At 35.4% G+C, this 72,089-nt stretch overlaps 1 protein-coding gene across 2 annotated transcripts; it reads left to right on the plus strand.

The window, feature by feature from the left end:
- Window positions 1-24,982: 24,982 nt before the first annotated feature.
- Window positions 24,983-35,351, plus strand: LOC120158563. 2 transcript variants are annotated; one of them, XM_039169385.1, is made up of 14 exons: window positions 24,983-25,235; window positions 26,122-26,212; window positions 26,373-26,457; window positions 26,865-26,949; window positions 28,221-28,290; window positions 29,057-29,126; window positions 32,344-32,389; window positions 32,507-32,756; window positions 32,836-33,041; window positions 33,139-33,219; window positions 34,415-34,484; window positions 34,708-34,788; window positions 34,932-35,011; window positions 35,112-35,351. In XM_039169385.1, exons 1-14 carry the CDS (start codon window positions 25,117-25,119, stop codon window positions 35,188-35,190), a joined length of 1,413 nt encoding a protein of 470 aa, XP_039025316.1. In that variant the 5' UTR covers window positions 24,983-25,116; the 3' UTR covers window positions 35,191-35,351. The 2 variants fall into 2 exon arrangements, with proteins under 2 accessions (XP_039025316.1, XP_039025317.1); XM_039169386.1 differs by having other exon boundaries at window positions 24,991-25,235; window positions 33,139-33,213.
- The last annotated feature ends 36,738 nt before the right edge of the window (window positions 35,352-72,089 follow it).

The raw sequence follows: 72,089 nt of genomic DNA on the forward strand, positions 1-72,089 counted from the left end.
TAATTCATGACAAAGTCTCCATCCAAAGATTTTAATCTTTGGGAGGAAGTTTGCCTTGGCTATAACATTCCAGATTTTATCCGAGGTCTGAATCGTGCTACTTTGAATCTTCAGCCAGTTGTAGCCTGACTTAGCCGAGTAAGAACATGAACTATGGTGGCATTAGAGAATTCTGTCTCCATGAGTGGGATCGATCAAAGTCTTGAGGACTTTGGAAGCATCCTCCAACGATAGAACCAAGCGGACCTTAAGTTCATCCCATCTAGGAATATCAGGGAGCATGAACTCCGACACCCGCACGGGATCAACATTGCTCTCTATATATTGGCCATTCCACCCGAGGGTGTAACACCCCTAACCTGTACCCAACCCAGATACGATTCCAAGGTGTCACATTAACTTTTCAAAACATATGTAATTAACAAATAAGAACAACTTATATTTTTAATCAAGATAAAAAGGTAGAAAACCTTAATTTAAATAAGATAACCATTTCTCATTCATACTTACATAAAAACTTTGGTAATTTACATAAATACAAAATATATGAGTTTACAAAATAGATCAGAGCATTTCAAATTAAACGTATAATACATGCCAACAGTTTACAAAATTAACAAAGACCTACATTTAATTTGTCTTGATCTGATATTCACTGGGTATGCTATCCTCAACAAATCAGTCTTCAACTTTCTTTAAACCTACGCATGAGGAAATCACACGCTAAGTCAATGACTTAGTGAGGTAATTACTAATAGTGCTAACTTAATAAATGAAATCTTTATTGGTTTTTATCGAAACATCTTATAAAGAATTCTAATTTATTTTCCCAATAAAAAAGGTATACTTATGTATATTATTCACTTTGTTTAGCTTTGTTCCAAAATGCCCAATGTATACTACTAAGAACTCTAGGTATTTGAGTACATTGAGGTTGTGCACTAATGATGTCACCATAGCTCGTAATTTATACCGAAGTGCCACATAATTGTCCTGAAAGACCACATAGGGTTGCATCGAATTTACACCGAAGTACCACATAGGTTTGCACCGAAGTGCAACATAGGTTTGCACCGAAGTACCACATAATTGTCCCGAAGGACCACATAAAACCCTCGACTCTTGGTATGCCAATTATACCTCTAATTCATACATATACTTCGGGCTATTAATCAACTAATTATTTTCAATCACTATTCGAAGTGTCTCTTATTCACATAGTTAGGGTTGTTCATTCTATTAAAACTGAACTGAACCGAATTAACCATAACTGAATTAACTAAACTTTTTTTTCTTTAACCGTTAATCGAACCAAACTTTTTTTCGAAAATATTAATCGAACCAAATAAATTTCGGTTAATTTTTGAATTAACCAAAAAATTTTAAAATTTTCTAATTTATATAAAAATTAAATGTTTTTAATTCAAAAAAAAGTTTATAATTAATTTAAATAATATATAATTATAAAATAAAAATTTCAGATAAATTTTTTAATTAATTAATATTGATTTAGGTTTAAAAGTTATTGGATCTTAAATTATTAATTGGGTTTTAAATGGTTTGGGTTGAGCCCATATGTTATATATAATATATTTAATATATTTTAATTAAAAAAATAGTTTACAATTAATTTAAATAATATTTAATTATAAAATAAAAATTTATATAAATTTTTTAATTAATTAATATTGATTTATGTTTAAAAGTTATTGGATCTTAAATTATTAATTGGGTTTTAAATGGTTTGGGCTGAGCCCATATGTTATATATAATATATTTAATATTTAAAATTTAATTTCGGTTAATTAACCGATTTCGAACCGAATTAACCGTTAATCGAATTCTAAAAATTTTCTTAACAGTTAACCGACCGAACTAATTTGGTATCCGAACCGAATTAACCGAACTAATTCGGTTCGGTCGATTAACCGAGTTAGTTCGGTTATTTGAACACCCCTACACATAGTTACTTTCACATAGAGTCTTGTTAGATACACTTGATCAAAAATCACATTTCCATAATCATATAATCATAAAACATAGGTTATATAATATAAATTGAATAAAACATTGCATTATAACATAAAATAAATTGTAAAGTTTTCGACCGAAAACACTGAGGTTGGCTTATCGCAAGCCTTCCTCAATTCTGTTACAAAACCGAGAAGTTGCACTCACATTTGCCTCATTGAAGTCCTAAGCAAATTCCTTAACACTTTTGAATCGGTACTTATAATGTCGAGCTGACCGGAAGTTGATTATGTTCAACAACTACACAAAACGATCGATCAATATTGTACTTCGAGTCACTTATATCCAATCATAATAACTTATGATGAAAAAACACTAAATTTTCATTTCATGCCTAGAAGTATCGGTACCATCACTACAGTACCGATACTACCCTTCAGGGGTATCGATACCTCCTTACGGTACCGATACCATTCCGAAGTTTTGGAATTATATCTTGAAAATGGTATTGATACCATACCTATGGTATCTGTTCGCGTGTTGTGAGTACTATAAAATATACGCAAATAATGTGCAAGTATACACAATCGCTAAAGTAATATAATGATGAGTGAGTATCGTCTCCACAGGGATTGGGTGAAATTACGAAAGTCTAACCAAAGCAACGCACTAAATTATCTAAGTATAGTTAGTCTTGATATATACAAATGTCATGGCAATGGATATGTGTATGCTGGTGGATGCGGATTGATGGTGTGATGGTGTAGCAAATGGAAATGCAGTGGCAATGATGGATGTTTAATGTTGAGTATGGTGAAATGTCAAGGCAATGAAAAATGGTAAAGACAGTAAATAAAAAGATAAATAAAATAAGAAGAAAATAATCCTCACGTGACAAGCTTCCAATGAAATGAGTGGTAAGGATTGGTCTAAGGTTGCTAAACTTATTTCCCAAGTATATTTAAGCTATCTTGTCTTTACTTACTCGACAGGGCTTTCCTAAGGTGTTCAAAAGAACCTAACAGAATAGGATGCCAAGGCTCTGCTCTCACTCAACGATGTTGGACAACCTACCCTATTGATAAAGACACCCTTCTTAGTCGTTGAAATCCTATCCTAGTCTCTTCCGAGATCTAAGGGATTAAGTTATAATATTCCTAGGCCGGTTCAAAGCCCCTTGAAAATACCATAACCCATTGCTTATGAGGATCTTATCTTGCCTTTCTTCCGAATACTTACAAGTATTTTTAGTTTAGGATTCTTCCGAATACCTAACCTTCATCTAAGAGATGGACATTTCCATGCCTCTTACAAGCCTAGATAGTGAAGCATTCATAAGCAAAGCAAATAAAGAACCAAAATAAACTTAAATATACCATTAAAAATAAAGTTTAAACAACCACTAAATCAACCACCACCAAATAAGTTAGTTCATGGTGGGGTTCGAAATATCCAAACACAAAGTCATGAAAATATTCGTTCCAACAACCCACAAAATAATATAAAAAATAGCAGCAAAAAGGGAAGTGAGAAGAAGCCTTCGACGCGCCACCGGAGGTCTCCTCTGGACCACCACGAACCACCTAGCTCGCTAGCTCCTTTCGGCGCCTAGCTTGCCACTCCTTGGAGCTTTATCAATGGAGGAATATCCCAAGGAAAAAGAAAGGAAAAGAGAATAAAAATGTGATTTTTCTGCTCTATGCGTGTGCTCTCTGTCCGTATCTATCTCTCTCCCATGAGGTGTCATATATAATAAAAAATATCTAGGGGTAATGATGAGTTTGTTGGGTGCAAAATACCCTTCATACCCCTAGAATCACATGTTGTGCATGAACCTTATCCTCCAAGCGGCAGTGGTCCTTTGGCAGCTCTGGCAGGCGGTTACAGCAGTCCTTCACGTGCAGAGACAGCTGTCCAGTGCCAGCTGTCCTTATGCAGAAATATCTTTTTGTCTTTTTCTGCGCCAAATTCCAAGGCATTTCAATCTGCTTTAGCAACGTGTGATGCCACGGCATTACTTCTCAAAGAATCCTTTTTCTTGCTATTCCCTGCACACCATAGACAAACTGCACCTTTCCCTCAAACAGCACCATTAAGAAATAAAATAGCAGAACCACCATAAATGCAACTATATGCAACTACATGATCCTAAAATGACTAAAATGAGCTTTTAAACAAACAATAACTTAAGTGAAAAAGGCTTTAAAAGTAGCCTTTTTAGGAAGTTAACACACCCCCAAACTTAAGTTATTGCTTGTTCTCAAGCAATGGATAGCAGTTACATAAGCATAATGTCATGGCAAAGTTCGATAGTAAGACAGTAGGACAAAATTGAATTTCAACCCTCAGAACGATAGGCTTCAACATGCTAGACTTTATCAAGAATTCAAGTACTTTTCCCTAGGTCAAAATCCTTTGTGGTAGTGTGTGTGCGTGATTGTATCCAATCTATACTTAGCGAATTTAGACAATTTCTAATCAAGTCCCTAGTTTTTGTCAAGGCATTTACTTATCATTAAGCACATTTTTTTACTCCCTTTTCTTTGATTTTTTTTAAACTGTTACGAAGGGAGTCAGCTCATCACACCTACTCTCCCACACTCTAGATGAAAGGGAGCATACCTTCCATCCCCGAGCTAGTTAAGTAGAGTCATCCCGTGACTTCTTTCATTCACTCATATGCACAAGGCTTCCATTTATTAAAGAAAGTTCCAGGAAATGCCACGGCAAAGAGGAGTGTCCCTCTACAGCTATGCTTAAGCATTTATTCACAGTTTCATTTTTTTTTATTTTTCTTTTAAACACCATACTATATTTCAATACCAAGACTAACTAAAGTTCCTTCATAAAAATTTCCTAAATTTTCTAAGTATAGAAAACATACAAATTGTGTAAATATTTTTCACAAAGCATCAAGCCCTAGAGTGAGTTCTATCATTCTCAGCAGTCATTTACATTCAGATTCTAGCCTAACAAAATTATCATCATCGGGTATCCTCAAAACATTTCATCTAACTGTCCTACCATTTACTGATGCCATGGCATAATACTATGCTAATGCTATCATGCATATGACCTACCAAGAACAATACCTCCCCCAAACTTAAGGGAAGCATTGTCCTCAATTCTTTAAAGAGAACTAAACTAACTATAAACTATATGTTATGCAATGAAATGCAACTAAATAAAAAATGGATGCAAGAGAGGTACCTCAATGTTTACGTGGTGGTGGTGCTTTGGAGGTGCTAGCAGCTCCTCGTCGAGTGCACTTTCGGATAGGTGCTAGGCTGGACTCGGAAGAATTGGAGTAATAGTGCGCAATGCATCCAGCCGTGGTCTTGGTGCGGCGACCACTACATTGTGCATGAGAAGGATTGGGTGCTGGGACGGGGCTGGGTGTTTCTTCGACAGGGACAGTGGATGGATATTCAGGAGTTTCGGAACGGTGTGTATCAGGAGTAGGGTCATCAGCAGGAGGATCAGGTGCATCCTGCTCAGGCTCTGGAGATGCCTCGGCATTGAATGCCGGCAGAATTTCGTCTGGGAACCCAGGAAAATTCCGTTGTCCTTGGGGAATAATTTCTTGAAACAACGATTCCACCACAGCATCTCTATGCTTCACGTATCCAAAGAAATTACGGATGTCACCGTGTAAAGCACGCAGTTGAGCTTGAGTCTGCGTCACAGCTTCCTCTAGAGCAAGTAACCTTGCCTCGGCATTCGATTCTGTAGTACCTACAGATTGCTCATGAACAGGGTCGTTAGACTTGGGATTTTCAATTCCCAACAACAGTGGAAGTCTAGCCCTAGTGATGCCCGATAATCCAGGTAAAATTTCATCAAAAGCATTTTCCTCAACCTTTTTCTTACGACATAAAGCGGTAATTAAATTAGGAAACACCAAAGCACTTGCCTTTTTACCCAAACAGTCGTGAACTTGCTGAACAATGATACGACCCACATCGATCGGACGAGATACCATTATAGAATTTAAAAGCAATAAGCGTGAAAGTGATACCGTAGTGTTGTGGGAAGTGGGCATTAGTTTATGCTTGAGAAAGTGATTCCATAACTTTGCGCGCGGCTTAAGACGTTCTCAGTTGACTGAGTATCTACTCGTTTGTCGTCCATTCCACTCAGTGTTTTCAAAACAAAGGTCCTCCAAGACCCCATCGTATGTGTTGCTATCGGCTTCCTCTTCGAACATGGCATGGCCGTCTACTACCTCCTGTAAATGAAAATAACGATTAATAGCAGTGGATGTAAAACGGATTTGCTTACCTCGAACGAAGATGGAGTGTTGATTGGGCTTGGAAATGTTCGCATAGAACTCCTTAACTAATGAGGCGTTCACCGAACCAGGATGACGGGCAAACTTCTGCCACTTGAGCGGCGTCACGATGTCCATAACATCGGGTCCAAAACCACCATCGGTTTCCTCGGTAAAAATAAATCCCAACTCAAAAAAGAGTTTTCGGTTCTTGAAGTTTTGGAACCGAGCCTTGGCCTCATCGTTCTCAAACTGTTGCCAAGCGGTCGTGTCGGTTGGAGCTGGTCTTGAGCGCACCATTTTCAGTGTTTGTGATGTAAGAAAAATGAAAAAAGGAAGAAGCTTTTGAAAGCTTTAAAAAACTTGGATGTATTTCGGCTATGGAGAGAATAAGGGAAGAAGATGAGTAAAAGAGAGAGAAAAAGTTAAAGTTAACATGAAAGAGAAAAAAAATGAATAAAGAAAGAGAAAAGAAAAAAAGTTAAAAATTTGGGAGGGAAAAGGGGGTGATAGGACGGTTAAGAGAGAAATTAGTGGGTGGGGGGTTATGCGTGTATGGGTAAGGAAAAACTGCCAAAAAGCAATGATGATGATGTGACAAAAACTGTGGAAAGAGAAAAGTAAATGTCAGAAATTAAATTAAATAAAAAGAAACAAATCAAAAGAATATCTCTCCAATTAATGCTTTGTCCTTTCCTCCCTCTGGTAACCACTCCTTGTACGGTTTGCAGCAATGTGGTTCCTACAAATCAGATCAAAAATTAATAAAATAAAATAAAACTAAAGAAAAAAAAACTTGAATGTTAAATTTTATTTATGCACAGACACAAATTCAATGCCAAGGCATCGAATTTTGGTTCTCCTCTGGGCACGCTTCAGTATCGTGCAGCCGTAACACGTCCTTGTTGTGCGGTGGTGGAATTTTATTGTAGGCTTTTAGATGCTGGCCATTGACCTTGAAGATATTCCCATTGTCTATTCTCTTGATATCAACAGCTCCATGGGGGTAGACATAATGCACCTCAAATGGCCCTGACCATCGAGATTTTAGCTTCCCAGGAAAGAGTTTAAGTCTGGAGTTGTAAAGCAAGACTTGGTGCCTCACATGAAAATGTCGTCGCATCAGTTTTTGGTCATGCCACTTCTTGATTTTCTCCTTGTATATCCGAGCATTCTCATATGCTTGTGCTCTAAACTCTTCCATTTCATTAAGTTCTAATAATCTCTGCTCCCCAGCTAGTTGAGCATCGAAATTCAATCGCTTGATAGCCCAATAAGCTTTATGTTCAAGCTCAACCGGGAGATGACAAGCTTTACCATACACTAACTTGAAGGGTGACATCCCCAAAGGAGTTTTGAATGCTGTTCTGTATGCCCAAAGTGCTTCATCCAACTTTGGCGACCAATCATTTCGCTTTGGGTTCACCACTTTCTCTAAAATCTGCTTGATCTCTCGATTAGATATCTCAACTTGGCCATTTATCTGCGGATGATATGCCGTGGCAATCTTGTGTCGAACTCCATATCTCAGCAATGCCTTGGCAATCAACTTGTTATCAAAATGGGTTCCTTCATTACTGATGATAGCACGAGGTACTCCAAACCGAGTGAAAATATACTTGTGCAAAAACTTGAGTACGGTCTTGGAGTCATTCCTTGATGTTGCTATTGCTTCCACCCACTTTGACACATAATCCAAAGCAAGCAATATATATAATTTTCCTTCAGAAGATGGGAATGGTCCCATTAAGTCGATGCCCCACACATCAAACAGCTCTATCTCCAAAATATTTTGCAGCGGCATCTCATGTCGTCTGGAGATGTTTCCAGTCCGTTGGCATCAATCACATCCTTTGTAAAATGCTTGGGCATCTCTAAACAAAGTTGGCCAGTAAAAGCCTAATTGCAGGACCTTAGCAGCAGTCCTTGCTCCACCAAAATGGCCTCCACTTGGGGCCGAATGACAATGGTACAAAATATCACTTTGCTCCTCTTCAGGTACACATCGTCTAATGAGCTGATCGGCACAATGTTTGAACAGATATGGCTCATCCAAAAAATAGTGCCTTGCATCGTGCTTGAACTTTTTTTTAGCCTGACTATTCAAATCAAAAGGAACAATTCCACTAACAAGAAAATTAACAAGGTCAGCGTACCACGGGATTGCCGCGACATATAAAATTTTCTCATCAGGAAATTCCTCTTGGATATCTACAGTGTCATGGAATTCAGAATTGTTCTCTAGCCTAGATAAGTGATCAGCAACTTGATTTTCAGTTCCTTTTCTATCTACCACCTCTAAGTCAAATTCTTGCAAAAGTAATATCCACCTAATAAGTCTAGGCTTGGCATCCTTTTTGTTCACTAAGTATTTTATAGCCGAATGATCAGTGTGAACAATAACTTTAGTGCCTATTAGGTAAGGTCTAAATTTATCAAAAGCAAATACTACGGCAAGTAATTCTTTCTCAGTGGTGGTGTAGTTCAATTGTGCTTCATTTAAAGTGCGGCTAGAGTAATAAATAACATGAAAGATTTTACCTCGGCGTTGCCCCAAAACAGCTCCTACGGCATAATCGCTTGCATCACACATCAGCTCAAATGGTGATGTCCAGTCGGGAGGGACTACAATGGGTGCCGAGATCAGTTGTCGTTTCAGCTCAGTAAATGCGCCGAGGCATAATTCGTGAAACACAAAGGGTTGGTTTTGTTGAAGCAATGTGCACAAGGGCTTAGAAATCTTGGAGAAGTCTTTGATAAATCTTCTATAAAATCCAGCATGTCCAAGAAAACTTCTTATTCCCTTGACTGAAGTTGGTGGTGGCAATTTTTCAATCACTTCAATTTTCGCCTTGTCTACCTCAATACCCTTGTGTGAAATTTTGTGGCCTAATACAATGCCTTCAGTCACCATGAAGTGACATTTTTCCCAATTTAAGACCAACTCAGACTCTTCGCATCTCTTGAGAACTTTTGCTAAATTGCCGAGGCATCGTTCAAAATCGTCCCCACAAACAGAAAAGTCGTCCATGAAGATCTCCAGAAAATCCTCAACCATATCTGAAAATATAGCTTGCATACAGCGCTGAAACGTTGCCGGGGCATTACAGAGTCAAAAAGGCATCCTCTTAAAGGCAAAAGTGCCATAGGGACAAGTAAATGTAGTCTTATCCTGGTTCTCTGGTGCGATGGCAATTTGATTGTACCCCGAGTACCCATCCAAAAAGCAATAGAATGCTTTGCCGGCTAATTGATCCAACATTTGGTCGATGAAAAGTAGAGGAAAGTGGTCTTTCTTCGTAGTTTTGTTGAGTTTTATATAGTCCATACATATCCTCCATCCGGTCACAGTGCGAGTGGGTAATAGCTCATTATCCTCATTCGTAACCACCGTCGTGTCTCCTTTCTTCGGAACACATTGGACAGGGCTCACCCATTAGCTATTGGAGATAGGGTAGATCACTCCAGCATCAAGCTATTTCAGAATTTCTTTCATCACCACTTGCTTTATAATAGGGTTGAGTCTTCTTTATGGTTTAATTGAATTACCGTGACAATCTTCTAGCAGAATCTTGTGCATGCAGATCGTGGGACTAATGCCTTTCAAATCGGCCATAGTCCAACCAATTGCTTTCTTATGCTGCATCAAAACACTTAACAAACTTTGCTCTTGGTTAGCAGTAAGGTTAGCGGAAATAATCACCGGTAAAGTCTCATCGTTACCTAAGTAAACATATTTAAGATTCCCTGGCAAAGTCTTAAGCTATAGATTGGGTGCATGCAATAATGAAGGCTTAGGAGAAATGAATTCATCAAAATTCAGAGGTTCAAAATTCATACCTGATCTAACTTGTACTAAGCTAGATTGCTCATCCAAAATTGGAAAGTCGTCGGACTCCACTAAGCTTTCATCATCCACCCAATATTCATTTTCTGCTAGCTGAATGAAGTTGTTCTGGCAAATATGTTCAGTCTCTTCTTCAATCACTGAGTTCAATTCAGAAATGCCTTGGCATTCTTCAGTGTCATCAACATATTTGAGCGTTCTAAAAACATTGACAGTCAAACACTGATCAGCCACTCTCATGGTGAGTTCACCTTTTTCACAGTCTATCAAGATACGTCCAGTGGCTAGGAAAGGTCTTCCCAGAATGATTGGTGCCTTGGCATCAACTTCACAGTCCAGAATTAAGAAGTCGACTGGAAACACAAACTTGTCCACCCTTACTATGACATCCTCGACTCTCTCTCCAGGTTTAACATGGGATTTGTCGGCAAGTTGTGAAATAACTGAGGTGGGTCTTGCATCTCCTATGCCAAGCTTCAAGAATATCGATTTCGGCATTAAGTTGACACTTGAACCAAGATCACATAAAGCCTTTCCAACGAAATTAGCTCCAATTAAACAAGGAATAATGAAGCTGCCCGGATCATTTCTCTTCGGCGGTAACTTACTCAATGAAGAACAAATTATGTTGCCGTGGCAACAGTCTCTACTTTCCTCTTCTTGGTACAGATGTCCTTCAGAAATTTGGCATACATCGACATCTGTTCAACAGCTTCCAAGAGAGGTATATTGATATGGAGCTGATCAAGAATGTCTACGAACTTCTTGAACTGAACTTCATCATTTTGCTTCTTCAATCTTTGCGGGAAGGGTGGGGGAGGTCTAGCTTCCTTAGCTGTAGGAATAGAATTTTCTTTTGCCTTGGCATCAGAATCTGGTACCTTGGCAGAATCCTCCTCCTTGTCCTTCTCAGAAACTCTATCATCTTGTAATTCAGCTTCAGTAGTGGGATTAGAATTATCTTGTTGTGGCCCACTATCCTTGACTTGTCGATTGATTTGTGTTCCACTCCTAAGAGTTAACACATTGCAGTGCTCTTTTCCAGGCCCTTTAGTGACTTCAGTATCACTTGGCAAACGTCCTTGCTGACGCTCTTGCAATGCCGTAGCAATCTGACCAACTTGACCTTCCAAAGCTCTCAGAGATGAGCTATGGCTTTGAAGTAAGACGCCTTGACTATGAAGTAAAGCTCCTTGATTCTTAATTGAAGTAGAATGGTCTTGCAGCATTGTCTTCGTAGTAGATATGAATTCTTGAATTGTAGCTTCTAAGGAACTTATGCTCGCTGAAGATGAAGCTCCTTTGTTAGCATTATGCCATGGCATAGAATTTTGGTAACTTTGAGGCTCATTGTGATTCTGCTGCCTAGTAGGTTGATTAGTATTGTGGGCTCCTTCATTTCCCCATGAGAAATTGGGATGCTGACGCCATCCAGTATTATAAGTGTTTAAGTAAGGATTGTTGCTGCCTCGATTGTAATTACCAACAAAGTTGATGGACTCATGGTTGGTTGGGCATTCGCTCTCGTGATGATTGCCTTGGCATAACAGACATGCCAGATTAGTTATTTTCACTTCCTTCACATCAGTGGAACATTGTAAGTTCTTCAACATATTAGTAATAGCGGAGAGTTGAGCGAAAACTGAATCTTTGGCTTCTAACTCGAATGCTCCAGGTGCTCTCCTCCCACTCCCAAGTCTTGAGGAAGGAAATTGATAATCATTGTTAGCAATTCTGTCCAAGATAGCAAACGCCTCCGTAGGTGATTTGTCCAGCAATGTCCCATTTGCCGAGGCATCCAGTAACATCCTCGTGGGTGCATTGACTCCATTATAGAACATGACTACTTGAGTCCAATCATAAAAACCATGATTTGAACACTTTCGAAGCAAACTCTTGTAACGATCCCAACACTCATACATGGATTCGTCGTCGCCCTGGCGAAAAGATGATATTTCATTCCTTAGCTGCGTATTCATGTTTGGTGGGTTGTACCTCAATAAGAAACTCTTGCAAAGATCGGCCCATGATTCCATCGAACCGGCTGGTACACCACTCAACCAAGCTCTTGCTCGGTCACGCAATGAATACGGAAAAAGCTTTAATTTCAGAAAATCCTCATGCACTCCTTCTTGGCGGAAAGAATCACAAACTTCCAGAAAATTACGAATGTGCTGCCTGGCATCTTCAGTTGGCATACCCCCAAACTGCCCAATGGAATTCAACATGTTGAACATGACTGGTTTCAGCTTGAAATGTGCAGCTTGAATTTCGGGTGCCACAATCCCAGGATTCAGATCATCCAGCATCGGATTTAAATGATCTCGAATAACACGAGGCCTGATAGCAGGTTCAGCATTGTTTAATGTCGCGGCATTCTGATTTCCGTCATCTTGACCAATGCCTTGGTTTCCAATCTGATACATATTTCCTTTAGCACGTCTTCTTCTTCTAAAGAGTCTTTCAATCTCAGGTTCTATTGGTTCCAAAGGCTCTTCAGAAATTCTTCTAGGCATACACTAAATAAACCTGAAAAATAAAACAAAAATATCAAGTAAACTATACAAAAATAAAAATGCAAAACAAAATAAAATGCTTTGGCAAAACTAAATAACTTCAGGCTGCCAATCCCCGGCAACGGCGCCAAAAACTTGTTCGCGTGTTGTGAGTACTATAAAATATACGCAAATAATGTGCAAGTATACACAATCGCTCAAGTAATATAATGATGAGTGAGTATCGTCTCCATAGGGATTGGGTGAAATTACGAAAGTCTAACCAAAGCAACGCACTAAATTATCTAAGTATAGTTAGTCTTGATATATACAAATGTCACGACAATGGATATGTATATGCTGGTGGATGCGGATTGATGGTGTGATGGTGTAGCAAATGGAAATACAGTGGCAATGATGGATGTTTAATGTTGAGTATGGTGAAATGTCAAGGCAATGAAAAATGGTAAAGGTAGTAAATAAAAAGATAAATAAAATAAGAAGAAAATAATCCTCACGTGACAAGCTTCCAATGAAATGAATGGTAAGGATTGGTCTAAGGTTGCTAAACTTATTTCCCAAGTATATTTAAGCTATCTTGTCTTTACTTACTCGACAAGGCTTTCCTAAGGTGTTCAAAAGAACCTAACAGAATAGGATGCCAAGGCATCTGCTCTCACTCAACGATGTTGGACAGCCTACCCTATTGATAAAGACACCCTTCTTAGTCGTTGAAATCCTATCCTAGTCTCTTCCGAGATTTAAGGGATTAAGTTATAATATTCCTAGGCCGGTTCAAAGCCCCTTGAAAATACCATAACCAATTGCTTATGAGGATCTTATCTTGCGTTTCTTCCGAATACTTACAAGTATTTTTAGTTTAGGATTCTTCCGAATACCTAACCTTCATCTAAGAGATGGACATTTCCATGCCTCTTACAAGCCTAGATGGTGAAGCATTCATAAGCAAAGCAAATAAAGAACCAAAATAAACTTAAATATACCATTAAAAATAAAGTTTAAATAACCATTAAATCAACCACCACCAAATAAGTTAGTTCATGGTGGGGTTCGAAATATCCAAACACAAAGTCATGAAAATATTCGTTCCAACAACCCACAAAATAATATAGAAAATAGCAGCAAAAAGGGAAGTGAGAAGAAGCCTTCGAAGCGCCACAGGAGGTCTCCTCTCGGCCACCACGAACCACCTAGCTCGCTAGCTCCTTTCGGCGCCTAGCTTGCCACTCCTTGGAGCTTTATCAATGGAGGAATATCCCATGGAAGAAGAAAGGAAAAGAGAAAATAAAAATGTGATTTTTCTGCTCTATGCGTGTGCTCTCTGTCCGTATCTCTCTCTCTCCCATGAGGTGTCATATATAATAAAAAATATCTAGGGGTAATGATGAGTTTGTTGGGTGCAAAATACCCCTCATACCCCTAGAATCACATGTTGTGCATGAACCTTATCCTCCAAGTGGCAGTGGTCCTTTGTCAGCTATAGCAGGCGGTTACAACAGTCCTTCACGTGCAGAGACAGCTGTCCAGTGCCAACTGTCCTTATGCATAAATATCTTTTTATCTTTTTCTGCGCCAGAAATGCCAAGGCATTTCAATCTACTTTAGCAACGTGTGATGCCGCGGCATTACTTCCCAAAGAATCCTTTTTCTTGCTATTCCCTGCACACCATAGACAAACTGCACCTTTCCCTCAAACAGCACCATTAAGAAATAAAATAGCACAACCACCACAAATGCAACTATATGCAACTACATGATCCTAAAATGACTAAAATGAGCTTTTAAACAAACAATAACTTAAGTGAAAAAGGCTTTAAAAGTAGCCTTTTTAGGAAGTTAACAATATCGATACTACCAACTCAATATCGATACATTCTTCAACCAGTATCGATATCACTCTATGAAATCCATAAATTTAGCATTGAAGTATCGATACTCTTCTAACGGTACTGATACACCATGCCTAGAATTACTATTTTCAATTCAAAAATCAACCAAAATTTTCCTAAATCTCTTATATTTACCACGCATTAAGCCTCTAAGCTCACACTTAAACATCCAAACCAACTTGTCCTTATTTACTACTATTAATTATCCAAAATCTCATTAGAATACTTACATCTAAGAATCATAACATGTTTCCAAACATACTCTTAATCCATTCTGAACTTTCTATCTCTTTCAATAGCCCATTGACAAGTCAAATTTAGTCTTAAAACTACAAAAACTAAACCATATCAAAAATTCGTTTCAAAACCCATTTTACAAATCCCTTTCTAATTTTCTCATCTTGTTGTTTTTATCTATTACAAGCTTTCCTTAAGCTTATATAACATCCAAACTTTCATTACCACACCAAAATTTAAAGGAAATCCAAAAAATTTCAGAATCTTACCTTTGATGGATGACTGCACGACACGAAGAAGAAGAGAGCAAGAATGGTATATGTATAAGATTAGAGAATTTTTTCATGACGTAAAATGATACTTTGATGTGTTTTCAATTTTATACTTTTTTAACTCATTGAATGAATGTATCGAAATAGTTAAAAGAGTTAAGAGCACCCGAGTTCAAGGGTGAATTTGAGGGAGGTTTTGTTGTTATAGACCTTTGGTTAAATGATATGAAGATAATGTTAGAAGGTTTTCATTTCTCCAAAGTGGAGAAGTTAAATTGAGTAGTTTCATTATTATGTGGGCAAGCTAGAGTATGGTGGACATATGTCACCATGAGAATGTTAAAAGATCAAGTGATGTGGTTATTGTTTGTATAAGACTTCAAGAATAAGTACATCGATGACCAGTTTATAAGACAATGAAGCTAGAATATAAGAGCTTGAAACAAGGGAATTACACCTTGTATGGATATGAATGTAAGTTTAATAAGCTAAGCAGATTTGCTGCTGAGTTAATTCCGACTAAAAAGAATAAATGTGATTTGATGTTTAGGTCTTACGCCTTAAATTAAAAGAGTGTTACTGGTTTTGAATTTATTCTCGTTTCAAGAAATGGTTAATCGCGCTAAAGATCTAGAGAGAAAGGTCAAAATGAAAGATTTAGAGAACAAAAATATTAGATGATTAAGAGAATTAGTGCTTTATAGAGTTCAACACCATCAAAGAGAGGTAGAGATTCTAGTTTTCAATTTCAGACCATGTATGAATTAGTTGCATTCTCTGCTAGAGAATCAAATCCGATGAGAGTCAGACAGACTCAATTAGTATGGTCTGGTACTGGAAGATTAAATAAAGAGCTAAGAACGTTTAATTGATAATAAGGCAGGTTTCAAGACAACCTTTGTGAATCAGATTAAGAGCTCTGTTAGAAATTATATAAATTGAAGTAGAAAAAGTATTTGAAATTGATTAAGTGAGTATTGGAATCTGGTAATTGTTAAACCAAGTGGAGAAAATACAAGTATAAGAATGATAAAAAATAATATTATGTGCAAGTAGTGTTGACTATCAAGGTTATGAATATGTAAAAAAAATTGTAATCAGATATGAGTATAAGTGTTATGATGATGTTTCTCATATTGTTATGAGAAGAGTGATGGAATATGAATAAAAAGATTTTTTGTTTGGACGAAAAGGGAAACTAAGACTTACATTCATTGGACCTTATGAGATCTTTAAAAGATGTGGATCTGTAGTACAACAGGGACATGCAAATAAGATATGAGTAGACAATTTCCCATCTCTTTGTGCAGTGAAAATTCGAGGACAAATTTTCTTAAGAGATGAGATTTCTAACATCCCAAAAAGAGGATTAGTGACCAAAATGCAAATTTTGAAAGTTTGATGGTCAAAGTAGAAAATTGAGAAAAGTTTAAAGACCTAAGTGGTATTTTTCTCAAAAAGAATTTATTCCATAAATGGATTTAGTTAGTAACCAAATTATAAGATTTTGTAAAGTTTGGTGACCAAAGTATAAACTTTAGAAAAGTTCAAGGACCAAAATGTTAATTTTGAAAAATTACATTTTGTTTCAAAAATAAGGAACTAAATATATTATTTTCACACTTTTAAATGTTGAAAAATAATATTTAAGGGTTTAATTCGATGTTTAATTTAGATTGTTGGATTAAAGTGGCAGAATTGTAAGTTTTGGAAATTGCAAGGGTAAAATGGTAAAGTGGGAAAATATTTTGTTCATATTTGACTTTAAAAGATGATAAGGTTGTTGTAGCTTGATATTAATGTAAATATCAAGTTCATTAAGGGTAAATTAGTATAGATATTTTGATTTTAAGGGTAAAGTGGTAATTTAACATTTAATGAATTTTTTATTCATTATTAATAAAGAAAGATGAAGAATTATCATATGATTTCTTCATTTTCTCCAGCAGCAAACGTGAGCCTCTCCCAAAGGTAAGAAAACATTTTTTTTCAATTTTTAATCCAATTCCTTTGGAATTCGAGTTATGCCGTGAAATAGGAAAGTGATCTACGCGAAAAACGTTATCATTTGGCACCAATATTTCTTTCTAATCTTGTTCGATGTCAATGATCCCAAATCTAAGAGTTTATGTTCATGATAGGATTCATGAAATTGATGATAAATCTTGATGAATTAGAGGTTGTAGATTCATTTTCAAGCTTGATTTATGGTTGAAACATGTTCAATCTTTCAAGAAATTATACTTTGAAAATTCGAACATGATGAATTTGAGTGAGAAAAATTATAGAAAAATTATATAAGGTTTGGAAATGATGTATAAAGTATTCTACAAGCCTTAGAAAATATGGGGACCATTTTATAATTTTTGAAAAGTTAGGGGACCAATTTGATAATTTTAGAAAAATTGTGAATAATTGTATAATTATTTAATAGTTGATGTACTATGCTAGAAATTGATGTTTTTGAATTAAAATGAGCATTTAGATGTGAAATATGATCGTTTTGGAAGTTTGAAAAGATTGGTGAATTAAGTGCAACATTCACATAGTTAGTGTACCGATACACTAAGGAAGTGTAGCGATACACTAAGGAAGTGTATCGATACCCCCTTAAAAGGAAAACTTTCGAATGTAATTTGTGTATCGATACATAGGCAGTGTATCGATACACCAGTGAAGGGATGTACTGATACCCTATAGTGGGTACCGATACACTACAATGGGAAATGGAAATTGATCTTTCCTTTAGTCTAAGAAATGACGGATCGAATTATAATATTTGGAATGCTGATATAGATATTAAATGTATGATTGTGTAGATATCGAGCACAAGCAAATTCTGAAACGACTACAAAGTTAGGATCAATCCAAAGAGATAAATCATAGAAGTGGATTTGGATATATAAAGTGTCAAGGTGAGTGCAATTTAATTGTACTTATGTTATCGAACAAACATTGGCTTGCGATGAGCCAATGACAAAGTTACTATGGTAAGAAGTGACTCATAAAATGTTATTTGATTTGTGATTGATGTGATTCTTATGTGTGCATGAGTACATGAAAATGGGTATATGTGTCATATGTTATTATATGTGACATGATCTACATGATTACATGTATATACGATATGTGATACTGAATTACCTGAATATATGAAAATATGAAATAAGCTATGTGATAAAGATATAAGTAATGAAATCAACACGTGATATAAGCTATAAGCTAAAGAATCATTTGATACAAATATATGTGAACATAAGATAATCATGCACAAGTTAGATTACATGGTGTAAGTGATTATACAAGAAATGTTATGAGACTTTATGAGAATAGTATGTAAATTAGGAGATATAAATATAAATGATGATACCAAACTACAAGCGAAGTGTTATAGGGAAGAATTATATACTTAAAGGAAACTATGATATATGAATTATGTGAAATTGAACTAAATAAATAGATTAACTTAGTATATAAATATTTATGTAAGATAAATTATATGGGAAAGATTTATAGGCTTAAATGAACTATAATAAATAAAATATATGGTAAAGATCTATAAAGTCATAAGAAGATGTTATAGGAGCTATTTGATGATAATTTATTAGAAGACATATATATGTGATAAGCTATGTGAAACTAAATTAAGCAAATATATGAAAATAGTATATAATTAACGTGATTATGTAAAACTGGGAGATAAGTTATATAGCATTGATATATGGACTATATGAAAGTATGTACATGAATACATGTATAAGTATATATGTTATTCTATGTGCTATGTGATGTATATATGAACATATGTGAACAAGATGTGACAAACGTGTTTATATGAAAACATGAGAAATGATATAAGTTGTATGATATGATCTATGTGATTACATGCACATGTGATATATATTATATGATATGAACCTATGTGATATGGGTTACATGACAAGAATATTATACAAGGATCTATGAGATCATACAAGAATAATATACAAGCTACATGAAAACGAGTTATGAGATTACATGTTTATATGATACAAGTGATGTGAATTGTTATAAATGATAATGCCCATGTTATGTGATATGAGAGCTAGGGGTATAGTTGGCATGCCAAGAGTCGAGGGTTCTATGTGGTCCTTCAGGACATATATGTTATAAGTGGTCATTCGAGACAAATTCACATGCCCCTAGTGGTACCCCATATGAGCTGTGGTGACAGCATAAGTGCGCAACCTCAATGTACTCGAATACCTTAAGTTCTCAGTAATGTACATGGGCCTATAAAAGATATCAAAAGTTGCATTATTATATGATATCGTGTTATTATTGTTTACACTGAATAACAAGTGTGCCATGGGTTAATAAAAGAGATAACATAAATACATTGTATGTAATGTTTATGCTTTGTTATATGAAATATGTTACAAGATTGATATGTGATATTGTGTGTATTGTTGAGTGAAATATATTACATGATGTTGATGTTGATGTTGATAATGATGGTATATGTGCATTTATGCATTCTGTTACGTGAAATGTTCTATGGTTTCCATTCTATGTTTTATATGCCTCACTAAGTCAACGACTTAGTGTGTGATTATTTTACATGTAGGTTATGAGAAGAAGAACGAGTAAAGTTAAGCAAGACAGGTCGGTTTCTCCTTTCCAAAGATCATATCAGAAAAGAATTGAGTAGTATGTATTTTGTAATACTTATTATGGTTGGCATGTAAATAAATATTTGAATCCGATATGCTCTAACCAGTTTTGTAAAAATCATATGATTGTATTTTACGTAAATTATTCAATTGTATTTAGTGAAAGTTTTAAAATTATTCATTATTTTGTACAAGTAAATGTTGTGAAAAGTCAATGTGACACCTCAGATTCGTATCTGGGTCGGATATGGGTTGTGGGTGTTACAAAATGCCTTGATTCATCTCAGTTCCATAATAGAGTTCTTCACAAAAAGGAAGCTATCATCTGCATAAAGAAGATGGGTGATTATGGTCCTCTAAAGCTTGCCCAGATGCCTTTGATTTCGTTCATTCTTTGTTCCTCGAGAAGAAGCGATGAGAGGCCCTGCGCACAAAATAGGAACAAATATGGGGACAAGGGGTCTCTGTCACTCAGAGGTGAAGGGGTCGGATAATGCACCATTCAAGCGAATTTAGAAAGAAACAGAACTAATGCATTTACGAATGAGGTTCACAAGGAGTCATTAAACCCCATTCTAATCATAATATTCAACACAAAATCCCATCCAACCTGATCATAAGCTTTTTTTATATCAAGCTTAATGGTCGCCACCTTATTTGGTCCGTTTTAGAGCCTTTGAGGTAATGGATTAGCTTATGAGCTACAAGAAAATTGTCAGAGATACGTCTACTAGGAACAAAATCATATTGATTTTCAGCTATATAATTGGAAATAAGAGGTTTTAATCTATTCACTATAGCTTTCGACACCACTTTGTATATGACCGTGCATAAGCTGATAGGTCTAAAATTCTTCATTAATTTTGGACTGGTAGTTTTGGGAACAAGCACGATAACCGTGTGGTTAACATCAACAAAATCTGAATTATGGTTCAACAGATTGAGACACAGACTAACAAAATCATTTCCTACAATATTCCAAAAACTTCGATAGAAATGACCTGACATACCATCTATTCCTGAGGCTTTGAAAGGATTAACTTGAGAAAATGCAAGGAGAACTTCCTCAGAAGTGAAGTTGTAGCAAAGGAACTCGTTGTCCCCAGGCGAGACACATCAATCTATGGCTTGGAGGATCTCCTCGGTCTGCTTTGGAAAACTGGAAGAGAGAGGTGAAGTACTTTGTGGCCACTTCGAAGTTGCTCTCCAGCTGATCGCACCACACACTATATTCACTCTCAAAACTTTTAACCCAATTCTTCTTTTTCATCCTATTTGCACGCGCATATAAAAAGGTTGTATTTTGGTCCCCTTTACGTAGCTACGCCACCCGAGATCTCTGGAGCCAATATGCCTCATATTTGTCAATGATATCCTTGAGCTCCGCCATTGCTTGATAGCACTGATCACATACTAGGTCTGAGACCGGAGCTGAATCCAACTTGAGGATTCGGTATCTAAGTCCCCTATGTTCTCGCTTAGCCTGAGACTCCACATCCTTTGCCAACGTCCAAGCCCATCCCCTGCCCTCCTAATCTTTCTTAGGAAGGAGTCTTCTCGATTTCCCCATATTGATCTAACAATGTCCTTGCATTACGCTTTCTTCGCCCAACACACATCAAATTTAAATTGATCATTTTGAGGGGGCCGAGCAGATGAAAGGCCTTTCAAATTAAGGAAAAGAGCATAATGATCAGAACTTATAGTCGGGATTGTAAGCATTGAACAATTGGGAAACAATAGCCGTCATTCATTGGAAGCCACGAATCTATCGATGAACTTCTTGATGAAGGATCGAGCCTTGGTTCCACTCGACCAAGTGAACCATCTCTTTATTAAGCACCATGACATTTTTTAGCACAACCTATTTTATTAATAAACATATTAACATTACAGATCATAACCTATTTCTTGATGAACTATAACATTATTAGGCACAACCATATTTCTTATATATATATATATATATATCATAACATTTTCAATTTTTAACTTATTTTCTTATAATCAAAAAATCCAAGGATCCATCAGTTTAAACTCTGATAATATTTTAGGTGTAACCCATTTTATTATTAAAAATATTTAGATTCCAGATTGCAACATGCTTTTTAGTGAACCCTGACTTTATTGGGCTCAACTGTATTTCTTATATATATGTTCATAACATTTTCAATTTTCAACTTATTTTATTATAGTGGGAAAATACAAGGCTCTATCAGCTTAAACTCTGATAACATTTTTGGCACAACAAAAAATGTTAATATTATTTATAGCATTAATCGTTTATAATTTATTTTCTTACCATGTATAACATTATAGTGCAACCTGTTATGTTACTCCGAGTGATAAGCTTTCCAATTTCAACTTATAACAATGTTAGTCATGCTTTTAACATGACCGATCGCACCTTTATTAACCTTATTTTAAGCACCTCACAGCATAACCTCCCCTCGAAAAAACCATGACATAGTATGGTAAAACTTAGGGTAATAAATATATTCTTTTTAAATTATTGATACATGAATAAATTATTCATGTATGTCAAGTTAATAAAACTTAGGAAAATTCTACAATGCTCGACGAGTATCGTTGAGCACCACTAACGATGAACACCGCTAAACACCATTAATTTAATTTATAAAATTTAAATTTTTAAAGGACTCAACGTATAATTATAAATTAGTTAAAATTTGAAGGTAAATTATTTAAAATAAAATATTACTTACATTATTTTTCATAATATTTTTTTAATAATTTTTTTAAAAAATTTAATGGTAAATTATAAAAAAATTATTGTTAAAAAATTATGGAAAATAATGTAATAATATTTTATTTTAAATAATTTATCTTTTAATTTTTAACTAATTTATAATTATACATTGAGTCATTTAAAATTTTAAATTTTTATAAATTAAATTAATGGTGTTCAACGTTAGCGGTGCTCAGTGTTGCTCGTCAAGTGTGACAGACTGATCCTAAAACTTAATATAATTTTTTGAGCAAACATATTTGGTCGGTTAACTAAGTTATTTATCTTTGCTTCATCGTATTTCTTTATGTCATGAGATTTAGACACATCAAGAAGACTCCCTTTCCTTCCCTTAAAGTTATTATTCCTTTCCTCTCTAGATAGAACTATGATTAGATTTAGAATTTATAAAAAAAATACATATATAATCATTTTTTATTTGAATCCTTATATATACTTACATTTCCTTTTTCTCTCTCCTATGTATCATTTATGGCTACTATTTTTTTTCATTTAATATGATGTTTGATATAAATAATTCTTATGTGTTGTATTGGGAGGATGGATATGAGACTGTTTATCTTTTTTTGTTCCTTTAAGATGTTAAATATGGTTTATAATTGCTTCGACAAGTTTGTAATCGAGGTTTAGTCAAAGTAACATGTGCCTTGGGACTATTTTTTGTGCATTATGGGATCGAGACCTTGAGGATTATTGAGTTTTGTCCAATCTTCATATCTAATACGACTTTGATATCATGTCAACGTGTTCCTGAATGTATGATTACAAATTTAGGAGTTATATCTCTTTTACAATCAACATTATACATTTATATGTGTTTTGAGATTGCGACCTACATTCGACGCTCAAATTGCTAAGTCACCGGTATTTGATATTTATGTGAACTACTTAATCGTCGTGACTGATGCACGATATCTATTGTTCATGTTCTCGTTATTATTATATTTTAACGAATGTTGATATCATTTTTAGTAAGTTTTGTAATCATCATATAATGTATAATTTAGATTTTTGTTAAAACTTAAAGCGTTGTAACTAGTTATAACTCTCTCCGCTCTATTTTTTTATTTCCAAAAATTTAAAACCCTAAATCAAAATCTAAAAAGCCTTAAACCCTAAAAAATTATAAATCTTAAAAATCCTAAATAATTATAATCCTAAACGCCTAAATTGTTAACCTAGAAAGAAATTGGATATAATTTTAAAATTTGAAAATCCGCTTTCTAACAAAGGTGTATTCCAAAAAAAAAAAAAATATCACGAGTACAAAAGACACCCTATAAAAAATTTTGTTTTTTTAAAAAATAGTGGCATACTTAAAAATAATAAAGAATGAGTGCTATTTAAATAATACTTTATTTTTAATATATTTAGAAAAAAAAATCCTAAAAAATGTGATTAAATAATAGGGTAAATCACACCGTTATCACTGAACTTTACTCTATCTCCTATTTTACTCACCACACTTTCAGTTTTTCTATTTTGCTCACTGAACTTTATAGATTGAATCGTTTGCTCACTCTTCTGTTAACTTTCTAACGGTGTGATGACGCACCATTTTTTAGTATTATTTAATATAAAATAATTAAAAATATAAAGAGTAAATTACACTGTTTCCCATTGAACTTTAGTCTTGTTACTATTTTGCTCACCCAACTATAAAATAAAAATATAAGGTGGCCAGATGCTACTGCTGGCCACTATCGATCGCCGTAGATGGTGTCGTTTGATCCCAAATTTCATGGGTCGCTTTGCCTCAACACCTTGAGTATGAATCTGACATCCATTTTGTTAGAACTTGCTCTGAAGTCCACAAAATGGAGATTAAAGCGAGGAAGCCGAAATATTTGAATCGAGATTGACGAATTTTGAGAAAAATTTCGGTGAAACAACCATCAGATCTGGACTCAGGGGTCGAGACGAACCAACCCATGAATTTTGAGATCGAGCGACCATCATCAGCGACAATAAACGATGGTCGAAATGAAAAATGATGTGGTGGCCGGCGGCAGCAAGCGATTACCTTAGTTGGAAAGTAGACAAAAAATGGGAGAAAGGAAGAAGATTCGAAACGATGTCGTTTCATTGTATATTTAAGTTTTTCAAAATGGCATCATGTTGATGTTTTTGCCATGTCATACCACAATTAAAAAGTTAATGGTTGAATAGCAAAATAATTCAATTTGTAAAGTTCAGTGAGCAAAATAGAAAAATTGAAAGTACGGTAAGTAAAATAGGAGAGAAAATAAAATATAATGAGAAAAGGGTAATATATCCTAAAAATATGGGATGCAGGGGCAAAACAATAACATACGGAAAACATGAAAAGTAATTTTGGAAACCTAGTGGGTGGAAATTAATATATGAATTTTTAAACGGAGAGCTTGAAGTACTAATAAATAACTAAAAAAATAAATAAATGAAAAAGCAAGACATTGACGTGAAAGCGAAGTCTTCAATATTTTTTTTGAGTAAATGCGTTTTGTTTTTTACTCATCAATCGAGAAAATTTAATGAAGAAAAGGGAAAGAATTGAATGAAGTAAATGTAGAATGGATTATTGGCGCCCACGCTTCTCTTTTACGTTTCAACTACAGTTTCTAATTTAGTTAAAGCTCTAAAGAAATCCCCCCTCCACCCCCCAAAACTACAAATTAGGGCTTTTCCGTTTCTGCTTTGGGGCAATTTGAAGATGATGAGTTGGAGAAGAGTTTTGAAGTCAGCTCAGGCTTTGGCAGCGCATAGCCTGCTCTTTTGTTTCACGCTTTTGCTTCTTCTTAAGCTGGATCATGTCGTTTCTTACTCATGGTGGTCAGTTCATTTATTTCTCTCTACATGTTCGTTTCAATTTGATTTTTGTTGAATTCGCTTTTCCAATTCAATCTTTTTTTTAAGAGAAACTAAGGTCCTCCTTACAAGTTGCAAACATTGTTTTATTGTTATTGTTTTTTTTTATTTTTTGGGTCTCTGTGGTCTAATTGAAGTTTAAATGATTATTTACAAAGGCTTGCTGTTGCTGAAGAAAAACCTTGTCTATTTTCTGTTTTACTTTTCTGTTTTTATGAGACCAGATGTTTTATCTTGTAAAGTTTGTCTTCTTGTAGCAATCTATTAGAAAAGGGAAAGAAATCGTCTTCAAAGATGATTCTTTTTTTCTTTTTGATAAATTTATGATTTTGCAGTCAACATAAAATGTGAAACATATAAAGTTTTCTTTTTCAATCTGTATCTTGGTACATTTCAATGAATGTTGTTATTTGAGATGAAACTTATGCTAAATCTTCAACGTAATCCAAATATGCAAAGGGATCAAGGGTTCAAGTAAAAATCCAAAGCAATAAAACTTGGTGACTAATACCGGGAAGTTACTTGGAACCAATGGAGGGTAATCAGGTTAAGGTAGTGATACATGATAACCATCTGCCCATCTCCTCAAATGAACCCGGAAGTGGGCGGCTTGTTCTGCTATAAATCTGGCCTTTCATGAGTGAAACACGTTCATTTTTTCAAGTGTGGTTGTTTTGAAGAGAGGGGAGCACAAGTTGCTTGAGTATGCAGTTCTATATGCTGTTGTTTTCAATTTAAATGCCCATAAATATCCCTCCGAACCTGGGATTATGAGATTTTGTCTTTCAGCATCAAATCCTTTCCATGATTTTAGGTTTTAATCGCATTATTCAATGGCTTTTGATTGCAGGACCATATTTTTCCCACTTTGGATGTTTCATGGAGTTGTTGCACGGGGAAGGTTTTCCTTACCTGCACCGTCAGTCCCCCATAATCGTCAAGTATGTTTGTCTGTTACCATGACCATTATTTTACTTGAACTAAACATTGACTAACTGAAACATAAATTCTCTATTTGGGTCTTTTGGTTGTGGATGTTTCAAATTCATAATCAAGTTTTATGGCCATTATTATATTGTTTTATTTTTTTTGCCTGGACAGTGGGCACCATGTCATGCCATTGTTGCGGCACCACTACTTATTGCTTTTGAGCTGCTTCTCTGTTTATATCTTGAGAGTGTAAATGGTATAGAATCAACTTTCTTTTCCTTGTTTTCATGTTATGGGGCTTGGATTCTTTCATCTCCTAGTTAGGTTACTCCTATGATTTTCAAATTCATAGTTGTGGATGAAGTAAAAATAGTAAACCTATGGTGTCTAGTTCTTCAATTTTCTTGAAGTTCTCATGTCTGACTGTGTCTGACATATCCAAACACTAGTACTCATGTCTAACTGTGTCCGACACATCCAAACACTAGTATGGTGATACATGAGAAGAAATTGAAAAAAGTTGAACATGCATGTACCAGACACATACTTGCACTTACACCAAAGTGGCCGAGTCTGAGTAACATAGCAGTGAACTATTTTAGTGTTTTCATTATTCTTTTATGGGCCATGTTTGTGAACTTTATTTTTTTCCTTTTGTTACAGTTTATGGTTTTGCTGCTGTAAACTTGAAGGTTGTCTTCCTTCCGTTATTGGCATTTGAAATAATTATTCTTATTGACAATTTCAGGTACTTCAAAGTTAAAAACTTATGTTAAACTTTCATTTATTGTCTGTTAAAATCATGTACTTTTCTTACTTAACAAAACATTTACTTGTTAACTCTTTCTTTTGCATTTTCTTATTGTTTCTAGGAAATATTTAGGATCTAATAAATTGATTCCTGGGGGAGGGGGTGTTGTTGTTCAGATGATGTTCTCTCTCTGCGGATTTGTAGCAAATTGGGTTCTCCAATTTGTAATTTGTTATTGTTTCTGACCTCAACTAGACTTTATTTGGCCAATATGTGGCTTCACTCACTCATCGAGAAACAATGCTTAATGTGCCATGTTATTAGTCTTATTTATTTTAAAACTTGAGTGCATGTTAGGAAATGAAGACATTCAAGTTTTTCCTGTATTATTATGCTATTTGGTTTTATTTAGTGATAGATAACAGAAAGATAGTGTTATCGTCTTATAAGACATGGACAAATATCCATATTCAACTGTACCTTACGGGTCATTGTAATCATGGGAATAGTTGGGTTGTTAGAATGCTCTGTTTCATTCTCTCCTTTTACTTGCAGTAACTTAGATTATCCTTAGTGTTGGCATAAGGCCATAGGTAGGACAGTGGCTTCAAATGCAGACTTTTCAAAGTAAAGAAAGCATACTATTACTCTAGCTGAACTGTTGGTACTTAGTAGCTTCTAAAGTTCAAAGGCCTTTGGCTAGAAGGTGACATAGTAAACTTCATGTTAGAACCCCCCCCCCCCCAAACGCACAAAAAAGTGCTTTGTCCATATGTGATGTCTGATTAACTTTATCTTGTTAGTTAGGTAGAGTTTATGATACCCAAGCCTGAATCTAGCTAGTAATATAGACAAATGCTTGATAATTTCCCAAGAGTTATATAAGGAAGAAGATTAACCATTCGTTGATTGTTTATTCTAGGCATCTCTGCTTTCTTCCGTTTGTGTTGTTACCTGGTCTTACTTTTATCTAAGGACCAAAAAGTTTAATATGTTACAATGATTTGGAATGAAGCCTGCTGAACTGAATTGGTTGTGCTATCCCTTCTAGAATGAGTGCATTATATTTCAAAGAAAATGTAAAAGCAAGACAACCATAAGTTTCTTCTTATTGTTCTTCTTACTTCACCGCTGAATGCAAGAAATTTGGATTAGGATAAATAAGCTTCAGCCAAATTATTGGAATTCTGAGCTGTTTTATTTCCACTCTCGCCTTCTTTCCTGGTAATTCAATTTTATCTGGAGGTTATAAGCAGTTTCTTCTTTAGAATGTGTAGAGCTCTGATGCCCGGTGATGATGAAAGCATTAGCGATGAAGCAATATGGGAGGCTCTACCTGTAAGTTCTACTGAACTTTGCAATTGATGTCCCTGTCTTAATCTAAGAGAACACATTCAAAATTTGATGATTTTCTTCAAATATTGATTGTGTTTGAACCTTAAGTGCTTTCAAGTTTCAACCTATCCATGAAATTTAGATTTAAGCTTTTACATGGAGGAAAATGGATAGCATCATTATTTAATTACTAATTTTTTTAATTAATATATCATGCACATCATTGAGAAACGCTATAGAGGGTTCCTCATGAGTATATGAACTAGTAAAATATTGGAGCTTGTAACACTTTGGTGCTTTTACTGTTACCGTTCTTCACAATTTGAAAAGGGAAGTGTTAAGGTGTATGATTCCTTTGATGTGTGTATGCTATGTTATGTTAATATAGGAAGAGTTAAAACATTTCGAGCATTTTGAGAGAGGCTAGAATATTAAAAGAGTCCCATGTACTTTCTAAATTTCCTACATAAGCCCTTATCCTATTATTGTACCAATTAAGCTCTTAAAGTAGTTGTCTAATCAATTCCTTAAAGTACTATTTTGTTTAATTCATCTCTTATTTTTCTAAAGTTTTAAACAAAAATTATACTTAAATGGCTCAATTAGGAATAATAGAACGTAAGGCTTTATTTGAGAAGTTGTGGGATTGTTTTTAGTATTCTAGCCTTTGATAAACTTGGTTGTTGTAATAAAATATTTACTGTTATTTGGGATGTAAACCTATCAAGTTTATATACAATAGACTGTTAACTCTTATTTCAATTTGTAGCACTTCTGGGTTGCAATTTCAATGGTCTTTTTTGTTGCTGCTACAGTCTTCACCCTTCTGAAATTATGTGGTAATTTCTTTACTCGACTAACTGTAATATACTATGGAGGAATTGCATAGTAGGTATATTCTTTTCTCTACATAGGCTTTTATATTGGAGTTCTTGATCCAGTTATCTATATCATTCCACAAATACATCTCACTTTTGTATGGGCAAAGTGACACGACTTGGTAATTGGTACCTTTTTCTGATACGTTGAAGCTCTTTGGATTGGTGAATTTCAAGTGGTTCATGACTGCTACCATATAAACTGGGGTGCACTGTGGTTTTAACTACTTATAAAAGAAAAGAATAAATAAAGAACATTTAGTCCTGCAGTTTTCAGAAGCCTGATTTTTTACTCTCTTTGTAGATTGGATAGAGCATTCTTGCTTGATCAAATGAAATTCCCAGTCCTGTAAGGCATTTAGATACAGGACATCAGTAGTGTGTTTTTCAGTTCCTGAAGCTGTTGATCTTGATGCTTTCATGAAGAGCTAGTTTAATTTGTTGTCACTTGTCACCTTAGGAGTCATTTAATCTATCGTTATTATTGTTGAGTTTTTGATGTCCCTTTCCCTAGGTATTACTTGGAACTTAAAATGTCATCTGTCTATTTGTGCATAAGCAGATTATGGAATAATGGTTTTGACAATATAAGAGGTCTTTAATTGGCGGTATTTACTGTAGTCATGAGTATTGCAACCATTTATAGGGACCTTGTTATTATATCACCTTCCCTAAATTTCATATTAATGTAGGGTTGGCATGGGTTTGTTGGCTCTGCATTGTATCAATAAAATGATATAGCCAAACTCCCTTAGAGAGTGGTATTTTACCTTGCATATACCTATTCCAGATTTCCAGCTCAAAATGTAATCCCCTAGACCCGACCTAGACGTTATGACCAAATCTAGGCAGTTACATATCGTATTCAAAAATTCTTTTCATATTTAAAACAACGTTAAAATCCATATAATATATAATATGGAATAAGTCATAAGAAAGATTCATACGATAAACATATATATATATATATATATATATATAACAAAATATCGGTAATACAGATATACCAAGATAGTAGCAAAAGCACGTGCCACCAGAGTATAACTAAAGGCATATAGAGATATACAATGGTACAAAAATAGGAGTAGTCGGTCCTCTTGATGCCAAGTCTGCTAGTTTATGGTCTACTACTATCTGAAAAGGTTAAAATTTACAGAATGAGCTAAATAGCCCAGTGTGCTCCTTACGGTATATAAAAATATACAGATAAAATATTTCAGTAAAAAAATAGTTCATCAAACATGTTTTTAAAATATGAACATTACACCCATCTGATCACCAGAATGTGTAGGTTCCCCAAAACCATACACTCACCTATACACCCAGTAAGTGCCTTATACATATAGCATAAGGACATGCGGTAAGGACTTACCCTGTGCACAAAGCAGGGGAGCCTGCGGTAAGGTCTTACAAGTATTAGACTAGGCCTGATATACTTCCTCCAATAATACCCCCAATGACAGTAATAAACATGTATGTATTCGAGTGAAAACGGTAGTTTAATCCATTAAAACATGAAAATATTTCATACTCAGAAATCAAATACAGAAATACCATAACCAGAAATCATATCAGAAATATGCAGTAAATCAGGTATCGTGTCGTAAATATATTCAGTATCATCTGAAATTTAAAACAGTTCAGATAAATAGTTTAAAACAATAATGTAACACCATCAGGAAACACACTTGTACCGGTCTGAGTAATTCTGATAAGGAAGCCTACTACCGAGTTTGCTGATCACAATCAGTGGTAGCGCTAGATCCTACAAATTGGAAAATCTATATCAAAATCCTAATATGAATAATAATAAACTCTATTTAAACAATTTACAGAAACCTACGAGTATCTCTCGAAGAACGCGGATCGAGTGGATCTGACGGACGGGAAGCATCGGATCTAATCGACCCTCGGTCGGGGGAAACACGAGTACTTTCATAAAAATATATACTCAAATCAATTCCATAATCAAAACTCAAATAAATAAGCAAAAAAGCTAAAAATACTAAACATTTTTGGATTAACAGGCTCGATTCAGTGCTTTCGGGTCAGAATTTAACAAAACGGATCGCAAAATCGGACTTAGGACGTCGAAAAAGTCAAGATGAGGGTTTTTGGAAATAGTCAACGGTTGTTAATGGTTAATGGCCGGTCAACGGCTGACCGATTCGGTTCGGGTTGGACCGAGTCGGGTCGGATCGAGTCGGGTCGAGTCTGGTCGGGCAGCTTGTAGAAGTCCACCAGGCTGTGGACTTTCCCCACGCGCAGCGACGTCATGTGGGGGCTCGTACAGGGCCTTTGGGGGTCGGAAAAATTATGGAAAAATTCCTATATGCATTTTAAGGGGTTTTGAGACACTTACTAAGCTCGGTTCACAGCGGAGAGCTCGATTTTGCAACGTCAGAAACTTAATCTTCCTCACCCCCTCACACGTCGGTGGTAACGGAGACAAGATGGACACCGGTGGATTCGGGACGACACAAGGAACACGATGGTGCGGGAGGTGTCGAAAACGGAACAACAGTCGGCGATGAAACATCGATTAAAGATTTCCTACTAATAGAGGAAAGGTTGAAGAGAGAGAGGAGAAGGGTTTAAACTTTCCAATGGAAAGTTTCTGATTTTTGGGGCTTTTAAACCCACATTTAAAAAAAGGGTGTAATTACACTATAGGTCCTCCAGTTTTAGTTGCTTTATTAATTTGGATCCGAATTTAATCAAAATTTCTCTATGGTCTCTAAATTTAATTAAAATTTCAATTTAGTCATCGAAATAAGTTTTAATAAAATTTTAGGCCCAAATTTGGGTGTGACACAAAATGTCATCACTTCTTGAGCACCAAAATTTGATTAATATTACTGATTTGGTGCTTCAGTTTCTATTTTTTTCCCTTTTAAACATTTTTGTTAATGAACATTGAAACATTATTTGGTAACTTCTAGTTTGATTTTTCTGCACTTCTTGAGGCAGTAAATTGATTCATCTTACTTTTTTTTATAAGAATTGGAGGTCTTGTTAAAAATCCCCTTCATAATTGTCAGAATACCAAAGAGGTAGACTGACAAAAAGCGGAAGGGGGAAAAGGATTCATCTTACTTTAGTTTTGGATTCATCTTACTTTAGTTTTGGTTAAAATTTCCATGTTTATTATTATTTTTTTCCTGTACATATATTGCAGGTGACGAAGGTGCTCTTGGTTGGTGGGACTTGTTCATAAATTTTGGGTACAGCTTTGCTGCTTTTAATTTTTTTTTTAAGTTTCCTGGAAATAGCAACATGATAATCTGTTCGGGTTGAGTGCTAGAAAAATCTGATAACTGCTACCACATTTTTTCATGCAGTATTGCTGAGTGCTTTTCTTTTCTTGTGTGTACAAAGTGGTCTAATCCCGTAATTCATAGAAATTCCCCAGCAATAGAAGCTGGTCCATCTACCGCAACTATCAGATATCTTGACTGGAACAGTGGCTTCGTAGTTACTCCTGAGGAAGACCAGCAGCAGGATACTCTGTGTGGCCTGCAAGAGATTGGTGGTCACTTCATGAAAATTCCAATAATCAGCTTCCAAGTCCTCCTCTGCATGCATTTAGAGGTATTCGATATGCACATTACGGGTGGTATTGAGTGTCATTGTGGTATGTTAACAATTCTATGATTGTTTCAAATTTCAGGGAACACCTCCAGGTGCTAGAAATATGCCACTTCCAATTTTGTTCTCTCCTCTTTTCTTACTGCAAGGGCTTGGTGTGGTCTTTGCCACTTCATTATTAATAGAGAAAATTGTACTTTTACTATGGAGTGGAGCTGGCACAGGATTGTACTTCAGATTTTCGTCCAGAGCCCGTGATTGCTTGGGATTCTTGCACCATGGTTCTAGGTACTGACCCTTTAGTTTGTAAATAGGAAGAAAATTTTCTTTGGCTAGATTGTGTAGTTCATGAATTGACACCACTGATTTCTATCTCTAAAATCAGGTTGTTAGGTTGGTGGTCAATTGACGAAGGAAGTATAGAGGAACAGGCACGACTTTATCATGATGGGGCCTCTGGGACTGGGTTAGTATAGTTTAGCATCTTTCAGCCCTTTATAGATGCACTAGTTGTATATAGTTTCTCTTTTCACTTGCTTTTAGATCACTCCACAACTTCATGTGGTGTGTGCCTGAAAAAAATGTGAATCATGTTCTGTAATATCAAAGAAGGTGAAATTGATAGACTATACTAATAATTAAGAAAAAAATTGACTTAAAACTTATTTATGCCTATTTATGAAGTTTGATTGTATTGACGTGACCTGTTTTTAATGGCAAAAGAAAATATAAGTATCAGAGAACATAAATATGTAGCAGAGATGTAAGATTTTGTGTTCAAAATGGGAAAGATGATTCAAACTTTTAGACATCTCTCAAAGGAAAGATGATGAGAAAAATCTGATATGAGCAACTGCTCAGTGATTATTGGTGTATTGCTTATCAATATTATTCTACTCTATTCAACTTAAAATCTCACTACCCAAATGATTTAGAAAAAAGACATTGTGCGGTAATACAAAGCTAGTATATAGGCTTTAGTCAGAAGAATGTTTTTTTATCAATTCATATCCAAATTATTTATGTCTACTTGAAGTGCTTATCCATTTATGAGCTCATTTTAACAAAGGTGAAATAATACATGGGTTGAACTTTGGGTGTATTCATTTGGTTCAATTTGTGATTTTGAACATATTGAAAAACTGAAAAGCATATAGAAAAGAGTAAGGGTTTTTTTTTTGTGTGTGTGTTGGGGGTGGGGGTATATGTAGGTTGCAAAACACGCTTATGGTTTAAAGAAACTGAAACGTAAGAAAATACTGTAAGAGAACAGTATGGATGATGTTATTTCGTGATGCGGGTTTGAGTAAATTTTGCACCTTGATTGGGGAATCAAAGTGATGCAAGGAACAGTTCATTGTATTAAAAGTTTTAATATTTTACTTTGGGTTGTGGAGGTTGCAAAAAACACTTGTGGTCTTGAAAAAGTAAAATTCTAGAATATACTTTAAGAGAATGGTTTGTGTGAGTTTATTTCATGATGTGGCAAAATTTTCTATTACTGGTGTTCATGGATTTTATTTCCCTTTTCCCATTTTTAACTGATCATGTATTCTGGATACTTCCTTGAGTTTACTCTTAGATACTCTGGCTGTTGGATTATTCTTTACACTCTTGCACTACCTTTTTTTCTAAATTTTTAATTTGACTGTTCCATGCAGGTATAACACCTTCTCCGGTTATCCACCTGAGATAGTTAAGAAAATGCCTAAAAAGGATCTAGCTGAGGAGGTGGTTATGGTCCTCCTAACATTTCTCTATGTTTTCTATTTCGTACTGCATTTTTTTTCTTGTACTTTGTAGTTTGTACCACTCTTTCTTGCATGTTTTTTTCTTCTCTTCCATGTTATGGTTTTGCTTTCGGCATTGTCTCTGTGTGATATATTTGCAATGTTAAGACATTTAATGACCCTAGGCCTGCATGTACATAATTAAATGTTTTCTTTCATCTCAGGTTTGGAGGCTTCAGGCAGCTCTCGGCGAGCAATTAGAAATCACCAAATACAGTCAGCAGGAGTTTGAGAGACTTCAAAGCGTAAGTTTTCTACTTTACTAATGTGGCTTTGTAGTCTGAAATAGTCGATTTTCGAACACAGCATTAAGAGCATAAGGAAGCTGGATCGAGATACATTCTTGTGTGCTCTACTGACATGGACGTGTTCTTGACGTAATGTCCAGGAGAAAGTGTTATGTAGGGTTTGCTTCGAGAAAGAGATTAGCGTGGTTTTGCTCCCTTGTAGGCATCGTATTCTTTGCAGGTATACTAGTAGTTCTTTTGATGCGATTGCATCTTTAGATGTATCCAAATGAAGTTCCATCCTTTCTTCTGTTATGCTCATCAGTTCCTCTCAATTGCAGTACCTGCTGCGAGAAGTGTAGAAAATGCCCAATCTGTCGTGTTTCCATCGAGGAACGCTTGCCTGTATATGATGTTTAGTTTCTAACTTGACAAGTTCGTAAACACTAGAGTGCAAACACCAAATAACTTGACAGGTCAGATGTTACTATAAAGTTCGCATTAGAGAGAGTTGCTTCTTTGAATTGACATGTGCAAGTATAAAGATATAGAATACACATGCTATAATTACAAAAATAAAATAAAATAAAATAAAAATAAAAAAAATCTTATTTTATGTTTTGATAATCGTAGGAAATATAAATGTAGTTTCTTTATAGGAATGGTTTTCTGACATGGGGTTGTAAGGTTTTGATAGCTTGTTACTCGATACAAGTAGTGCATAAGATATGTTTCGGTCCTTTTTTGTTTATATTGTAAAATGTGTAATTAAAACCACTCCCCTTGGAATATAATGTAATAAGCTGTTTTGGTCGTTGTACAAAGAAAGAGAAAATGGAATAGTACTTAAATGACTTATATTACAAATAAGTACATAAAGTATATCATCTTTTTCATCCAAGTAATTAAAGTATTTTTTGTTCGATACAAATACTTAAAATTATTATTTTGATCAAAATAGGTATCTAATGTATTTTTTTGGGTTAAAATAGGTACTTAAAGTATATTATCTTTTTCATCTACTTAAAGTGTTAAAATAGGTACTTAAGGTATATTATCTTTTTCATTTACCTAAAGTAGCCAGTCTTTAATTAATGTCATATGTCAACTTTTTAGAACTTGGGTGAGTACATTGAATACTTTAGGTTTTTGTTTTGACTAAAAAATAGTTTAGGTATTTATTTTGATTAAAAAATACTTTAAGTATCTATTTCGAACAAAGTGATAATTTTATATACTTATTTTGACCAAAACATATTTTTAGATATTTAAATGAAAAATATGATATATTTTAAGCATTTATTTGTAAAATAAGCTTATTTAAATTGATTAAAAGAAATTTTAATGCCATTTACATGAAGAACCAAGAGTGTGGATGGTTGGAGGTAAAAGACACAGAACGGGCAAAAGGTAACAAGTTTTTCCCAGTGAAATCATTGTTCGTACGAGTGTAGGTTTTATATGGCTATCATGTGAAGTGGCTGGATTTGACTTCTCTTTTAGTAAGTTGATGTCGAGTCGATCTATATTCTTTTAAAACCTTAAAGCACTTAATTGGCTCCTAGTCTAGTGACTTGCCCACATTTGATATTAATTTTAGAAGGCGCAAGCGCATCGAGGTGTAAAGCCTTTGATGTCTAGTTGCGAGACCATTTTTTTAGGGAAGGTATACTTTTTAGGCTAAAAAGTATATAAATCAATTTTAAAGTATATTCTATTCTTTATAATGGATTATTTCTAAAACATTTACTCTTTTTTCCATGTTTTGTTATTTCATCATTGCCTATTTCATTCTCAAGAGTCAAGATCCACACTTAAAATTCACAAGATTTTAGTTTTTAAAGTATTTCAACACGGACTTAGAGTTATTCTCATTTTGATAAAGAAACATGGATATAGGTCAATTGTATATGATCATCACATGGAGCAATAATTTCTCTTTACAAATAAACAAAAGAACAGTGAGGGACAGTCCCTCTATAAAAATTGCATGTCCATATTTAACGTTTCACTCTTTGCCCCTTTCACCAACATCTATTATTTATATTTAATTAATTTAATATTTATAATTATTATTTTATTTATTTTTTAAATAATACAAATTAATTTTGTAATTAATTTAAAATTTTCACGCAACTTTAAATTATTGTAAAAAATATTTTTTATATTTAATAAATTTTATTAAATAAATATTACTCCTATTTAAGTGAATATTCTATTATTTTTTTGAACTTCAAACTGTAATTATTATTAATAAAAGAAAATAAAAAGTATTTGTTGTACATCACTCCCAAGAATGGTTGTCTTTCTTTAAAAAAAAAAAACTGAAAGGACTTCATTAAAATTCCTTAATGCTCAACACCAAAGTGTTGGACCTATGAGGGGAAAAGAGTATCCCCAAACTAAATATATCAAATAAACATTATATTGTTCGTAACCTTCGTAGAGTTAATCTCGGGACAAACCGAGTCAAAATACAAAGATTTCAAAGACTGAACGACCCACATAGCCAAACTATCTACAACAATATTACAAGATCTTTGAATTAAGGTAATATGAAAACTCGAAAACATTTTAAAACGGTCTTTAATGCCAAAGTAGAGATGTCCTTTTCATCACGAAATAACTTTTTAATCATGATAGTGCAATCAAATTCAAAGTGAACATTCTCCTGTTGCCTTTCGATAGCAAGATCTAAGGTAGCTACAAAAGCATTGAATTAAACCAAAGTGGAATCAAGAACACCTCACATCAATTGAGTGACCCCCCCAAAACTTGTCCAGCATGATCACGTGCTACGATCCCACAACCGCAGACCCCGTCGCAGGATTTAGAGAGGTATCAAATTTGAGCTTCACAACACCAACAGGATGGGGTGTCTAACGAAAAGAAGCAGCAGGGACCAATTCCTCCAAGCTAAAGACCCCGACACTCCAAGTACCTGACCACGAGATCGAGAGAACAATGACCCATGTGGGTTACAACTTGCCATCAAGAATATGTGTTACGACTATTCCATAAGTTCCAAAGAAGGGTAACCAAACCTGGAAATCGCTCAATGCCTCCTCAAGCCATTGAAGAGGGTTATCCACAATACTAAGAGAGCCTTGTAGGGTAGTCTGCAGACCGAAAAGCTTCATGAGTGCAGGACAGTCACATACGACATGGAACACTGTCTCCTCGCTCATCTGACACAGCAGACAAAGATCGTACGGAAGCCCAGTGACCTTTAGTCCTCTAACTAGTAAAGGATAATTTGAATGAATCACCCCATGGGTCGATATGCATGTGTAGAATTGTTGATTCCCACCTGTCAGAAGATACCATCTTGCATGGCACTCAATACATGATAGATACCTCTCTATGTAAAGGAGGGTATTTTTTTGCCTAACTTAGCATGTAAGAGATCACCATCCGGGAAATATTTCGCACGTAATACCTTAGTCATAAGAAAATTAGTCTCCTATATAAGTCACAAAACCTGTTTCCCAAGTAACGTCAAATTGAAACTACACATATCATGGAAGCCTATTCCTCCAACATTTATTGGTATACACATTGTCTTCCTGGTGAGAAGCGGTCATCCACGTTCTAAGATTCGGCCAGACCACCAGTAGTGACGCATGGTGCTAACCATATCCTGAATCAAACAGTCCGGTAAGAGATAATATGACATCACATACTGCGGAAGATCTTGGGCTACCGCCTTAATGAATATCTCACTTTCACCAAACGAAAGAAGGATTTTAGTCCACCCCATTATTCATGTAGCAACCTTGTCCCTGAGAAAGCCAATTTGATTTGTTTTTTCCAATAACCAGTGGCATGGCAAGAAAGTGGCCAAGGTCATCTACCTCCTGCACCCCCAATATGGAAGCTAAAGTCTGTCTGTGAGGCTGAGTAGTTAGAGGACTAAAGTACATAGCTAATTTATCTAAATTAACCTTCTGCCCCAAAGAGCGCTTATAGGTATGAAGAATACCCTTTACACATTGAGCTTCGAGCGAGGAGTTCTTAAGGAAAATAATGTTGTCAACCGCAAATAAAAGATGACTAACTTTGTGGTCCAGATTGACTGGAGCAAATCCCTTTAATCTTCCCTTGACGTTGCTCAGCCGTTAATAGCGCATAAAATCACTGATTTCATAACATAAATAAGAAGGGCGATAAAGGATCATCTTGCCGAAGGCCCCAGTTCGAACAAAATTCCTGAGTTAACAACCCATTAACTCAAACCGTAAAACTGATGGATTCGACACATCGCATAATCAATTCCACCCAGACAGTGGCGAAGCCAATCCTGAGCATAACCGCACGTAAAAAGGGCCAATCAACCCGGTCATATGTCTTCTCCATATCAAGTTTAAGAGCAACTCCCATATTTGGACCAACTATTGTGATTAATTTAAAAAGAATAAAGAGTGCTCATTGAGTACTATCCCAAACAACGTTATGCCTAGAATTTAAGACAAATATGTTAGAATTCAAATCTAATTTTACTACTTATGCTGGCAAGGCATGGATAATTCTTGAACATTATGGAAATCAATGTTGACAAAAAAGAAAAGAAATTAAAGAGGCAACAAAATGATATAGTTGCATGAAGTTTGAAATTGTCAAAGTTGGCAACAAATTTGGCAAAAGGTGGCAAACGCTAGAAGATTCTTGATTAATGAAGCATGATCTTGAATTACTTAAGAACTAAGCATGAAAAATAAACATGTGACAATTGATTATGGAAGGGAATTTCATTAAGACAAGGAACTCCATGTGACAATACAAGAAGAATTTGGAAATGCCTAGATCTTTCATTAAGGAGGTTAATTACCCTTATAAATATATGTCTTTAGCATTAATATAAATGTATGCAAAGTGAAAGAGAAGGAATATGAAGATAGCTTAGAAAAGCCAGAATGAAAAATAGCTTAGCAAAGCTATTAGAGAGAGAGGGTGAAGCTTAGCAAAGCTTAGAATAGCGAGGTTGTGTTTGTAAACTAGCTGCAGCTAGTGTTGTAGTGTTGTAGTATTGTAATATTGGGGTAACGTCATTGTAATGTATTTTACCTCGTATTAATAATATTTTGGGTTATAAATTACTGAGAGCCCACTTACGCTTCCAACAAGTGGTATCTAGAGCTTGGTTCGAGTTTACCGTGGTGGAGAAAATGGCCAACATGATTCAACCTCAAATCCCGAGATTGAAAAAGACGAATTATGACAATTGGAGCATTCAAATGAAGGCGTTACTAGGCTCCCAAGATTGTTGGGATATCATCGAGGATGGTTACACTGAGCCTGAAAATGCAGCAGTAGAAGCTACCCTGGCCAATGAAGAAAAGAAGATATTGAAGGAATTCCAGAAAAAAGATAAAAGAGCGCTGTTCTTTATTTTTCAAGGAGTAGACGAATCTACCTTTGAAAAAAAATTCTGATGCAAAAACCGCTAAACAAGCGTGGGAGATTTTGCAAAAATCTCTACAAGGTGTTGAAAAAGCAAAGAATAATACATAGCCGCAACAGCGTGCACTTGCCAAGAAATGAAGAATCGATTGGAGATTATAAGCGGAGAAAAGATTGGAACGAAAAATCAGATTTGAGGGGGAGTGTTAGAATTCAAATCTAATTTTACTATTTATGCTGGCAAGACATGGATAATTCTTGAACATTATGGAAATCAATGTTGACAAAAAAAAAAAAGAAATTAAAGAGGCAACAAGATGATATAGTTGCATGAAGTTTGAAATTGTCAAAGTTGCCAACACACTTGGCAAAAGGTGGCAAACACTAGAAGATTCTTGATTAATGAAGCATGATCTTGAATTACTTAAGAACTAAGCATGGAAAATAAACATGTGACAATTGATGATGGAAGGGAATTTCATTAAGACAAGGAACTCCATGTGACAATACAAGAAGAATTTGGAAATGCCTAGATCTTTCATTAAGGAGGTTAATTACCCTTATAAATATATGTCTTTAGCATTAATATAAATGTATGCAAAGTGAAAGAGAAGGAATATGAAGATAGCTTAGAAAAGCCAGAATGAAAAATAGATTAGCAAAACTATTAAAGAGAGAGGGTGAAGCTTAGCAAAGCTTAGAATAGCGATGTTGTGTTTGTAAACTAGCCGCAGCTAGTGTTGTAGTGTTGTAGTATTGTAATATTGGGGTAACGTCGTTGTAACGTATTTTACCTCGTATTAATAATATTTCGAGTTATAAATTACTGAGAGCCCACTTATGCTTCCAACAAAATACAATATATTTAAAAAAAATTAAAACGATTATTATCATTAATAAAAGAAAATAAAGAGAGTTAATTGGACACCACTCCAAACAATGATCCAGATGTCCGAGATTTAAAATAAATATAATGTATGGAATAAATCATGAAAGAGAGAGAAAACACTAAAAATTGAAAAGTTAAAAAAATGATAAAACAAAACATGTGGGTCGTTCCAAGGCCGGTCCTGACTTTTTCTTGGCTCGGGGCAAAATTAAAAAATGGGCCCTAATTTAAAAGAAAATTAAAAAATATGCAATATAAAATTTTAATTAATTTTTTTTATAAAATTAAATAAATATTAATTCATTACAATATCAAAAATGTCAAAAATATATTTAAGAATATAAATACTTATAATAAAACATTGCCTTCTAATTTTTTTTTATAAGCACTTCTTGATGCAAAATCATTGATGATAGTGTCAACATCAATGCTTTCCAACATATTTTTCTCAATATATAACATAGCTAGCCCATTCAATCTTTCTTGTGACATTGTTGACCTCAAGTAATTCTTCAATAATTTCAGCTTTAACAAATTCAAGAACTTCAAACGCTGACATGAATACATTTGGCAAAGTCAATTGCAACACTTTCATTTCAGGAAAAAAAATCATATGCATCAACATCCGACAAATTATTATGAGAAAAAATAATCTTAAAATTATTGCAACATTCTTTTAATTTATTGTCATCCAATGACTTCAACCTTGTAGAATCAATTAAAAATCCAAAATATTTTTCAAAAATCTTTAACTACTCAAATCTATCTTTCAAAGAAGCGATCTCCATATCAAAAACAACAAAAAAATAATTAACTTTAAAAGACTCCTCTGCTGATTGTATTTCTTCATCATGATCATTCTCATCAAATTGTTTTTTTTCTAAAAATACGATGCTTAGTCGGAAAAATTGGCTCTATGTTCATATCTAATGCAAGACTTTTAGCAATATCTATACTAGCTTCGAACCCCTTATTTCTATAGTTTTCAAAATATGACATTACACCTTCCAACTCCTTTATGGTAGTATCGATGCACATTGATTTAGATTGTAATTTCTTACTCACCATGTTGATAACAAATAAAATATCATACCAGATAACCATTCCAAGTAAGAATTCAAAACTTTGAAGGGCACTACCTAAACTTTATGCTTCACTTTTTGCTTTTGCATCATTACCATAATATTCATATAATTTTAACAAAGCTAACCTTATTTTAGGACCATGACATTTAATAGCTTTGACACTTTTAATTCGACTTTCCCATCGAGTATCAGATAAAGATTTCACAGTTTCCAAAACATTATCACATAAAATTTTCCACCTTTTGGTAGAACTTGCGAACAATGAATATATACGTTGCACAATCCCAAAAAAAAATGAAATAGCTTTAACACAAGAATGTACCATATCAGAAAGAGAAAGATTAAGATTATGACAAGCGCATGACATATATAAAACTCTAGGATTTATTTCAAGCAATCTCTTTTGAACACCTTGGTGTTTTCCTTTCATATTAGAACCATTGTCATATCCTTGGCCCCTCACATCATCAACGTTCAACTCTAGAGATTGCAATGTATTTACTAATTCATTAAAAAGCCCCAATCCACATGTATCATCCACTTTCAAGAACTTTAAAAAGTACTATTTTATTTTGACTTTGTTGTTTGACATATTTACGCTGTCGATATATTTCTCTGCCCTGGCGACGGAGAGTGCAAATAGTACACCCTAAACGGTGTAACTATTCTCGAAAAAGTAAGTGTTTATCTTCCATGAATCAGATGAAACACCAAGTTGTAGAGTCGCCACCAATCATTGTATTTGGTGAGATTGGTCACCAAAGCGTCGTATTATTTTAATAAAAATTCCTAAGAATAATATTAAAATAATACAACTCGGGTCTGCTTACCAGAAAAATATGAGTTCGGGAGTCGGTTACGTGTGGGAAAGAATTAGCATTCCCACAACGCCCAAAATTGATACCGGTACTTATTAATTAAATGTCTTTACAGTAAATTATAAACTTGTATTAAAATTTATAAATAATTTAATTTAGATAATTACCAAATAATATTTAACTTAAATATTATTAAAATTACTATAATTACTAGTTATGTAAAATAATAATCTAAAAATATAAATATTAATTAATTATATAATATACTAATTATTAATAATTAAACTATAAAGTAATAAAATTAAATGACCTAATTTGAAATGATAATAAAATTATATACCAATTATGTAATTTACCCTAAATTACTAATATGAGACCATAATATAAACTAATAATATTTAAGGGACTAAATGTCTTATTTACCTCCAAACATGTATATATAATTAATGGCTAAAATTATAAATAATAAAACTTGAAAACTAAATTAGAACATACGAAAACATGCTTCAGTGACTAAAATAAATGATTACAAAGTTACAGGGGCCACGAGCATAATTTCCCCATACCCGAATTTACACACAGGCCCCTCCCCAAAATGACGTCGTTCAGAAAGGGGTATAAGTAGACCCCAACCGGCCCAAAAAGGCTTCAAAACTTATTTTCTCATTCTCTTCTCTCTTAGAGAGAAAAACTCTCGCATATATCTAGATTTCCCTCACCGGAGGGAAATCGATCACCGACCGGCCAACATGCACCGTCACCAATAGCCACCGTTGGCCACCACCCACAGTGGCTAGAAATTACCCAAATGCACCAAAATAATGCCCAAATTTTCTTAAAGCTGAATATGGAAACCTCTTATTCTAAAAATCCCTAAAATGACGTAGATCTATGATTTTTACCTTTGAAGTTCGATTTCTCTAGTGGTACGTGGAGGCGCGTAGATGCTCCGATTAAGGTAATATTCCCTCGACCTCTTCTCTATATTTTCTTGTGGCTTGGTTGCTGGGTTTCTTGCTTGGTTTCTTCGTTGTTGTTGTCTTTGCAGGTTCGACCCTATTTATAGGGTTCTTTGAGTCCTCTTTCAGACCGGTTAAAAGAACGAACCCCGGTGAGTCACCGGAGCTACAGTGGCGACTCACCCTAGGGGTAATGATTTGTACGGTGGAGAGACTGGGTGTATTAAATGCACCCATATCTTGCGAATATAGCGATGATATGGTACCATCGTGGCTACTGTTGGTTAGAGCGTTCGACGACTGAGGCATCATACCACTACGACGGCTTCGAAATATCCCTAGGGTTGTAATGAGAACCCTATGGTTTTACTGGCTAAACTGATGATCGTTGATTCACTTCTGGTTCGAATGGATGAGGAAGAGCGGCGCTAGAGATACATACGCGAAACCCTAATCACCTTTGGATCTACTTGTGGGCCTATTGGTTGTTTGGTCCAAATCTGGTTCTTCACCAAGCTTGTTGGGGCTACTTGGATCAAATTTGGTTGTAACATAGGTTTAGGGTTGTAATCAGGCCACCGAGCTTAATGCATTTGGGTCTTGTAAAATTTTAATTATTAAGAATAATATTAATATAATTATAAATATAATAATATTTATTAAATATATATAAACGTCACTCAGACGAAAACCATTGTCGATAGCTGCCCCTCTGTGCTTATTTTTGTGTTAACAAGAATAAAGCAAAGATAAAAAGACAAACAGTTTTCGTCGAGTGGCCTTTTATTTGATAAAAATTCGTTCTACTACTCTTCCGTGGAGATCGAACTTTTGATATGATCTTGCTTCACTACTCTTTTTGTGAAAGCTGATTTTGCATTGCTTCACTACTATTTTGTGAAGGCTGAATTTGCATTGCTTGTTTCCACTACTCTTTTGTGGAGATCGGATTGACTTGGAAAGAATATGTTTCACTACACTTCTGTGAAGATCAGATTCAAGGTTGATTTGCTTCCACTACTCTTCTGTGGAGACCAAATCTGCAATATTAAAAAGAACTTGTTCCACTACTCTTCCGTGGATACGAAGCTCATGTAATCTTTTGTTATCCCTTTTTTAGGGATTTTGAGTTGATTACTCCAATCTCAAGATTTTTAACTTTCGGCTTTCTTTTTGGAAAACCTACAAATGTGACATTGTGTTTTCTATAATACATTTATGAATGTCATGACCTTATTTATGCCTAAAATGTACGAAATGACAAAATTTCGGGTTATCTTCCTTTTCTTCGAACAATGACCCCCTTTTGTTGTCCATTCTTGACTTAGTCTTATCATGGGTGCAGTGAACATAATCATTTTATCTCAATCGACCATCTTGATCTTTTTCTTTTGAACCTGAACTTGCTTTTATTCTTCTTGATTTCCATCAGTACAAATGACAACCATTCAATTGATAACAAACATTTCAGACCATTTTCAAGTATCTGAAACCTCGTATGCTTCCATGTTTCATGTATCATGTTATCATATGTTTTTTCAAAGACTTTTTGTATAATAATACACCATGATTTTATGTACTTCAAATTAAACTACATGTTTTAAAACTTTCAAATCAAGATGCTTTGCAAAACGATTTTTTTTATTTATGCAAAGAATTTACATGGCAAACTTTTATTTGTAAAAGAAAAAGTAGGTATCTTCAAACACCAATAGCATAAATACTCTTGAACTGGTACACCGCAAAGTGATTTGAGTGTAGCTTCTGTCAAAAGGATCTCGACATCATGACGAAGGTATGAAAATTTTCAAATCCTCTTTCTCTTCATGCAAAATATCTTTTAACGACATATGAATTTACTGGGTAAGGTAATTCAGGTCCATCCATTTCAGTAAGGACGAAAGCTCCTCCAAAAAAACCTTTTTTACATCACAAGGTCCTTACCAATTTGGCGTCCACTTTCCTTGGTGATCCTTTTGAAAAGGTAAAATCCTTCTGAGCACAAGATCTCATTCGAAAAATTCTCGGAGGCGAACTTTCTTATCATGTGCTCGTATCATCCTTTTTTGGTACATCTGACCATGACAAATTGCTTTCATTCTTTTTTCTTCAATCAAATTTAATTGGTCATATCTGGTTTGTACCCAGTCTATCTCATCTAGCTTTACTTCTGATAGAACCTGTAATGAAGGCATTTCTACCTCAATTGGTAAGACTGCTTTAATCCCATAAGTTAATGAAAATGGAGTTGCCCCAGTCGATGTTCGTACTGAAGTTCGATACGCTAACAGAGCAAATGGTAGTTTCTCGTGCCAATCCTTATAAGTTCCAGTCATATTCTCTATAAGCCTCTTTATATTCTTATTAGTTGCTCAACCGCTCCATTTATCTTTTGGCGATAGGTGGTGGAATTATGATGCTTTATCTGGAATTGTTCACAGACTGATTTCCTCATTTTGTTGTTCAGATTCAAAGCATTGTCAGTAATAATTCTCTCTGGCAGACCATATCGACAAATGATCTCTTTTTTCAAGAAGTAAAAACTTTGGACTGAGTAATGTTCGCATAAGAAGTTGCTTCTACTCGTTTAGTAAAATAGTCTATTGCCACCAAAATGAAGCGATGACCATTTGAAGCTTTGGGAAAAATTTGTCCAATGACATCTATGCCCCACATAGAGAATGGTCAAGGAGATGTCATTACATGCAATGGATGAGGAGGAATATACTTCATGTCTCCATAGATTTGACACTTGTGACACTTTCGGGCATAATTAATGTAGTATGTTTCCATAGTTGACTAATAGTATCCAAATCTCAAAATTTGTCTAACCATTGTATGTCTATTAGCATGAGTACCACATACTCCTTCATGTACTTCTTCAAGAATTGATTTAGCTTCTTTAGTATCCACACATCTCAACAGGACTTGATATAGGCTCTTTTTGTACAAGACTTCCCCATCTAGTACATACCCTGATGACATTCTTCGCATGGTTCTCTTATCATTTTTGGTTGCTTGTTCAGGATAACTTTGATATCTGATATACTGCAAAATATCATAGTACCAAGGTTTCTCTTCTTCTTCTTCTTCTTCTTCTTCTTCTTCTTCTTCAATGTTAAGACAATGAGCTGGATATTCATAAGCATGCATTTCATTAGACATCATACTTGTATGTTCATTTACCTTAAATGCGGCTGCCAAAGTTGCCAATGCATCTTCCATTTGATTTTCTTCTCTAGGGATGTAATCAAAAGTCACTTCTTCAAATTCTTTGATGAGTTTCAGAACCAATTTCTGATATTTTACTAGCTTGAAATCTTTTATCTCCCATTCTCCTCTGATTTGATAAATTACTAGAGCTGAATCCCCATAAACCTTAAGCATTTTTACTTTACGTTCAATGGCAGCTCTAAGACCCAAAATACATGCCTCATACTCAGCCATATTGTTCGTGCAATCAAAATTAACTCTGCTGATAAACGGATAATGCTCTCCATATGGTGAAACTCAAATTGCCCCAATTCCGTATCCCAAAGCATTTGAAGCACCATCAAAAGTCAACTTCCAATATTCCTTGATGGATGCAACTGATTCCATTGCTGATATTGCCATCAAATCCTCACCAGGAAAATCAAAATCTATTGATTTATATTCTTGAGAAGTTCTACTTACAATGAATTCAGTTATTGCACTCTATTTTACTGCTTTTGGACTGACATATTGGATATCGAATTTTGACAACAAGATTTGCCACCGAGCTAATCGTCCAGATAATGCAGGAATATTCATTAGATATTTCAAAGGATAAAATTTAGATATGAGCTAGGTAGTGTGATACATTATATACTGCCTAAGCCTTCGAGTAGACCATACCAAAGCACAACATAATTTATCAATTAAAGAATATCTGGTTTCACATTCAGTGAACTTCTTCCTAAGATAATAAATAGCTCTTTCTTTCATCTTAGTTTGATCATGTTGTCCTAATACAAATGCCATTGAATTATCCCAGACTGACAAATAAAGAATTAAAGGTTTATCTAGGATAGGTGGTTCCAAGATTGGAGTACTCGACATATATTTCTTAACTATCTCAAAGGCTTCTTGACATTCTTCATTCCATGTCCCATGATCATTCTTTCTAAGGAGGCAAAAAATAGGATCACATTTCTTAGTTAACTGTGAAATGAATTGAGCTATATAATTAAGCCTTTTTAATAATTTTTGAACCTCCTTTTGGGTCCGTGGGGGTGGCAAATCTTGAATAGATTTGACTTTATCTGGGACTATTTCAATTCCTTTTTGGCTTATAACAAGTCCCAAAAGTTTACCAAAAGTCACCCCAAATGTACATTTATTTGGGTTAAGCATTAACTGACATTCCCTTAATTTCTGGAAAAGCTTCCTTAAATTCCCAACATGCTCTTCTTGGATTTGGCTTTGACAATCATATCATCGATATGAACTTCTATTTCTTTATGCATCATGTCATGAAATAATGTCACCATAGCCCTTTGATAAGTTGCTCCTGCATTTTTTAGTCTAAATGGCATTACCTTATAACAAAATGTTCCCCATAAAGTGACAAACGTTGTCTTCTCCATATCCTCAGGGTACATTCTTATTTGATTATAACCAGAGAAACCATCCATAAATGAGAATAAAGAATTCATAGCAGTATTGTCCACTAATGTGTCTATGTGTGGTAAAGGGAAATTATCCTTTGGACTAGCTCTATTAAGATCTCGGTAATTGATAACTCCGTAAAAAGACTTAAATTCTAGTCTTTTCACTTAAGTTATTGCTTGTCTAAACAAAGTATGCACTTCATTTTTAGTTGCATTTAGTTACATATAGGTTGTGGTGGATACGTTTTTCCTAGGCAAGATTTATTTGGCTTAACTGATGCTGCTGAGGATAATGGGTTGTTTGAGTTGTGTTTGTGCATGAATTCTACAGAGGAAGAACATTTCAGTCATGATAATGAAAAGTTACAAAGGCCAATGGAGTAGATGAGAACGTGAGGAGCATATTTATCTCCCCAAGGAAAGATTTATCTGAAGAAGTCTGAGGCAAATGTGGCGAAACCGCCTATGTCACATGCCAGCTGGATGACCTGCTTCACGTGCAAGCAAGCCTTGAATATCCTGACAACCGCCAGCAGCCTCTCCTTTTTAAGTTTATGAAATTAATAACGGCTAATTAAGGAAACTCCAAATGCATGCAAAGCCCTAGGAGATTCTCATTATAATTACCAGCTGTAGCCGTAAAAAGAGGGGGCAAGGAAGAAGAAGAAGAGCTTTACCTTAGACGTGAGCAAACAACTGCAGTACTTTCCCTCCGTCTACCCCCCCAGTCTTCCTTGGTGTCCTCTATAGCCAGACGATAGCAGAACGGTGATCAGGCCTCAAGAGAGGGTGATCACCAAGGTAGGCGTGGTGCTGATCAGGATTGTCGCGACAGAGCCCTTGGTTTTGGGAGTCTTTCTTCCTTTGTTCTTAAGGATGATCTTTGATAACACCATGAATGCTTTACTTGGTGTTAAACTTTGTTTTGCCTAAACAATATTTTATGTTTATGAATGATGAATTATGTTTGCTTATAATTGTTTTGCTCATAGTTTAAATATTTTGCCTTAACACTATAAGAGCATCAAGAGATCGCCTGGGGTTTCGGTAAAACATGTATGGGCATTGTAAGAGCATCGAGAGATAGCCTTTTGTCTATAAAGTGATTCTTGAATTCAAGAGAATTAAGAGAGATCAACGTGACCAAAGGAATGAATCCGGGATGGTGAAGTTCTAACTTGTATACTTTAGAGATAAGGTGTGAGTTTCAAACGACTAAAAGGGATAAAGGCTAGAGTAGGTTAAGACAACGTCTATAGTTAACGTCGAGAGGTATTGCCATAGAAACCGTCTAAGATTACCTAGTAATCCTGTCGGACAGTTTAGTAAGTCATAATAATTCATATTGGGCTTAAAATAATTGTTGTCGAGACAATGGTTTAGCATCAGTGCTCTGTGACACGTCTGAATATATGAGGTTGTTTGCATTATATTTAATCCAATGCTTGTTTTGTTTTATTTTATCTATCTACATATTTTCTTTGTCTCGACCACACTTGTCTAAAATCATTGAATCATTATTCTTAGCTCCTTAATATTAGTTCTTAGCTTTAATACTTAGTAGGATTAATTTGTGGTATTAGTTCTAGTTGTGGTGAAGAAATATTTATAATCCAATCCCTATGGAGACGATACTCACTCACTACTATATTACTTGCATAGATTGTGTATACTTGCACAGATTAGCTTGCCTTAGCATATACATTTACAAGCGATCAAGTTTTTGGCGTCGTTGCCGGGGATTGGCAACTGACGAAATTTCCAGCCATAACAAGTTCTTTGTGTCACTTTATAATTATTTAGTCTAACATAGTTTATTATTTTCTTTTATAGGTTTTTATTATTGCATGACTTTGAGAACTGCTGGTAAGCCTTTGGAACCATTCGACCCCGAAGTTGAGCAATCATTCAGATAAAGGTTGCGTGCCCAAAGAACCAGAGAACAATTGAATCAAATGCAAAACGACATGGGAGATTTAGGAGATCAAGTTACAAGACCAAGAGCGATACCAGATCATTTGAACCCAATTCTCGATGACCTCAATCCTGGCATAGTGGCACCTGAGATACAAGCCACTCATTTTGAACTCAAACCGGTGATGTTTAATATGCTGAACTCTATCGGCCAATTTGGTGGTACACCCAATGAACACGCTAGACAACATGTGCGTGCTTTCCTTGAAGTATGCGATTCATTTAGATAACAAGGAGTACATGAAGGTGTGCTCAAACTGAAGCTTTTTCCTTACTCCTTACGTGATAGAGCAAGAGCTTGGCTCAGTGGAGTTCCTTTCGGATCAATCGAGTCATGGGAATATTTATGCAAGAGTTTCCTACTCCGATATAATCTGCCCAATATGAATACATAGCTTCGGAAAGACATTGCGAGTTTTCACCAAGGCGATGATGAATCAATATACGAATGTTGGGATATGTATAAAAGTTTACTTCTCAAATATGATAATCATGGATTTCATGATTGGATGCAAGTGGTGATGTTTTATAGTGGAGTTAATGCACCAACTCGAATAATGTTAGATGCTTAAGCAAATGACACCCTACTACACAAATCACCCGAGGAAGCTTTTGACATCCTCGACAGGATATCAAATAATGACTATCAATTTCCAAGTGCAAGATTGGGAACCGGCAGAAAAACCTCTGGAGCATATGAATTAGAAAGTAATGATTCAGTAGCAGCCCAACTTTCTGCCATAACCAATATGTTGAAAAATTTGCAACGTCCTAATGAGGTAAGAGAAGTCAAGGCGACCAATAATGTGTGCCTATTCTGTCAAGGCAACCATCATGAGAGTGAATGTCCTGAAAACCATGAGTCAACTAATTTTGTGGGCAACTATAATTGAAACAACAATAATCCCTATTCGAACACGTACAACCCTGGTTGGAGACAACACTCTGGTTGGAGACAACACCCAAATTTTTTGTGGAATAATCAAGGGAACAACAACAATCAAGCCACAAATTACATGCCACAACAAAATAATTCTGACCATCAGCATATTCAGAATCAGCATCAGCAGCCCTGGCAGAACAACAAAGGTATAGCTTCTTCCTCTAACACTCATTCTAATACTAACTCCTTGGAATTATCCTTACAAGAATTCATGGCCTCGACAAAAGATTTCATGGCGTCTACAAAATCCTTGATGAACGAACATTTTGCAACAATCAAAAATTAAGGAAATTTGTTACAAAGCCAGGCAACACTTTTACAAAGCCATAGTTCATCTCTCAGAGAATTGGAGAATCAAGTGAGACAGATTTCCACGGCATTACATTACATTCTCGCCCACAAAGAAATCTCCCTAGTTATACTGAAGTCACTAAACATCATGGGAAGGAGCAATGCAATGTACTTACGCTAAGGAGTAGAAAACAAGTTGATCAAGATGACAAGTGTGGGGGAGAACAACTGAACAATTCTCGCCAAGGCGTAACACAACCGGATGAGGAATCTGAGAATGCTAAACAAGAGAAAGCGCATGAAGAGAAGGAAAGAAGTGAAGGCTCAGAAAAGAATCGATTTCCATGCACCATCAGTAGTCGATATGAGACCTCCACCACCGTTCCCTCAACTGTTAAAGAAACATGATGATGACATCCAGTTCAAGAAATTCGTTGATGTTCTGGACCAGTTGTGAATCAATGTGCCCCTACTAGAAGCCATCAAGCAAATGCCTTCCTATGCCAAGTATCTGAAGGAAATTATTACAAAGAAAATGAAGGTAGAACGTGTCGCCACGGTAACAGAAATCTGCTCGGTAGTGAGCAAACTCCCACCAAAGCAAAAAAGCACTGGCAGCTTTGTAATACCATGTTCCATTGGTAATGATTTCATCGGTCGAGCTCTCATTAACTTGGGATCAAGTGTAAACTTGATACCAAAATCGATATTCATGAAACTAGATGGGTATCACGCCCATCCCACCTCGGTCATTCTACAGTTGGCTGATCGATCTTATGTGCGACCCGAGGGTAGAATTGAAGATGTCATAGTAAAGGTAGATAAATTCGTATTTCCAGTGGATTTTCTCATTCTAGATTGCAAAGCTGATGAAAATGAACCAATCATTCTGGGACGCCCATTTTTAGCCACATGTAGAATCCTAATAGAATGTGAAAAGGGAGAATTCACCATGAGAGTTGGCGAGCAAAGTGTCACGATCAATGTATTCAACTCTATGAAATACGCAGATAATTCAGAGGAATGCCAATGCATTAATAAGATTAAAGAAAAGGAAATCCTGGACGAGGTGAATCCCTAAGGCTCGATGAGTACATCAATTTGTACCGTGAACCTACAACCGAAATACATGAAGCAGAAAACTTTGGCCCTGACGAAATATTTTCAGAAGACGGTTCTGACAATCATGGCCATGACAACGAAAAGTTGCACACTGAACACCCTGAAAGCGATACCAAGGCAAGATACAAAGGAAAGACAAATGACCAATTGAGATTTCTTCATAGGTCAGGTATGAAATTCGAACCTTTGGATTATGATGAAGTTAAATCTCAAGAGTCATCGTCACAACATGCACCGAAATTGGAGCTTAAGACTTTACCATCACATTTGAAATATGCTTATCTGGGAGTTGATGAAACTTTACCAGTGATAATCTCTGCCAACCTAACCTCCGAACAGGAGAAGAGTTTGTTGAATGTTTTATCATAGCACAGAAAATCTATAGGATGGACGATGACATACTTGAAAGGAATCAATCCAACCATATGCATACACAAAATCAATCTTGAAGATAGCCACAACACCTCGGTGGAACCCCAAATACGGTTCAACCGATCATAAATTAAGGTAGTCATAAAGGAAATAATAAAATGGCTGGATACGGGAGTGATTTATCCTATATCCGATAGTTCATGGGTTAACCCAATCTAATACGTGCCAAAGAAAGGTGGTGTAACCGTGGTTAAAAGTGAGCATGATGAGTTACTCACCACTAGAACAGTCACGGGCTGGCGCATATGCATGGATTATAATAAGCTCAACAAAGTCACAAAGAATGATCATTTTCCTCTCCCTTTTATCGATAAAATATTGAATAGATTAGCGGGAAAGGCATTTTATTACTTCCTCGATGGGTACTTGGGGTATAACCAAATTGACATAGCACCCGAAGACCAAGAGAAAATAATGTTCACATGCTAGTATGGTACCTATGCATTTAGGTGAATGCCTTTTAGACTGTGTAACGCTCCAGCTACATTCCAACAATGCATGATGGAAATCTTTTAAGATATAGTGGAAGAGTGCATGGAAATATTTATGGATGACTTCTTCGTTTCGGGCGATGACTTTGACTGATGCCTCGACAATTTATCCAATCTGTTGAAACGTTGTGAAGAAGCCAACCTAATACTGAATTGGGAAAAATGCCATTTTATGATAACTGAAGGAATAGTGTTGGGACACAAAATTTCATGCCATGACATCGAAGTCGACAAAGCCAAGGTGGATGCAGTTGCAAATCTTCCCCCACCTACTAATGTGCGAGGTGTACGCAGTTTCCTTAGACATGTAGGATTCTATAGGTGGTTTATAAAAGACTTTTCTAAATCTCTAAACCCTTATGTCTCTTGCTTCAACAAAATCATCCATTTGAGTTTACTAATGATTGTTTGAATGCCTTAATAGATTTGAAGAAAAAGCTTTCAGCAACGCCAATAGTTATCCCACCAGACTGGAAGGAACCATTTGAGCTTATGTGCGACGCTAGTGACTATGTAGTCCGAGCAGTGCGACGCCACTGAAAAGGAACTCTTAGTAGTAGTATTTGTATTCGATAAGTTTAGGCCATATCTAATAGGCACTAAGGTAATTGTGCACACAGATCACTCAGCTATTAAATATCTGATTAATAAAAAAGATGCAAAGCCTAGACTAATTCGCTGGATATTATTACTGCAAGAATTTGATTTAGAAATCAAGGATAGAAAAGGTATAGAAAATCAAGTGGCAGACTATTTGTCTAGGCTAGATAACAAACCTGATTGTCCTGACATCACAGATATTAAAGAGGATTTTTCCTGATGAGAGAATATTATTTGTCACGGCTACACCATGGTATGCTAACATCGTTAATTTTCTTGTTAGTGGTATTGTTCCTCTTGATTTATCAAGCCAGGGCAAACGAAAATTTTGACATGATGTGCGACATTACTACTGGGACGAACCATTTCTATTCAAGCAGTGTGGAGACCAAATAATCCGAATGTGCATTCTAGAAGAAAAACATCAAGATATCCTACTCCAATGACACTCGTCACCATATGGAGGGCATTTTGGTGGGATGAGAACAGCAGCAAAAGTGCTTCAGTCAGGATTTTATTGGCCAACCCTGTTCAAAGATGCGCATGAATTCTACAAGTCATGTGATAGATGTCAATGTACAGAAAACATCTCGAAACGGCATGAGATGCCTTGGCAAAGCATTCTGGAGATTGAACTTTTCCACGTATGGGGCATAGATTTCATGGGATCATTTCCAACATCATTTAGATATATGTACATTCTCTTGGCAGTGGTTTACGTATCAAAATGGGTTAAAGCCATTGCAACACCTAAGAATGATTCCAAGACGGTGTTGAAGGTTTTGTAAAAAAATATATTCACCTGCTTTGGAACACCACGAGCTCTCATTAGCGATGAAGGTACACATTTTGATAATAAATTGATTACCAAGACACTGAAAAGATATGGAGTACGACATAGAATTACTATGGCGTATCACCCTCAGACGAATAGACAAGCCGAAGTATCTAACCAAGAAATCAAGAAGATCCTCGAAAAAGTGGTCAACCCAAGTCAAAAAGATTGGTCGCCGAAGCTAGATGAAACACTATGGACTTATCGCACAGCATTCAAGACACCACTGTGAATGTCCCCGTTCAAGCTAGTCTATGGAAAGGAATGTCATCTACCGGTTGAACTCGAACACAAAGCTTATTGGGCCATAAAAAAGATAAACATGGATGCTCAGCATGCTGGAGAAAAAAGACTATTGGAACTGAACGAGATGGATGAATTTAGAGCACATGCATACGAGAATGCCCGTCTTTACAAGGAGAAAACAAAACGATGACATGAAAGAAAAATATTGCCGAGGTAATTTTATTCTAGACAACAAGTAGTGCTCTACAATTCACGCCTTAAGTTATTCCCAGGCAAGCTAAAATCACGATGATCAGGACCATTCATCGTACACCAAGTCCATGACAATGGTGCAATTGAAATTTAGAACCAAAACGATGGTTCCATCTTCAAAGTGAACGGGCAGAGACTCAAGGAGTACAAATAAGCCCCATTCATACGCGACAAACCGACATTGTTGGCACATGATGCCCAAGAGTTTACTTTTCTTAATTGAGCAAATATTAGTTGCCTAGGCAACAAAAATATGAATTCTGTACATAAATAAGTTAAGTTATTTTATGCTTTAATCCGTTTTATTTTATTAATTTTTTCTTTCATATTGTAGGCGAGCAAGGAACACATGGCAACATGAGGAGTTGAAGCATGCATAAAGAAGAAAAAAGCCCTAGGATACGTGTTTTGGAGGCAGAATAAAGAGGGAAAGAAATCATTTCTTCCCCTTTATGTCTTATCAAATATTTCTCATTTAATGAGAAATCTTTTCCCCACCGTGTAAAGACCAAAATGCCCCGAAACCACCCATCACTTTCCAAGAAAAACTACCCACTCTTCTTCTTCTTCATCGTGTTTCCTTCTTTCTTTACAAACTAGAAAATTTCTTTTCTTTCTCTCAAAATACCTCCTCATCGCCACCATTAAAATCAGCCAAGAAAAATGGTGAGATTGAGACCGGCCCCAACCCCCAGACAGAGTTTCGAACGTTTCCAAACAGCCGAAGCAGAGGCACACTTCAAAATAATTTAGCAATGTCAAGTCTATTTGAAAGATGGATTCATTTTTCCAGCCGAGGGAGAAGAGCAATTTGGCTCTGAGGTGATGGACGTCATAAAGAAGCATAACTGGGAGAAGTTTGCTCGTAATCCTAACGCCGTAGCACCAACAATGGTGAGGGAGTTCTATGCCCACCTCGCGGACATCTCCAGCCACACGGTATATGTTCGAGGAAAACTCATTCGCTTTTCCCCTTCTGCACTTAACAAATACTTTAAGTTGGGGAAAGTGGATGACCATCATAAGAGATTTATGGCCGAGGCAGATCAAGAAACGTACAGTAGAGTTCTACATGATTTATGTTTTGGGTGGGCTAAGTTCGAAGGGAATACCCCCACAAGAAAGCGAGTAGATCGTCGAGCCCTCAAACCACACGTGAAACTGTGGAACCATTTTCTTAAAGGCAAACTGATGCCAACGTCCCACAATACCACTGTCCTCGTCAAGCAGCTGATTCTGTTGCACTCAATCATATACGGTAGGACGATAGATGTGGGTGAAATCATCTTTGAGCAGATCCATGACTGTGCCAAGAAGAACCGTGGTAACCTACTACTCCCAAACCTTATAATCGCGTTGTGCAAAAAAAAGGTTCATGAGGAACTATTCGAAGACTTCATCAAACCCAAGGAGGGTATTAAAAAGAAAAAGGTCCCCGAGTTGACGAGTTTCAATGATGACGACCCAAAGGAGGGTCTGGAGCGAGGACCAAAATCGGTTGCCACAGCTAGAATGGTTGTTGTGGTCACGCACACACATGAGACGCGTGAAAAGATCGGGCGCCTGGAGGACCACATGAACATTTACTTTGAATACGCCAAGGCAAGGGACATGCAACTCAATGCCTTTATCAAGGAGTCGCTCCCAACCACAATGATCAGACTACTAACCTTCCCCAGTGTCATCCTCAACTATAATGCGGGAGGCAGAACATTCCATGCCTCTACATCTTATGTCACTTCAGACGTTCCACTAGAGGTGCCCACTGATGTGCCACCATTGGCAACCCATGTACCACCTGTACCAGAAGAAAGCCACGGTGACACCGAGGAGTTCCTTAGTTCCTCATCCTTCTCCACCACCGAAAGCAGCACTGATACTCCACCCCACTTCTTCACTAATGAAGATTTCAAGCCAGTACCGAAGCAGCCTGAGCAGGATCCTATTCTATCCCCAGTTCAATCAACACCACTAGCCCCAACAGTAGCTCCTAGTCCACCACCAGTTCTAGCACAATTGACTCCCACGACCGAGCAGTTAACTCCAGCCCGAGCTTCGACCAGCAAGAAGCGATATAAGAGAACGACGGGGGGTATACTTCAACCCTATCCTTCTCAGCCAAATGTAGTAGACTCAGGATCCGAGAGCCCTTCCCCTCCTAAATGACGTCGTACGAGGGCGTCCAGTCAAGCCATACCACCACAGTTAGTTTTTGTAGTTATCATTTTTTTTGCGCATTTGCATATAACAACATTTAGTGTAGTTTTCATGCATTGAGGATAATTCATTCCTCAAGTTTGGGGGAGGTGTTGTCCATTCTGCCATACTTTGTTAAATAATAATTGATGTTAATTGGTTGACATAAACAGGTTAGGATTATTGTTAGGAATGAGTTAGGGATACCCAATGATGAATGCAAAAGTTTATTTCCTAGGCCAAAATTATTGTAAAGACTGTCTGAAAAAGAGAAACAACCCTAGGCTTGATCCTTTGAAACTTATAAACATAATTTTAGGCTATCTTTGCTCTAGGTAATCTGTAAAATTTTGAGGAAAGAACTTTCTAATTGCCGAGACTTTAAAAATATTCTAAGGGTAAGGTAAAATCTCTCTAGTGTTTAAAAACTTGAAAACTCGAAAAATACAAAGGAACACTCATCTGTGCAAATGCATGAATAATAAAAACTCCAAAAGAAATTAAGAGTAGCCAAGGCATATGAGTGAATGAAAGTAGTCACAACATGACTCTGCCTGACTAGCTTGGGGGTGGAAGGTATGCTCCATTTCACCTAGAGTGTGGAACGGTATTTTTGATAAGCTGACTCCCCTATATATATATAAAAAGAGTGTGAATAAAGAGAATAAAAGTTGATAAATAACTAGGAGTATAAACTAAGCCTGATGAATAATTCATTGCCTTGACAATCTAGAAGTGCTTACTTTAAGTTTTCTAATTACCTCTATGCATAGACTGGTTACAATCACGCACACACAATAGCAAAGGATCCTGACTAGGGAAGGGACTTGACTAATATGACTATCGAACATGTTGAGGCCACATATTTTTGCTGAGGGCTGAAGTCTCAAACCTGATGATGTTCTTGATACTACTTTGCCATGACAATTTTGATTTTCTTCTAGCTATTATCCATTGCTTGAGGACAAGCACTAGCATAAGTTTGGGGCTGTGATAACTCCGTAAAAAGACTTAAATTCTAGTCTTTTCACTTAAGTTATTGCTCATCTAAATAAAGTATGCACTGCATTTTTAGTTGCATTTAGTTACATATAGTTTGTGGTTGATAAGTTTTGCCTAGACAAGATTTATTTGGCTTAACCGATGCTGCTGAGGAGAAGGGGTTGTTTGAGTTTTGTTTGTGTAGGAATTCTACAGAGGAAGAACATTTCAGTCGTGACAATGAAAAGTTGCAAAGGCCAATGGAGCAGATGAGAATATAAGGAGCATATTTATCTCGCCGAGGCAAGATTTATCTAAAGAAGTCTGAAGAAAATATGGCGAAACCGCCTATGTCACATGCCAGCTGGATGACCTGTTTCACGTGCAAGCAAGCCTTGAATATCCTGACAACCGCCAGCTGCCTTTCCTTTTTAATTTTGGGAAATTAATAACGGCTAATTGAGGAAACTCCAAAAGCATGCAAAGCCCTAGGAGATTCTCCTTATAATTACCAATTGTAGCCGTAAAAAGATGGGCAAGGGAGAAGAAAGAAGAGATTTACCTTTGGCGTGAGCAAGCAACCGCAGTGCTTTCCCTCCGTCTACCCGCTAGTCTTCCTTGGTGCCCTCCATAGCTAGACGATAGCAGAGAGGTGATCAGGACTTGAGAGAGGGTGATCACCAAGGTAAGCGTGGTGCTGATCAGGATTGTCGCGAAAGAGCCCCAAGTTTTAGGAGTTGTTCTTCCTTTGTTTTTAAACTCTTATTTTATTTAAGGTTGTATTAAACGGTTTAATCTTGGATGATCTTTGATAACACCATGAATGCTTTACTTGGTGTTAAACTTTGTTTTGCCTAAACAATATTTTATGTTTATGAATGATGAATTATGTTTGCTTATGATTGTTTTGCTCATAGTTTAAATATTTTACCTTAACAATGTAAGAGCATCAAGAGATCGCCTGGGGTTTCGGAAAAACATGTTTGGGCATTGTAAGAGCATCGAGAGATATCCTTTTGTCTAGAAAATGATTCATAAATTCGAGAGAATTAAGAGAAATCAACATGAGAAAAGGAATGAATCCGGGATGGTGAAGTTCTAACTTGTCTACCTTAGAGATAAGGAGTGAGTTTCAAACGACTAAAAGGGATAAAGGCTAGAGTAGGTTAAGACGACGTCTATAGTTAACGTCGAGAGGTATTGCCATAGAAACCATCTAAGAATACCTAGTAATCCTGTCGGGCAGTTTAGTGAGTCATAATAATTCATTATGGGCTTAAAATAATTGTTGTTGAGACAATGGTTTAGCATCAGTGCTCTGTGACACGTCTGAATATGTGAGGTTGTTTGCATTATATTTAATCCAATACTTGTTTTGTTTTGTTTTAACTGACTGCATATTTTCTTTGTCTCGACCACACTTGTCTGAAATCATTGAATCATTATTCTTAGCTCCTTAATATTAGTTCTTAGCTTTAATACTTAGTAGGATTAATTTGTGGAATTATTTCTAGTTGTGGTAAAAATATATTTCTAATTATATCTCTGTGGAGACGATACTCACTCACTACTATATTACTTGTATCGATTGTGTATACTTGCACATATTAGATTGCCTTAGCATATACATTTACAAGCGATCAATAATCAACACACATACATACTTTACAATCCTTTTTATTACAGGGACAATAATTGTTACCCATTCAGGGTATTTGGCTACTTTAAGAAATCCAGCTTCAAATTGTTTTTTTACTTCTTCCTTGATCTTGAGCAGAATTTCAGGTTTCATTCTTCTCAGCTTTTGTTGCACAGGTTTACATTTTGATCTTATTGGTAACTTATGTACTACCAATTCTGTATTCAATCCTGGCATGTCCTGGTATGACCAAGCAAATACATCCTTGTACTCTTGCAATAATTCAATCAAACCCTGTCGCCCTTTATCAGATAAAGTGGTACCAATCTTTACCTCATTCTTTTCCATATTAGACCCTAAATTTAAGATCTCAATAGGTTCCTTATGAGGTAGAATTTGTTTATCCTCTTTTTCCACCATTTTTAACAGTTCAGAGGGTAAATCACATCGTTCACCATAACCTTCAACTTTCCCAAGACACATAGGCTGCTCAAAATTAATTTCAGGGCCAGCATCTATGTCATTGACATTTGAGTTCCTGAAAGAAAAATAAACAAGAGTATATACATATAATTATGAAAATGCATTTAAAAATGATTGCCATTTAGAACTAATACATCTTTTATTGAAAAGAAAAAAACATATAGTTTAACCCTTTACACAAAATCAAACTATTGCCCCAGGGTATAGGCAATAATGAAAGTTTTAATGTATTACTCTAAAAACACATGAAAACTACAGGTAATTCTTCCGCAATCATCTTCAACAATCAGCTTTTTGCTTTACTGATGATACGGGGTAAATGTCCATAGCTTCTTTTTCTACAGGTCCATCATCTGATATGACATTGATACTAATTTCTTTCAAAGCATCTTCAACAATAAGCTTTTTGCTTTGCTGATCTTCCTGAAAAGTATGTCCTCTAGATACAAAAGTATCATTTAATGGTGGAAAGGTCATTGATTCCCATGTGAGATCTTTTCCAGCTAACTTCGCCTTTCTCAATTCCTAATTCTTTCTAATGTTCTTCTATCTCTCTTTTATTATTGGTTGATATCCCAAATCAAATCGATCTTTCTTGGAAATAGGAAAATTGGATTCACCGATCCTTTTCCTGTTTTTGCCACTTTTCCTAAGGTCAATCTAAGTCCCATTTTTGTGCAATTGGAAATTTTGGGTTTAGGTATCCTTTTCCCCTCAGCTATAAATGTTACGTTGAGAAATTCCAATGATCTGAAAGAGCATTCAATAGCTTCTTCATCTAATTCAACATATGGAGTAGTGGTAGAAACTGAAGCGATGATGTTTTCTTCAGCATTAAGACATATCAGCCTATTATCTATTACAAACTTTATCTTTTGGTATAGTGTAGATGGAACTGCCACTACCTGATGAATCCAGGGTCTTCGCAACAAATAATTGTAACTGGGTATAATATCCATTACAAGGAACTCTATCTCATATGTAGCTGGACCAATTGTTAAGGGAATATCGATTTTTCCTAATACCTTATTCTTGGTTCCATTAAAAGCTCGGACAATACTCTGACTACTTCTCATGAGTGTGCTGTCAATTGGTAATTTTTTCAGAGTCACTAATGGCATTACATTCAAAGCCGAGCCATTATCTATTAACACTCGAGAAAAAATATTTCCTTTGCATTAACAGTAATATACAGAGCTTTAAGGCTACCATTCATCTCAGAAGGAATTTCATCTTTAGAAAAAGAAAGGAAATTGTCAGCCTGTATATATGCAATCAACCTATCTAATTTGTTAACAGGCAATTCCTTTGGTACAAAAGTTTGATTCAACACTTTTAGCAAAGCATTACGATGTGCTTCAGATCTTAATAGAAGTGCTAAAACTGATATACGAGTTGGCAATTTGTGCAACTGTTCAACAATGTTATATTCACTGTGCTTGAGAAACTTCCAAAATTCTATAGCTTCGCTTTCAGTTACAGGTTCATTGATGATAGTTTCATCATCTTTTAAATATCACTCTACCCTTTTCACTTTATCAACTGGACATTGTTTCTCTTATTCCTTAGAATAACATCTCCCACTGCGGGTAAAATGTCCAACTTCATCTATTTTTTCATTTCTTCCCATTATTTCCTTCATTTGACATTCATAATTCCATGGAACCTGCTTGTCATCTTTATAAGGAAATAGATATGGTGAAGTGATAACCACTTTTGGAGATTTCTTATCAGGTATCTGAGTCCTTGGTGTGATAATTAGATGATTATTAAAGTTATAAATCTCTTTAAATTATCCCTCAGATACGCAAATATCCATTTATTCTTCTGATATTTCCTTGAAAATTTCAATTTCCTTTTCATCTATCATTTTTTGTACCAAAGCCTGAAAATCTGAACAGTGTTGTATAACATGTCCTTCATAACCATGATAATGACATATATTTCTGCAGCTTAATTTTTCTACTGACATATCATATTTCAATAAACCAACTTTGATCATTTGAGTCCATACCCATAACATAGGTGATTTTACTTCACTGATTTATTTTATCACATGCTTTCCTTTTTCCTTAATAACTGTATTGATCTTTTTCCTGTATGATTTGGCAATGGGTTTTGAGCCACATTTGGTGGCTCTTTATCACCAAAATTTACGATGTTCTTTGTTCTCAGGCTTTGAACAATTTTTTTGAATGCGATATAGTTTTCGATGCAATGCCCATGAGCTCCTGCATGATATTCGCACTTCATGTTATCATTGTACCACTTAGGATATGGAGGTTGTATAGGTGATACATGATAGGGTGATATTATATGTTTGTCATATAATATCTGGTATAACTCTTTGTAGGTCATCGGAATTGGGTCAAACTAAAATTTCTCTCTTTCTATCCTTGGTTCCCTTGTTCCTTGTTTGGTAAAATCTTGTGCAGAAGATCCAATATCCTGAGGTCAAGAAACTATGATATTATTGGACTCATATTTCCTTACATCATTTACCTCACTTTCTTTCTTTTTTATAAATGGCTTCTAACTATATTCAACACGATCAAGTTTCCCACTCTTAATCGCCATTTCAATCATCTCACCTACTGTAACTATGTCAACAAATCTTTTGAAAGAATTCCCTATGAGGTGAGTAAACAAAGGAGTTTCAAAGTGTTCACAAAGAGCACATTTGTTTCTTCTTCTTCCATGGGTGGATATACTTGTATAGCTATGTCCCTACATCTCTGGGCATATTGCCTGAAACTTTCATTGAATTTCTTTTCCATGTTCTGTAATACCATCCGATTAGGCCTTATATCATTCACATACTTATATTGTTCCAAAAAGGATTTAGCCAAATCTTTCCAGGATTTAATATGAGCTCTACTTAATTGGTTGTATCATTGGATGGACGAACCAATTAAGCTTTCTTGAAAACAATGGATCAGTAGTTGATCATTCCCTATATAAGCTGCCATTTTCCTGTAAAACATCGTGATATGGGTAGAAGAACATTTCATACCATCAAAATTTTCAAAATTTGGGACTTTGAACTTAGGTGGTAATACCAAATCAGGTACTAAACTTAATTCCTTGGCTTCAATTCCATACATATTAGAGTATTCCTTTATTTCCCTAACTTTTCCATTAGTTATTCCAGTTGTTTGTTTGATTCTTTCTTTGCTTCCTGATCAAAATTTGAAACATTCTCAACATATTGTTGGTTTATATAACCACTAGGTAAATTTATGTTTACTCTCCCTGTCTTAGTAAATGCTCCAGACTGGGATTTATCGTGAGAGGTTGCATGTCTGGGGGGGTATAAAGGCTCCTCAATTACTTTAGCTTTTAGGCGACATGCTTTTGGTGTAAAACCTGGAGGATATAAAGGATCTTTAGTGAAAGTACCAACAGATGGGGCATTTGTTTGATCCATGCTTCTTCTTTGTAACATACTCACAAATTTTTCCATCATCTCATTTTAGGATTTCATCAACTGTTAATGCATTTCTTCCTGATTTTTCTTGAAATTCTCTTGCATCTCAAGTCGATTCCTTTCAATTTGAGCGACCTTATCATCCATTTCCCTTTTTCTAGTATTATATGGATGCTTAGGGGGTCTAGTATTCTTCGGAAAAAAAAAAAAGAAAAAACCTTTTTAATGAATATGTATACAAAATATAAGGTCAAAATGTTCATGCTCAATATGTAAATCCAAGGGGTTGATATCAAGATGATTTCTTTATAACATATTTTATATTAAAAGAAAGTCTTACTACAAAGCTTCAAGACATAGTACAAATTACAAATACATCTGAACAGCTTCTCCTAACAACTGTATATGTTCAAGTAACTCAAAGACCTTATGAGCTTCTTCGGTTTCTGGTTCCAATTCTTCACTCAAAGTGTTAGCTTCATATGCCAAGTCCACTAAATATTGTGCCACTCCCTGAGTTTGTTCCAGATACTTTGCAATGAGGTAATTTCTTTGCTTGACTTTCCATTGAGCATGTTCCCAACGGTAGCGCCATTGCAAAATTCCTTGGTACGGAATAATAGGGAGTTGATTCATATTTCTCTGAAGATCTTGGACTTTGGTTTCTAGCTCATTCACTTGCTTCCTTAGATTCTTAGCTTTCGAGTTACTGTTGAAAACATTTTGATATTTCGATATAACAAATTAAGTTAAATAAATTTTAAGATTTTCCAAAAGATTTTTCTAAGTATATTCGATATAATTATTCGAATATCAAAATAATACTCCAAATCTTTCAAATTTTATTTTTAATCCTTACTCAAGTGTAAAATTAAGTTTTAATCTTAAAATAATTTCAAAACAATTTTACAAAATATTTCGAACCATTTAAAAGCCAAAAATTCCAGATTGCTCAGAGGGAACCGATTCCCCCTGAATGGTTTGGCTCCGAGAAAAACAGAATGCTCGGAGGGAACCGATTCCCCCCCAATGGGGGTACCGATTCCCCTCTGTTTAACGGTCGAAATATTTGAATTTTACACTTAGGGAATCGATTCCCCATGAGGGGGTACCGATTCCCCCCACGCTCCAAGCTGTTTTATTAATTGATTTCACACTAAAACGGCTCTATTGATTCCTCTAATCATCCCTAACGTTCAGAATCATTTTAAGGTGTATTTAAACAAGCTTAGAAGCCATTGATCAATAACAAGAAATAAGAATCAACAAGAAACAAGAATCAACAAGAATCAAGAAAGAATCAAAGAGAAAGCATCAAACCTCATGTTTGAGCATTTTCAAGACTATTTCATTCAATATTCTTTTTTGCTTTCAAGAACACTTATTGTGCTCAATTGTATTATTCTTGAGTGTTCTTTCTTTGTTCTAGAATTGTGCAAACATCTTGCCTTGTGAGGATTTTCTTGTAAGTTTGCAAAATTTTTATTATTCTCTTTGGGAGAGAGTGTTCTCAAGAATTTGGGGTAGAATTCTTGAGGGATTTGTAAGGTTACTCTTTGTCCTCAAAAGAAAGAAAAATTAGTGAATTTGTGGAAAATCCTTAGTGTGGATAGCTAAGGTAGTGGACGTAGACTTTGGTTGAGAAAGTCGAACCACTCTAAATTACTGTGCAAATCTTTTCAATTTTCTACAAAAGCTTCCACCAAAATTTTAATTGCCAATTCACCCCCTCTTGGCCGATTCCATCGATCGATTAACTCAACAATTGGCATTAGATCCTAAATCATTTGAAGGTTTAATCACCTCTTGAGTCGATTCGGGAAGAGTTACATCGATAATCAAAGTCATCAATGGCCTTCACTTCAAAAGTCGACTCCGATCTCGATTCGGTGCCTGTCAACAAGCCTCCTTTCTTCAATGGAGCTAACTATGCCTATTGGAAGAATAGGATGATGTATTTCATTCAATCCAGTGACATGGGAGCATGGAATGTTGTAGAAGACGGATATATCAAGCCTCTCACTCATCCAAGATTGTGGAATGAAGGAGAGACAAGAATGTTCCAGCTCAACTCCAAAGCCATCATATCATATTTTGTGCTCTTGGACCAAATGAATATGGAAGAGTTTCATCTTGTACAACCGCCAAAGAAATATGGGATAAACTACAAGTCACTCATGAAGGCACCGACGAGGTAAAAGAATCTAAAATTAGTCTTCTAATACATAGCTATGAAAATTTCAGGATGAAACCAAATGAATATATCAAAGCTATGACGGATAAATTCTCAACGATTATCAATGGTCTCAAATCATATGGAGAGATCATTCCAAACGAAAAGCTTGTGAGGAAGTTAGTTTACTCACTTCCAAAATCATGGCAATCCAAGAAGACGATAATCATCGAGGCTAAGAACCTAAAGTCCTTAACTCTTGAAGAGCTAATCGGTTCTCTCTCACTAATGAAATGATTCTTGAAGATGAGGTGGACATCGATAAGATTGACGAGACACCAAAGGAGAAGGAGAAGAAGAAAAACATTGGAATTGCTCTCAAATCCACTAAAGATGAGAGTGATTCGGATGAAGATGACGATGACGAGGAAATGGCATTGTTTTCCAAACGGTTCAGAAAAATGATGAGACCTTACCGAGGAAGAAAATTCAAACGAAATGAAGGTTTTAAAAATGAACCAAAAGAGAATGACCTGATCAATTTCTATGAATGAAAAAAGTCGGGGCATGTCAAATATGATTGCCCACAATTGAAGAGAAAAGGCCAATCAAAGAATAAGCACAAGGCTCATGTGGCTACATGGAGCGATGAAGAAGGTTCTGATGAAGAGGAACAAGAAGTAGCAAACTTGTGCATAATGGCATTCGGGGAAGATTCTAAGGTAACCTCTAATTCATCTGATTTTGATGATTTATCTTATGATGAGCTATTAGAGGAATATAATGGGTTGGCTTCGGATTATGAGAAATTGTTTTTAAAATATAAAAATGATGTTTCAAAATTGAAAAATGAAAATAAACTCATATCCAAAACCAATAACGATCTTGAAAGTAAAAGCAAAGATTTGCAAATCAAACTAGAAGAGTTTGAAAAGAAAATTTTGGATTTGCAAAATTTACTTTCAAAGGTCAATAATGATCATCAAAAGAAAATTGATCATTTAAAACTTCTTTTGATAAAGTTGGAACAAAACGTTTTGAAAATGGAGAAAATTCAAAATCCAACTTTGTTAGAAAATGTTTTAAAAACTACAATCTAGAGGTCCCCGAATAACCTCTAATAGAAAAATCGTTAGAAGTATATGGGTTCCTAAAGAGCTCATTACTACTAAAGATAAGGATATCCTACACAAATGGATACCTAAGGGGACTAGGATTTTGGAAACTAATGAATATGGACCCAAAAGAATTTGGGTACCAAAAATTAGAAATTAATCTATGTTTGTAGGAAAAGGAGCATTGCTACAAGGCACATGAAACAAATTCAAATTCATGGTATCTTGATAGTGGATGCTCGAGACACATGACCGGAGACAAAAGTTGGTTCATTGAGCTTAACACAAAAAATGGAGAAGGGACTTTTGGTGATAACTCAAAAGGTCACATTGAAGGTATAGCCACTATAGGTAATACCTCTTCCATACAAATTAAGAATGTTTTATATGTGAATGGATTAAAGCATAATCTTTTGAGCATTAGTCAATTTTGTGATAAAGGATTCAATGTCATGTTTGAAACTAATGGTTGTAAAGTTATTGACATTGCATCTAATCGGATTATGCTTGTTGGTCATAGAATAGGAAACATATACATGGTGCATTTAGATTCCATAGATATGACTAATTTATGACAAGTTGCTAAGGATGAACATGATAGTTGGTTATGGCATAGGAGACTAGGACATGCTAGTATGAGTGTTTTGCAACGATTAATTCAAGGAGACTTGGTAAGAGGGCTGCCTAAACTGAAATTTGATAATGATAAAATCTGTGATGCTTGTGCTAAAGGAAAACAAAAGCGAGTTTCTTTTAAATCCATTAATGATGTATCAACTAGTAGAGTATTACAATTGATCCATATAGATCTTTTTGGGCCAACTAGGACTACTAGTTTGGGTGAAAAACAATATGTATTTGTCTTGGTAGATGACTATTCTAGATATACTTGGGTTCTATTTTTAAGTACTAAATATGAAGAATTAGAACATTTCATCACATTTACAAAAATAATCCAAAACGAAAAAGGTTACTTTATAACTAGTGTTAGGAGTGATCATGGCACTGAATTTGAAAATCTTGGATTTACTGAATTTTGTAATTCAAATGGTATTAGCCAAAATTTTTCAGCACCTAGAACTCCTCAACAAAATGGAGTTGTTGAGAGGAAAAATCGAACTTTAGAAGAAATGGCTAGAACCATGCTTTATGAAAATAATCTGCCAAAATATTTTTGGGCGAAAGCCACAAATACCGCTTGTTATGTTGTAAATCGAGTAATGATTAGGCCAATCTTAAGGAAAACTCCATATGAAATTTTCAAAAATAAAAAGCCTAACATTAGCTATTTTCATCCTTTTTGGATGTAAATGTTTTGTTTTAAACAACGGTAAAGACAATCTTAGCAAATTTGATGCTAAAAATGATGAAGGAATTTTTCTGGGTTATTCCTTAAATTCTAAAGCTTATCGAGTATTTAATAAAAGAACTTTAGTTGTAGAAGAGTCTATACATGTTGTTTTCGATGATAATCCCCTTCCGAGGAAGGATTCTTGTTTGAATGATGATGTAGGTATTATAAAATATAAATGACGTTAAACATGACGTTGGAGAACCATCATCAAAGGAAGAAATGAAAGATGAGGAAACTCATGATCCTCTCGAGAATCAAACCATTAAATGATGAACATTGGATTATGGCTATGCAAGAAGAGTTAAATCAATTTGAGAGAAGTAAAGTATGTACATTAGTTGAAAGGCCTAGTAATAAATCTACTGTAGGTACTAGATGGGTATTTAGGAATAAGCTTGATGAGAGTGGTAATATAGTGAGAAACAAGGCTAGACTTGTTGCTCAAGGCTATACTCAAGAAGAAGGCATAGACTATGATGAAACATACGCTCCCGTAGCTAGGATGGAAGCAATTAGAATGTTATTAGCATTTGCATTTTTCATTAATTTAAATTGTATCAAATGGATGTTAAAAGTGCATTTTTAAATGGTTTTATAAAAGAAGAAGTGTATGTGGAACAACCTCCAGGTTTTGAAGATTTAAAATTTCCAAATCATGTTCTTAAATTGACAAAAGCTCTTTATGGTTTAAAACAAGCTCCTAGAGCTTGGTATGAAAGATTATCAAACTTTTTAATTGAAAAAGGTTTTTCAAAACGGAAGGTTGACACTACATTGTTTTTAAAGCATAAAGGTAAAGATTTATTAGTAGTTTAAATTTATGTTGATGATATAATATTTGGTTCTACTAATGATGTTCTTTGCCAAGAATTTTCTAAGCTAATGCAAAGTGAATTCAAAATGAGCATGATGGGGGAGCTCTCATTTTTCTTAGGACTCCAAATCAAGCAAAGAAAATATGGCATCTTCATCAATCAAGCTAAATATGTCAAAGATGTGCTCAGGAAGTTTGGACTGGAAAATGGGAAGCCTCATGACACTCCAATGAGCTCATCAACAAAGCTTGACATAGATGAAGGAGGTAAATGTGTGGATGTTAAATTATATAGGTTAATGATTGGATCTTTGCTTTATCTAACTGCTAGTAGACCTGACATTATGTTTAGTGTTTGCTTATGTGCTAGATTTCAATCATGTCCTAAGGAATCACATTTACTAGTTGTTAAGAGAATTTTTAGATACCTTAAAGACACTCCTAGTTTAGGACTTTGGTATCCTAGAGACTCTAGCTTTAGCTTGCATGCCTTTTCTGATGCAGATTATGGATGATGCAAATTAGATAGGAAAAGCACATCCGGTACTTGCCAATTCCTTGGAAATATACTGATTTCTTGGTTTTCAAAGAAACAAAATTGTGTTGCACTATCTACCACTGAAGTCGAATACATTTCAGCTGGTAGTTGTTGTGCACAAGTTTTATGGATGAAACAACAACTTTTTGATTATGGAATTGAAGTAGGTACCATTCCTATCAAGTGTGACAATACTAGCGCTATTTGTCTCACTAAAAATCCCATCCAATACTCTAGAACTAAGCAAATTGAAATAAGACATCACTTCATTAGAGACCATGTCACTAAGGAAGATGTAGTTCTAGAATTTGTTGATATTTTGCATCAATTAACGGATATCTTTACAAAGCCTTTAGAAAAGGAACGTTTTTGGACACTTAGGAGAGAATTAGGTTTAACTAACCTATCTTCACTTAGTGCTTAAAATAATTTTAGCACTTTTAAGAATAAATGAAAAATACTTATAATAGTAATTTTTTTATTGTATTCATTGCTTTTAGTTAGGGGGAGTTTATGATTCTTGGTGAAAATAACTTTATGTTCAAATGTAATTTAAAGATTAATTTGATGGATTGAACATGATTAATTTTCAATATATGAGTTGCCAATACCACTAGAGAAAACCAATTTAGCATTTTGAGTGTTTAAAATCAGATTTTATCAGTTTTGCTGCAGAGGGAATCGATACCCCCTTGAAGGGGAACCGATTCCCCCTTTGAAGGGGAACCGATTCCCCCCCCCCTGTAGGGGAATCGATACCCCCTGCAGGTTCTATTTTTAACACGGGCAGAACCCCTATTTACTCAAACCCTCTCTTCTTCTCTCTTAGTTGTTTTCCTCTCTACTCTTGCCCTATCTCCATACTTCATCAAAACAACGTTTTTTAATCGGAATTCTCTTCAAATATCATCTCCTAAACCTGTTGGAATCATAAAAAACGTGCAAACTTCATCTAATCTCACTCAAATATGAAATTCTTCAAGGTATTTTTCTAAAACTTCTATTTCATCAATTTTTGAACATAGAACTAGTTTTAATTAGTTCAAGATCGGGCATTGTTTGTTTAGTGATTAGAAACTAGATTCTACAACTAATTTCATCAAAAACACAAGATTTTTCAAAAATTTTGAAAATTTTTTATATTTAAAAAAATTTGTGTTTTGATTTAATTATGTTGTTATTATAAAAACTATATGTATATTGATTCTCAAAACCTTATTTTTCAATAGTTTTTCAAAAACTTTGCCCATTATATTTGGTTTAGAGAACCTTGAAATATTGAGGACTCAATTGACTTTTGGGATTGATTATATTGCATACATGTGTTCTTAAAATTGCAGGTTATTTCTTCCATTCTGATTACCTTAAATCATGTCTCATAAATGCTAGACCTTCCTCTAGTCATTCTAGCCAACCTCCAAATCCTCCACCCATCCAACAAATTCCTAATCCTAATCCCGATGATCCAAACATGACCATTCGCAATTCTTGCTTCAATGAACCCGGTCGTAGACAAAATCTCTACTTTAGGTTTTGTCAATACTTTTAGTCCTACAAAATCTGGGAAGAAAGAATCCCATCTCTTTAATCCATGTTAGACATCAATTTTCGAGATCTTCCTACTCTTCAAG

Source organism: Hibiscus syriacus, unplaced genomic scaffold, assembly GCF_006381635.1.
Source record: "Hibiscus syriacus cultivar Baekdansim isolate YM2019G1 unplaced genomic scaffold, ASM638163v2 tig00111330_pilon, whole genome shotgun sequence".
Taxonomy (NCBI): domain Eukaryota; kingdom Viridiplantae; phylum Streptophyta; class Magnoliopsida; order Malvales; family Malvaceae; genus Hibiscus; species Hibiscus syriacus.

Coding starts and splice junctions, on each gene's coding strand:
- LOC120158563 (XM_039169385.1), top strand. CDS start 25,117: ATGATGAGTTGGAGAAGAGTTTTGAAGTCAGCTCAGGCTTTGGCAGCG. Junction 28,291..29,056: donor CAATATGGGAGGCTCTACCT/GTAAGTTCTACT, acceptor TTCAATTTGTAG/CACTTCTGGGTTGCAATTTC. Junction 34,789..34,931: donor AGTTTGAGAGACTTCAAAGC/GTAAGTTTTCTA, acceptor CGTAATGTCCAG/GAGAAAGTGTTATGTAGGGT.